General features: G+C 43.2%; 2 protein-coding genes across 2 annotated transcripts; both read left to right on the forward strand.

Annotated features, from left to right (window-relative positions):
* Positions 1–7,586: 7,586 nt before the first annotated feature.
* Positions 7,587–28,623, forward strand: dhcr24 (24-dehydrocholesterol reductase). Its single transcript, XM_034180450.1, has 9 exons — positions 7,587–7,894; positions 13,554–13,709; positions 14,976–15,081; positions 15,575–15,693; positions 17,417–17,680; positions 25,701–25,844; positions 26,511–26,708; positions 26,786–26,964; positions 28,214–28,623. The coding sequence occupies exons 1-9, from the start codon at positions 7,664–7,666 to the stop codon at positions 28,365–28,367; spliced, it is 1,551 nt and encodes a 516-aa protein (XP_034036341.1). The 5' UTR covers positions 7,587–7,663; the 3' UTR covers positions 28,368–28,623.
* Positions 28,624–44,306: 15,683 nt separating this feature from the next.
* si:ch211-121a2.4 (transmembrane protein 205) lies at positions 44,307–61,018 on the forward strand. The gene is made up of 4 exons (XM_034180451.1): positions 44,307–44,431; positions 45,792–46,025; positions 58,833–58,996; positions 59,077–61,018. The coding sequence occupies exons 2-4, from the start codon at positions 45,926–45,928 to the stop codon at positions 59,377–59,379; spliced, it is 567 nt and encodes a 188-aa protein (XP_034036342.1). The 5' UTR covers positions 44,307–44,431; positions 45,792–45,925; the 3' UTR covers positions 59,380–61,018.
* The last annotated feature ends 11,071 nt before the right edge of the window (positions 61,019–72,089 follow it).

A 72,089-nucleotide genomic window follows, 5' to 3' on the forward strand; every position in this document is an offset into this window, starting at 1 on the left:
CTCGGCGGGGAGGTGGAGTTGCAGTCCGGCTTATATGGTGGTGTAGATGAGTGACAGCTGGAGTAATGAGTGACAGCTGTCACTTCCTCTGGGTCTGGCGCCCTCTCGTGCTTGGAGCCCGCACTCCAAGCAGGGCGCCCTCTGGTGGTAGTGGGCCAGCAGTACCTCCTCTTCAGCGGCCCACACAACAGGACCCCCCCCTCAACGGGCGCCTCCTGGCGCCCGACCAGGCTTGTCCGGGTGTCGTCTGTAGAAATCGGCCAGGAGGGCCGGGTCCAGGATGAAGCTCCTCTTCACCCAGGAGCGTTCTTCAGGTCCATACCCCTCCCAGTCCACCAGATATTGGAACCCCCGGCCCTTACGACGGACGTCCAGGAGCCTGCGGACCGTCCAAGCAGGCTCCCCGTCGATGAGCCGGGCAGGAGGCGGCGGAGGTCCAGGTGCACAGAGGGGCGAGGAGTGGTGTGGCTTAATACGGGACACGTGGAAGACAGGGTGGATCCGCAGTGAAGCTGGGAGTCGGAGCTTCACTGCGGCCGGGTTGATGATCTTGAGGATGGGGAATGGTCCGATGTACCTGTCCTTTAATTTGGGTGAGTCCACACAGAGGGGGATGTCCTTTGTCGACAGCCACACCTCCTGCCCGGGCTGGTACGTGGGGGCCGGGGAACGTCGGCGGTCCGCATGGGTCTTGACCCTCGTCCGGGCCTTTAACAGGGCAGAGCGGGCGGTCCGCCACACCCGGCGGCACCTCCTGAGGTGGGCCTGGACCGAGGGCACACCGACCTCTCCCTCCACCAGCTGGAACAATGGGGGCTGGAACCCCAAACATGCCTCAAAAGGGGAGAGGCCGGTAGCAGACGAGACTTGGCTGTTATGGGCATACTCGATCCAGGCCAGATGGTGACTCCAGGCCGCCGGGTGCGCGGAGGTGATGCAGTGAAGGGCCTGTTCCAACTCCTGGTTAGCCCGCTCTGCCTGGCCGTTGGTCTGGGGGTGGTACCCGGACGAGAGACTCACGGTGGCCCCCAGCTCCTTACAGAAACTCTTCCACACCTGCGAAGAGAACTGGGGACCACGATCTGATACGATGTCCGATGGTATCCCATGCAGCCGCATGACGTGGTGGACCAGGAGGTCTGCCGTCTCCTGGGCTGTCGGGAGCTTCGGGAGGGCCACGAAGTGGGCCGCCTTGGAGAACCGGTCCACTATCGTGAGAATAACGGTGTTGCCCTGGGACGGCGGGAGGCCCGTGATGAAGTCCAGGCCGATGTGAGACCAGGGGCGATGAGGCACTGGCAGGGGTTGGAGGAGTCCCGTCGTCCTCCGATGGTCTGCCTTGCCCCTGGCGCAGATGGTACAGGCCTGGACGTAGTCCCGGACGTCGGTTTCCAGGGACGCCCACCAGAAGCGCTGCTGGACTACTGCCACGGTCCTACGCACTCCGGGATGACAGGAGAGCTTGGACCCGTGACAGAAGTCCAATACGGCAGCTCTTGCCTCTGGTGGGACGTACAGTCTGTTCTTGGGGCCTGTTCCCGGGTCCGGGCTCCTTGTCAGGGCCTCCCGGACGGTCTTCTCCACATCCCAGGTGAGGGTGGCCACGACAGTGGACTTGGGGATGATGGTCTCGGTGGGGTTCGACAGCCCCGCTTTGGCTTCTTCTTCGTGCACCCGGGACAATGCATCTGGTTTTTGGTTCTTGGTCCCGGGGCGATACGTGATCTGGAAGTCAAAGCGCCCGAAGAACAGAGACCAGCGGGCTTGCCTGGGTTTCAGCCGCTTGGCGGTCCGGATGTACTCCAGGTTCCGATGGTCCGTGAAAACCGTGAAGGGCAACGATGCCCCCTCCAGCAGGTGTCTCCACTCTTCAAGAGCCTCCTTCACTGCAAGAAGTTCCCGATTGCCGACGTCATAGTTCCGTTCAGCTGGGGTCAACCTGCGGGAATAAAAGGCACAAGGATGGAGAACTTTATCAGCCTCCACGCTCTGGGACAGCACGGCTCCTATCCCTGAGTCAGAGGCGTCCACTTCTACTATGTACTGGCGATCAGGATCAGGCTGCACCAGAACTGGTGCAGTCGAGAACCGACGTTTCAACTCCTGGAACGCGGCTTCGCACCGATCCGACCAGGCGAAGGGGACCTTGGTGGAGGTCAGGGCAGTCAGGGGGCTAACTACCTGACTGTAACCTTTAATAAACCTCCTGTAGAAATTTGCAAAACCTAGGAACTGCTGTAGTTTCCTGCGGCTTATCGGTTGGGGCCAATCTCTCACCGCCGCAACCTTAGGGGGCGACGGAGTTGGAGGAGATGATGAACCCCAGGAAGGACAAAGAAGTGCGGTGGAACTCGCACTTCTCGCCCTTCACAAACAGCCGGTTCTCCAACAACCGCAGTAGGACCTGACGTACATGCTGGACATGGGTCTCAGGGTCCGGGGAAAAGATGAGTATATCGTCCAGATATACGAAGACGAACCGATGCAGGAAGTCCCGCAAGACGTCATTTACCAAAGCTTGGAACGTCGCGGGGGCGTTAGTGAGGCCGAACGGCATGACCAGGTACTCAAAATGACCTAACGGGGTGTTGAATGCCGTCTTCCATTCGTCTCCCTTCCGGACCCGAACCAGGTGGTACGCGTTTCTAAGATCCAATTTTGTGAAAATTCGGGCTCCATGCAGGGGCGTGAACACTGAATCCAACAGAGGTAACGGGTATCGGTTGCGAACCGTGATCTCATTCAGCCCTCTGTAATCAATGCATGGACGGAGTCCGCCGTCTTTCTTGCCCACAAAAAAGAAACCAGCACCCATCGGGGAGGTGGAGTTCCGGATCAGCCCGGCAGCTAAGGAGTCCCGGATGTAGGTCTCCATTGATTCGCGTTCCGGACGTGAGAGGTTGTACAACCTACTGGACGGGTACTCAGCGCCCGGGACCAAATCGATGGCACAATCATACGGTCGGTGCGGGGGAAGAGTGAGTGCCAGATCTTTGCTGAAACGTCAGCAAGATCGTGGTACTCCCTTGGCACCGCCGATAGATTGGGGGGAACTTTGACCTCCTCATTAGCCGTGGTGCCGGGAGGAACCGAGGATCCTAAGCACTCCCGGTGGCAGGTTTCGCTCCACTGCGTCACAACCCCAGACGGCCAATCAATCCGGGGATTGTGCTTCACCATCCATGGAAAGCCCAAAATCACTCGGGAGGTAGAAGGTGTTACATGGAACACTATCTCCTCCCTGTGATTCCCAGACACAACCAAAGTCACTGGTTGTGTCTGATGTGTGATTAATGGAAGCAGGGTGCCATCTAGTGCTCGCACCTGCAATGGTGCCGGCAGAGCCACCAGAGGGAGCCCTACTTCCTTTACCCATCTGCTGTCCAGCAGATTCCCTTCAGACCCTGTGTCTATCAGTGCTGGGGCATGAAGGGTTAAATCCCCACAAAGGATTGTTACTGGGATTCGTGCTGATTTGCGGGGTTTTCCCGCGTGCGTGTTATGACCCACCCTTAGCCCAGTTTCTAAGGACGGGCGTTGTAGATTGACCGTTTTAGGGCAGTCCTTCTGCATGTGCTCGCAAGAGCCGCAGACAAAACACTCCCCGCGGGCTAGCCTCCTTTGTCTGATTTTTGATCTTAATTTGGCCCTGCTCGTGTCCCTAGCCTCCTCAGCAGGGGGAGCCGTAGCCACACGGAGCTCTCTGGCAGTGAAGCGTGGGGACGACGTCACCTTGTCAGAACCGGAAGGGGGAGGGACGGCTCGTGCCCGGTCACGCCCCCCGGCCTGCTCTTGACGATGCTCATTCAAACAGTTGTCTAAACGTATAACTAAATCGATCAGCCCGTCGAATTCCCGCGGTTCATCCTTGGCCAGTAGGTGCTCCTTAAGGACCGGGGACAGTCCATTTACAAAGGCGGCGCGGAGCGCAACGTTATTCCAGCCGGACCTCGCTGCCGCGATGCGGAAGCCGACTGCATACTCGGCTGCGCTACGGCGCCCCTGTCTCATCGACAGCAGCACGTTCGAAGCGGTCTCGCCTCTGTTGGGATGATCAAACACTTGTTTGAATTCCCGTACGAACCCAGTATAAGACGTTAGGAGCCGTGAATTCTGCTCCCAAAGCGCCGTAGCCCATGCGCGTGCCTTTCCTCGAAGCAAATTGACAACATAAGCCACCCGGCTAGCGTCTGATGCGTACATGACGGGGCGCTGTGAAAAGACGAGCGAACACTGCATGAGGAAGTCCGCGCACGTCTCGACACAGCCCCCGTACGGTTCCGGAGGGCTTATGTATGCTTCAGGGGACGGTGGGGGGGTTCGTTGAACGACCAGTGGAACGTCTGATACGGGCCCAGGACCAGCCAGAGGAGTGGGTGCAGCGGCGCCCTGATCGCGCGCTTCCACCCTGGCGGTGAGAGCCTCCACCCTCCGATTAAGGAGGACACTCTGCTCGGTCACTAATTCTAACCGGGCCTTGAAGGCGGTTAAGATCTGCTGCAGCTCACTCAACCCGCCTCCCGCTGACGCCTGCGCTCCTGGCTCTTCCATTGGCCGTTCAAGCTGGAGTTGACGCCCCTCGGAGTCCATGACGATTGGCCGAGAAATCCTGTTGGGAAGGTGTCGTAACACGGACCCACAACAGGGGGCGCAAATGAACGGACAATGAGTAAGCCAAAAGGTAACAATTTAATGTTGTGATATTACACAACGAAACGTGTCTTAATTTTCACAGTCAATAAACACCAGGTGACGTGTGGGCAGGCTCGAAGATAGAAGACGCCCGACGAGAGAGAAGCCGCGTCCCACACGGCCTCCACCACCAACGGCCTGAAGAACACCGGAGCCGCCAAGTCCCGAGTCCCCAGGTGGCCTCTGTCTTCGGCTGTCGACCCTGGTACTGCTGGCAGAAAACAGAAAGATGATGTGTGAGTGTGAGTCCGCACACTCAGTAATTAACAGTCCAAACACAGTTTGGAGGAAGCACCTCCACCTCCAACCTAGGAACACACTAGCAGCTCCTGTAACCACTTATCTGGATGGAGTGAGAGGCGAAGACGTCGCTTCTCTCACTGACCGCCAACCCAGTTGAAAGGGCACCACAGGACAACGGCTGCAAACAGATCAGACGTAAGTCACAGTTTAAATTCAGCAGAGAAATTACCTTAGTACTGGTAGTCGATTTCTCGGCGGGGAGGTGGAGTTGCAGTCCGGCTTATATGGTGGTGTAGATGAGTGACAGCTGGAGTAATGAGTGACAGCTGTCACTTCCTCTGGGTCTGGCGCCCTCTCGTGCTTGGAGCCCGCACTCCAAGCAGGGCGCCCTCTGGTGGTAGTGGGCCAGCAGTACCTCCTCTTCAGCGGCCCACACAACAGTTACACTGTGAACAAAAACAGTATGCAAACAGTTCAAAAGTCAGTGCTTTTATTTATTTATTTATTTTCGTGCATTTGTTTTGTGTTTGTGAACGCAATACAGGTGATCTGTATTGTTATATTCATGGTTTATAAATATAATACAGTGATAAACTGTGACTATTATGTCTGTGATTTGCTGCTTTTGTTAAAGATGATGACCGTGTTTGGGATTTTAGTCTTTATATATTGAATTTTCGTGCATTTGTTTTGGGTTGTGCAATGTTTATTAGCGCAATACGGCTGAGCCGTTCCTGTAAGTTTATAAATATAACACAGAGATAAACTGTGACTGTTAATTCTGTGATTTACTGCTTTTGTTAAAGATGATGACCATGTTTGGGATTTTAGTCTTTATATATTTAATTTTCATGCATTTGTTTTGGGTTGTACAATGTTTATTAGCGCAATACGGCCGAGCCGTTCCTGTAAGTTTATAAATATAACACAGAGATAAACTGTGACTGTTAATTCTGTGATTTACTGCTTTTGTTAAAGATGATGACCATGTTTGGGATTTTAGTCTTTATATATTTAATTTTCATGCATTTGTTTTGGGTTGTACAATGTTTATTAGCGCAATACGGCCGAGCCGTTCCTGTAAGTTTATAAATATAACACAGAGATAAACTGTGACTGTTAATTCTGTGATTTACTGCTTTTGTTAAAGATGATGACCGTGTTTGGGATTTTAGTCTTTATATATTTAATTTTCGTGCATTTGTTTTGGGTTGTGCAATGTTTATTAGCGCAATACGGCCAAGCTGTTCCTGTAAGTTTATAAATATAACACAGAGATAAACTGTGACTATTAATTTTGTGATTTACTGCTTTTGTTAAAGATGATGACTGTGTTTGGGATTTTATTTTGTTTATTTTTTGTGAATGCAATACAAGTGAGCCATTAGCTCCTTTAATGGTTTATAACTATAATATAGAGATAAACTGTGACTTCTAATACTGCGATTTACTGCTTTTATAAATATGACAGTGTTTGGGGTTTTATTTGTTTTTTATTTATTTTTTGTGCATTTGCTTTGTTTTTGTGATCCTGGGAACACGCAGTTTGTATGACTTAAGCCCGACAACTGGTCTGAATTGGGCCAGATACTGGCCACCATTTAGGAGTAGGAGTTCCCACTCCTAGTGATCTGACACCTGCTTGACCTGGCGCTGGTAACGTGATGCGTGATAATGAATATGGCGCGATAGTTGAGGCTGACAGACTGTTTGCCGCGCATTACTTCAGAAGATCATGCAGTTTTGTTGCAAAAGTAAGTATGCGGTTGCGTTTGTTTCTGTTGAGGAAAGTTTTAAAAATGAGGTTGGGGAATCCCTTTTGCAAATGACCAATAGCAGCGCTCGCACCACACCCCCAAACTTGACCAAAGTGAGGCTGACCAACACTGACGTCAGCGTCTCGGCCGCCAACCAATCACAGGCTAGGAGAGAGAGATAGCCGTCTGGCCTAATTCAGACTGGTTGTTGGGCTAGTATGACTTGACCTTTTAACTTACCCCGCAGCCCCTGCGGCTCTTAAACTCAAAACTGGCTTATTTACGAACTCATGTTGCGCACCTGTTATTTCTACCGGCCCACCTTAATACAGCAGGCTAGAACCAGCCATGTAAATGAATTATTTACTTCCAAATTGTTCATAAGATTACTACGACGGTATTTTAGGGCCACATAGAATTTATTTTTTTAGACTTCGAGAATAAATTGTAATATTACGACTTTATTCTCGTAATATTACAACTTTTTTCTCGTAATATTACGATTTATTCTCAGTCAAAAAAAAAAAAAAAGAAATTCAATGTGGCCCTAAAACTCCGTCGTAGATTACATATCATTTCATTCTAAATGTTAGATCTTGTTCTTTTTTAATTTAAAATTATATATTTATTACAAGTGTCAGGATGTTGTGAAAACAATGGAAAAAAATATGTATTAAGGCAGAAATTTCAGAGCTCAACCATTCCTAAAAGCAGTCAGTGGCACGAGGACTGGGCGGATGGCGTGACCGCTGTTCTGCTCTGTGATTGGCTGTTTCTCGACCCCAGAGACCAGCCCCGCAAGAACACGGTTAACCATTCAATTTCGAGAATGGAGCACCGGTTCCACCTCTGTGACCAATCAGGGCGAAGTAGATGAGCGTCTAAACACTCCTCTCCTGTGACAACTGTGGAGTGATCAAGTTTTGATACTAATCGAAGCATATTGATCAGCAGATGTTTCGGTGTGCGCCATGGATCCGCTGACGTGTTTGGCCTCTCTGCTGCTCCTCTTTCTGCTGTGGCTTAAAGTCAAAGGCCTGGAACACGTTATCGTTCACCAGCGGTGGATATTTGCCTGTTTATTCCTGCTGCCGCTCTCCGTCCTCTTTGATGTGTACTATTACCTCCGGGCTTGGCTCATTTTGAAAATGTACTCTGCGCCGAAACTGCACGACCAGCGCGTGCGAGACATCCAGAGACAGGTGAGCCGCATATGTGCGCAGACACATATGCACTCGTTTTCATTTACTGTGCCAAAAGTTCTGTGATCAGTTTTCCAAAACTTTCCAAAAGCTCTTCCACACACAGTTAAACGGATGTTCTTTCTTTGATTCCAGCCTCACCTGTCAGAATAAACTTCACACTGCTGAGCTGCATTTGAAAGAGTGGATTATAGATCCATGGCTTTTGATTGGTGGATTATATGCCACGTGACATTGATTATTGTTCCATTGTATAGAAAAACAGTCCATTTTATTATTTGCATGATTTTTTTTGGTGCACTTTAGCTCCATTCGCTACATTACCTTCTCATAAAGATGCATCCATGATATGAGGAAGTTATTGGGATTGCACAAATGGGAAAACGTTCATTATTTATTTCAAAGTGCCTAATCGTACGGTACCATATTGCTTTTTCACAGTACGACATTCAGTAACAAACACTGTGGTCTATGGCATCCAGTAAGACACTGCCATGACCAGTGTCCCCTCCACTGTGGCCTGTATGCTTGCTCAGGTGGTTTTGGTAAGGTTAGACCTTACCCATATGAAGTGACTTATGTTGTGATTTGGTGCTGTATAAATAAATCAAATTGTACTATAAAATTAGCAACAATGTATTTGTTTTATGTCACACCTGAATCAATCTGTGTTATTTTATGTTTTACTTAAAGACAGGTGTTTTTTCTCTGAACAGGAAGCAGACAGCAGCAGGGCAGAGACACCTCCGTCTCCGCCCAGCCGTTGACTCTGCCCAGCAGGTGAGCGGCTGACACACCGCTGAGCTCAGCAAGAGCCACTGAGGACCGAAACGGAGTGCGTGGAAGCACACATCTACTTTCCTCAGTCCATTGAATAATCATGACTGGAATTTGTCCAATTCTTCATCTGACAGCACTTCTACAGCTGCGAAAGATGTCTGTAAAGGACACTGTGCAAGCTACGAGCCCTACAGAGCCTAATATATAATGCCTAAATAGATCCTTCTCATTTGATTGGTGGTTTGTATGTCACGTGATATTGATAATTCATCCCATTTACCATTGTGCTCCATTTAGCGTGTAATTTTGGTTCCATTTAGCATGCAAATTTGGTTCCATATGATTTGTACCATTGCACGCTCAAACCACCATGTGCACATGAGTGCCGACGGCACTTAGCAGCTTATTGACGCTGTTCATTCTTCGAACAAAAAACAAATCCAGTACGCCATAAGCCATCTAGAGGCATTTGCAATATTCGCTTGGACATATGTAGCTAAAGTAGAACTGCTGTCAGATGAAGACCTTGACAAATTTCTGTTGTGAATTTTCGCTGGACTGAGAAAAGCAGATGTACACGAAGAAGTCAGTGCATGGCCTCAGCTATGGACTAGATCATTGGGATTGTTTTTGAATTATCTGACTGTTTTTGCAAGTCGGCTGAGAATAGTTTTGCGTTGGATTGGACTGCTATTTAAAATTTATGTTGGAGTGTTTGGAACCTCTTGATGTCAGTGGACCAGTGATGCACACAAAAATGTAAGTCTCTTTTCTCTTGTTTATAAATTAATAAAATATAACATTTTTAGGCATTATACAACCCCTGGCAAAAATTATGGAATCACCGGCCTCGGAGGATGTTCATTCTGTTGTTTAATTTTGTAGAAAAAAAGCAGATCACAGACATGACACAAAACTAAAGTCATTTCAAATGGCAACTTTCTGGCTTTAAGAAACATTATAAGAAATCAAGAAAAAAAGATTGTGGCAGTCAGTAACGGTTACTTTTTTAGACCAAGCAGAGGAAAAAAATATGGACTCAATCAGTTCTGAGGAATAAATTATGGAATCACCCTGTAAATTTCCATCCCCAAAACTAACACCTGCATCAAATCACATCTGCTCGTTGACATTAACCCTATGTCATGAAATTGACCCTATGTGTCTTTTTGCAAGGAATGTTTTCACAGTTTTTGCTCTATGGCAAGATGCATTATCTTCTTGAAAAATGATTTCATCATCCTTAAACATCAGAAAAGTGTCCAAAATATCAACATAAACTTGTGCATTTATTGATGATGTAATGACAGCCATCTCCCCAGTGCCTTTACATGACATGCAGCCCCATATCATCAATGACTGTGGAAATTTACATGTTGTCTTCAGGCAGTCATCTTTATAAATCTCATTGGAACGGCACTGACCTCTGCGGTCTCTGACCCTCACCTGGATTCCCTGCAGTTCGCCTACAGAGCCAACAGATCTGTAGATGATGCTGTCAACACGGCCGTCCACCTCATCCTCCAGCATCTGGACTCCCCAGGAAGGAATCTATGCCAGGATTCTGTTTGTGGACTTCAATTCTGCTTTCAGTATGATCATCCCGGCCCTGCTGCAGGACAAGCTCTCTCAGGTTGGCGTGCTTGACACCACCTGTAGGTGGATCATTGATTTTCTGTCTAATAGTAGGCAGCATGTGAAGATGGGAGGGCACGTGTCCGACACTTGGTCCATCAGCACCGGATCCCCCCAAGGCTGTGTTCTTTCTCCTCTGCGCTTCTCCCTGTACACCAACAGCTGCACCTCCAGTCACCAGTCTGTGAAGCTCCTAAAGTTCTCAGAAAATACAACCCTCCTTGGACTCATTTCTGATGGGAACAAGTCTGCCTACAGACGGGAGATCGAGCACCTGGTGTCCTGGTGCAAACAGAACAATCTGGAGCTTTAAGACAGTGGAGATGGTTGTTGACTTCAGAAAGAACCCAGTCCTGTCCGGCCCATCATCCTGTGTGACTCCGAAGTCTCCATTGTGGAGTCCTTCTAGGACCTGGGGATCACCATCACCCAGGACCTCAAGTGGGAGCTGAACATCAGCTTTCTTATCAGAGAGGATGTACTTTCTGCAGCAGCTGAGCAAGTTCAACCTGCATATTTAGGGTGCACTCAATTTATGCACCAATGAATTTATGAAGCGGTTATCTCATCCTACATATTTTTTTGAAAACATGTCATTCTTTCATCATTTGAACATCTTAATCAGCAGTCTAGCCTGTTCACATTTGCTGACATACTGTGCATCTGGAACGTATTCATAGCGCTTCACTTTTTCCACATTTTTTATGTTACAGCCTTATTCCAAAATGGAGTAAATAAATTTTTTTTCCCCCATAATTCTACTCACAACACCCCATAATGATAACATGAAAGAATTTTTGTTTTAGCAAATTTATTAACAATAAAAAACTAAGAATCGCATGTTCATCAATAGTCGCACCTTTTGCTTAATAATTTGTTGATGCACCTTTGCCAGCAATTACAGCCTCAATCCATTTTCAGATCTCTCCAGAGATGTTCAATCGAATTCAGGTCTGGGCTGTCTCTGTACATTGCTCCATTCATCTTTCCCTCCATCTTGACTAGTCTCGCAATTCCTGCCACTGAAAAACATCCCCACAGCATGATGCTGCCACCATCATGCTTCACTGTAGGGATGGTGCCTGGTTTTCTACAAACATGATGCCTGACATTCATGCCAAACTCCAGATGGGCTGCCATGTGCCTTTTACTAAGGAGTGGCTTTTGTCTGGCCACTCTGCCATACAGGCCGGTTTGGTGGATTGCTGCAGAGATAGTTGTCCTTCTGGAAGGTTTCTCCTCTCTCCACAGAGGAATGCTGGAGCTCTGACAGAATGACCATCAGGTTCTTGGTCACCTCCCTGACTAAGGCCCTACTCCCGTGATCACTCAGAAGAGTCCTGGTGGATCTGAACTTCTTCCATTTACTGCCATTTCCTGTCTCGGAGGTCTACAGACAATTCCTTTGACTTCATGCTTGGTTTGTGCTCTGACATGTACTGTCAACTGTGGGACCTTGTATGTAAACAGGTGTGTGTCTTTCCAAATCATGTCCAGTCAACTGAATTAACCCCAGGTGGACTCCTTTTAAGCTGTAGAAACATCTCAAGGATGATCAGTGGAAACAGGATGCACCTGAGCTCAATTTTGAACTTCATGGCAAAGACTGTGAATACTTATGTATGTGTGATTTCTTAGTTTTTTATTTTTGGATTCTAATTAATAAATTTGCAAAAAATCTCAACAAAAGCTCTTTTTCACAATGTCATTATGGGGTATTGTGTTTAGACGTTTGAGGGAAAAAATGAATGCCAGCCATTTTGGAATAAAGCTGTAACATAACAAAATGTGGAAAAGGAGAAGCACTGTGAATACTTTCTGGATGCACCGCAATAATAAATTAAGATGTAATAACAAATCATAGGCTAATATACACTGACCTTGAACATATATTTGTGGTTAATGAATCGGTTTGAAATATTTTCAGCTATTTGAAATCAGTGGTCTACAACCGCACTGTCCGAAATTACTAAAAACTACTTTTGTGGTAAAATAAAACAAATGAGTTAGCCACACTTTGTAAAAATATCATACATACTTTATTTATTCACATCAAGAAAATGCAGACTTTTAGGAAATCAGACATATATAGTATATTTTGTTTTTTTGTTTTTGTTTGTTTTTTGTTTTTTTGAAGGGGGAAAATTATATAAAAGGCAAAATTACAGAACCTGTTGTATCCCTGAATGCAGCCTATATTACTTTTGCAATCATCATTTGACAGTAATCCTGTAAACATTTATTGTGGTGTTGGTAGTTTGTACACTTGTAAAATAGGGCTAATTAGCCTGCTGATTTCATGATTAGCTTTTAATTGGGAATAAATGGGACCGCAACCAGAACACTGCTGTCCTGTTCGATTTGTCTTAATTTGATTTGTTGAACAATAGATGAAATCAGGCCGTTACAACAGTGCAGTGCAAATACAGCATCCACAGCATGGTGTACCACACAGAACGGTGAAGAAGGCTTTCACAGCTTTGTACTGATTTTCAAAATCTGCGAGACGGGATGGTTACAAGATAGTCAGAGGAGTCCTGTGACTGTCTGTGTGTCCTGTGAGAACAGCACACACACACAGTCACAGGACTCCTCAAATGTCACAATGACAATCAAATATAATACAGTCCCGAGGCTTTGTTTGACCAATGTCATCAACATGTAGAATTCTATAACTGCATGTTATGTGCATGGCAAAGGAAATAATGCTCATATTCCCATTGTTTATTATTGGATAAATCTGCAGAGCTGCATAAATTATTTCAGTGCAGTCGTAATCATGATATAGTCCTGTGCAATAATACAATCATTAAAAGGTGTGATTTAAATAAATAAATCACCTTGGCACACTGCTGTGTGTGTTGTGCGTGGTCTCAGTGCACAGCACCATTAAAATGCAGACTTTTCTCCTTCCATGGGATGCTGTGGAATTTCTGCATGTTTGCTGAAGAATGGTAAATGTGCCAGTGCAGAATTTACTGCCTTTTCTGCCAGTGACTTCATAAGTTCTTTCCAGGCATCTCCTGATCTCAGAGGCAGAGGGCCAAGAGACAAATGTTTTATGGATTTATTCTTTTTATTTTACTATCTGCACTGTATTGTGTGTGTGTGTGTGTGTGCGTGCGTGCTTCCTGGGTGTGATGTATGAGGAGACCTCCACAGATAATCATTTTTGCCAACCTTGATGAATAGAAGAATCTGTTTCTGTTCTCTGCTCCCTGCATCATGTATGTATGTGTTTTAGGTGCGCGAGTGGAAGAAGGCGGGCGGTAACACCTACATGTGCACAGGTCGGCCTGGCTGGCTCACTGTATCTCTCAGAGTGGGAAAGTACAAAAAATCCTACAAGAACATCATGATTAACCTGATGGACATCCTGGACGTGGACACAAAGAGGCAGGTGGGCAATTCTACAGTAACATCATTAAGCTGGAACAAATTTTTAATGGTCAGCTAAAATGTGGTCAGATTGTACGGTCTTTGTGATTCGGTTACCAAAGAATCACCCAGTTGGACCAACTGTCATTCATTACCGCCGCCAAAGACGGGCAGAGGTAATGTTTTCACCCATGTATGTTTGTTGGTTTGTGAACAGCCTGGAGCCCACAATTTATACTGTCGATTCATATCCTGATAGGCAAGAAATGATTCAGTTTTCAAGGTCAAAGTGAGGAAAAATCTTGGAACATTGGAAAATCCCAATTTTTAACATTGAATGAATTTTCAAAAACTCATAACTCTGTCAAAAAAGACCAAATTTCTTTCATATTTGAGAGTGTTGTGTAGGATGGTATCCTGTTTGATCTGGATTTGATCTAGATTACAGATTTTGTGGCCGTTTAGATTTAACATTCAAAACCCCATTTTATGTATATTTTACATTATATCTTAATTAAACGTGCCCCAGTCTCTCATATTTGAAAGCGAGGTGCAGACTGGCACTCACTATCGCCTGACAAAGTTTGATCCGGCTCTGATCCGGGTTGTGGATTTTGTAGACATTTGAATTTAATACTGAAAAGCCCATTTGGTTACATTTTTCATTATAACTCAGTCAAAAGTGCCTGAATCACTTATTTTTGTTATGGATTTACCTACACCACCAAAATTGGATGGAGGTTCCATTGTTATGCTGGTTTGTCTATCTTCCAGTTATCAGTCAGAAACCAAATGATCATCTTGTGGAAATTTCACTTTCAGATGTTAAAAATAAATGGGTCAAAAGCAAACTTGGTGTCAAAGTTTATAAAGTAAATATACTGGATTTATTAGTCCATTACATATCCAATGTTTGGCAAAAAACAGTGACAAATTGTGCATAGCAGAGATAACCAATGTTCTGTGAAAATGATCTGAAAAAGAATTCATTAAGTGGAAAAAGTTGAAAACCTGACCACACCACAACAACAACAAAAACAAATTTGCTTCAAGTGCATGAACTAAATACATACTCCTGACATTTGATTGCATCTAATTTAGCTTATAAAAAGTCACTTCTAACAGGACTTTGACCTTGAAAATTTTTTTCCAAGGTAAAACCGTGTGGAATTGGACACTGTTGTTGGTGGAGGTTTGTGCTCTATAAACGTGGTGCTGTAGTTCTCAAATGATTTGCAAGTGAGTGAAAAGTTTCAAAAACTGAATCTGGATTTCTTCTGCCCTTTAGGTGTTGAGAGTGGAGCCCCTAGTCAACATGGGTCAGGTAACTGCCCTCCTTAACTCTATTGGCTGGACACTGCCAGTGCTGCCTGAGCTGGATGACCTCACTGTGGGTACGTTCACCTTTTTAGAATCACTGAGTATTACTTTAGGGTGACGGTGGCACATTGGCACACCATCTGTGGCTCTTGGTCTTCTAGACTTGGGCACAGGGCCAATTTCCACAGCTCATTGTTCGCTGATGGAGATCTGTCATCTCCTCCATCGATTACTGTATCCTGTTTAGAACGTTAGCGACTTCTCTAATTGTGTTAGAGGATTGATGATGAAGCCCAGAAGAAGAAACAGGGAGGAAATGGCTGCTGTGTTGGAAGAACCCCTGGATCAGGTTTCATAATGGATTTCCTGATGCCATAAACTGTGCATCAACAACCTAATGTTTTCCCATCAGGCTGCTGTGCTTTCATTTATCCTTATGTTCTTGCAAGCATAGTCTCATAGCAGGAGCTGCTCTCTGCTGCATGTTTTCCTCCTGTCATTCTCACCTTGGAAGAAATATGAGACATGGAACATGAGCCAAATGTTTTACTCTGTGTTTTTTCTCAGGTGGGTTGGTGATGGGCACGGGCATCGAGTCATCCTCTCACATTTATGGATTGTTTCAGCACATCTGTGTTGCATATGAACTGGTTCTAGCTAACGGCAGTGTAATTCGCTGCACCGAGGTGAGAGGTGCAGCGGTCACATAAACTAAATTAAAAAGCTTAAAGCGGTCGTATTACACGTGGCCTTTTCAGCGTGCTAATATAGGTCACCAGGTGTTTTATAAACAGACAAAATACCCCATTGTCACTGAGGTGATGTTAAAAATGAATACATTCAGACTTTTCCAGTGCATGTTTCTTTAAATGGAAAAGAGCTGTGGCTCGCCACGCCAGGGGTGATGCACTGGCAGAACAGTCAGTTTCATGCTCATTGATTGTGTCAGCATGTCCAACAGAGTGCAAACAGGCTAAATGGGCATATATCGCAGTGCATGGAAGAGTCCAGATACGCACTTCTGTTACATAGTGTATGTTACGTAGGTTTAAAACAAGCTGTTACAGGCCTGCATTTTGCTTATAGTAGAGCTGTTTCTACATATATGGACATTAAATTGATAGAGTTTGTGGAGATGCTCCTGAATAAAAAATTTGCATGGGCCAAAGGCCCACACATCATAAAACAATGGGAATTTTCCAGCAATATACTGGCCAACAACAGTGTGTCCACGGTAGATTTTTATGCTTGTTGTAAATAATGAATGATTACAATAGTAATGTATGCTATTCTATATTACAGTAGCCAAGTGGCCTCTGTGGGTGTGTGCGTGCATGGCTTTAATCACTGAGAAACTGGGGAGAGCTGAGATCTGCCGTTTGGTATGGTTATGTATTTTGGGTCAAGGATGAACACTGCAAAAACAGAAAGCTGATGGGACTAAGGTTTTTGGAGAAATTAGTATATTAGCTAACAACAGTGAACAACGGTTGTTGATAAATACATTCTGGACTCGCACACCACTCCAGTAGGGGGCGGTAAATCATCTATGTATTAAAAGCGTGCACGTGTGATTTTATTTAGTAAGTTCAATGTAAGTACATAATGTAATTGTAAATACATTAAAAATACATGGGTGACACCATAAACTGAAAACACTTATTTCCTTTGTGGTCCACTTAAAAATCAAATGACAAAATAGAAGTAATTATAAAATGCAATAATAATAATAATAGTGCGTATATGATAACAAGAACATAAACTATTTATAAATATATTAAGACAGTAAATTAACATTTAAAAAATGATATAATTAACAGGAAATAAAAAGGTTGAGTTCTTCTAAAAACTGTTGAGGTCTAAGGTTCTAAAAACATTCTGGACTCACACGCCATTTCAACTCATCATAAAAAAACTTTGCATAATTTATTACCACCCTTGAAAAATGTCAGATACCTATTTTATAAACACTACCCAATCTAGAGCCTGTGGATCCCCACGAGCAACACGCTAGTTGTTTTAATAATGATACATTTCAGTTTTCAAGTGCATGTATGTCCTGTACAGTTACCAGCTGCATAAGAAGAATTGCAAATATATGTCCATCACAATTATTTTTAAATTTCAGATGTTAATAATAAATGGGTAAAAACCAAACTTGGTTTCAAAGTTTATAAATAAATATAATGGATTGAATAGTTAATTTGATATCCAAATTATACTGATGTGCAGTTTTGTTTGTTTGTTTTTCTTTTTTACTGAATTAGTATGTAAAAGGCCACAAGAGATACAAAGAACATAAAATTAGAAGGTATAGAAACCATTTCCACATAGTTATTGGTTTGCTGTGTATGTGCTATGACCAGAAATGTGCCATAGGTGGGTACAGTATCTGTGTTTATACTTCAGGAGGAGAACTCTGATCTGTTCCATGCTGTCCCGTGGTCCTGTGGCACTTTGGGCTTCCTGGTTGCCGCTGAGATTAAAATAGTCCCGGCTAAATCCTGGGTGAAGTTGCGATATGAGCCAGTTAGAGGGCTCGAGAACATCTGCAAGCGCTTCAATGAGGCGTCAGTGAACAAGGAGAACACATTTGTCGAAGGAATCCAGTACACGCTGAACTCAGCAGTCATCATGACAGGAACCATGGTTGATTTCCCAGAGCCTGACAAGGTGAGGTATTTGTGAGCATGTTTGACCATTTGTCATCTTTACCGTGGAGATTCTGATTTCCTCACATGTCGCTGCTTTGTTTGCTGTGCTGTTGACAGAATTACTCAAAAACCCAGTAAGAAAGTGGCTTTTTTTTTTTTTCTTCCAAAGTGGGTATCAACTCAGTTTATTAAAAAAAAAAAAAAAAAAAAGTTGGAGTATTATTTGGGGTTGATACCTTTTGAAGGGTCTGCTGTGCCTTGGCATGGGTATGCACATTACTGGGTTCCCCTCTCAATTCGTAGGATATTTGTGGATGTAATTGGATGTTTGTGCCAAATATATAAACGCAGGGGTTTTCAAAGTCTGGGAGAATGAGCCCCCCCGAGAACAAATCAATCAATCAATCAATTTTTTTATATAGCGCCAAATCACAACAAACAGTTGCCCCAAGGTGCTTTATATTGTAAGGCAAGGCCATACAATAATTATGTAAAACCCCAACGGTCAAAACGACCCCCTGTGAGCAAGCACTTGGCTACAGTGGGAAGGAAAAACTCCCTTTTAACAGGAAGAAACCTCCAGCAGAACCAGGCTCAGGGAGGGGCAGTCTTCTGCTGGGACTGGTTGGGGCTGAGGGAGAGAACCAGGAAAAAGACATGCTGTGGAGGGGAGCAGAGATCGATCACTAATGATTAAATGCAGAGTGGTGCATACAGAGCAAAAAGAGAAAGAAACAATGCATCATGGGAACCCCCCAGCAGTCTACGTCTATAGCAGCATAACTAAGGGATGGTTCAGGGTCACCTGATCCAGCCCTAACTATAAGCTTTAGCAAAAAGGAAAGATTTAAGCCTAATCTTAAAAGTAGAGAGGGTGTCTGTCTCCCTGATCTGAATTGGGAGCTGGTTCCACAGGAGAGGAGCCTGAAAGCTGAAGGCTCTGCCTCCCATTCTACTCTTACAAACCCTAGGAACTACAAGTAAGCCTGCAGTCTGAGAGCGAAGCGCTCTATTGGGGTGATATGGTACTACGAGGTCCCTAAGATAAGATGGGACCTGATTATTCAAAACCTTATAAGTAAGAAGAAGAATTTTAAATTCTATTCTAGAATTAACAGGAAGCCAATGAAGAGAGGCCAATATGGGTGAGATATGCTCTCTCCTTCTAGTCCCCGTCAGTACTCTAGCTGCAGCATTTTGAATTAACTGAAGGCTTTTAGGGAACTTTTAGGACAACCTGATAATAATGAATTACAATAGTCCAGCCTAGAGGAAATAAATGCATGAATTCGTTTTTCAGCATCACTCTGAGACAAGACCTTTCTGATTTTAGAGATATTGCGTAAATGCAAAAAAGCAGTCCTACATATTTCTTTAATATGCGCTTTGAATGACATATCCTGATCAAAAATGACTCCATGATTTCTCACAGTATTACTAGAGGTCAGGGTAATGCCATCCAGAGTAAGGATCTGGTTAGACACCATGTTTCTAAGATTTGTGGGGCCAAGTACAATAACTTCAGTTTTATCTGAGTTTAAAAGCAGGAAATTAGAGGTCATCCATGTCTTTATGTCTGTAAGACAATCCTGCAGTTTAGCTAATTGGTGTGTGTCCTCTGGCTTCATGGATAGATAAAGCTGGGTATCATCTGCGTAACAATGAAAATTTAAGCAATACCATCTAATAATACTGCCTAAGGGAAGCATGTATAAAGTGAATAAAATTGGTCCTAGCACAGAACCTTGTGGAACTCCATAATTAACTTTAGTCTGTGAAGAAGATTCCCCATTTACATGAACAAATTGTAATCTATTAGACAAATATGATTCAAACCACCGCAGCGCAGTGCCTTTAATACCTATGGCATGCTCTAATCTCTGTAATAAAATTTTATGGTCAACAGTATCAAAAGCAGCACTGAGGTCTAACAGAACAAGCACAGAGATGAGGCCATAAGAAGATCATTTGTAACCTTCACTAATGCTGTTTCTGTACTATGATGAATTCTAAAACCTGACTGAAACTCTTCAAATAGACCATTCCTCTGCAGATGATCAGTTAGCTGTTTTACAACTACCCTTTCAAGAATTTCTGAGAGAAAAGGAAGGTTGGAGATTGGCCTATAATTAGCTAAGATAGCTGGGTCAAGTGATGGCTTTTTAAGTAATGGTTTAATTACTGCCACCTTAAAAGCCTGTGGTACATAGCCAACTAACAAAGATAGATTGATCATATTTAAGATCGAAGCATTAAATAATGGTAGGGCTTCCTTGAGCAGCCCGGTAGGAATGGGGTCTAATAAACATGTTGATGGTTTGGATGAAGTAACTAATGAAAATAACTCAGACAGAACAATCTGAGAGAAAGAGTCTAACCAAATACCGGCATCACTGAAAGCAGCCAAAGATAACGATACGTCTTTGGGATGGTTATGAGTAATTTTTTCTCTAATAGTTAAAATTTTGTTAGTAAAGAAAGTCATGAAGTCATTACTAGTTAAAGTTAATGGAATACTCAGCTCAATAGAGCTCTGACTCTTTGTCAGCCTGGCTACATTGCTGAAAAGAAACCTGGGGTTGTTCTTATTTTCTTCAATTAGTGATGAGTAGAAAGATGTCCTAGCTTTACGTAGGGCTTTTTTTATAGAGCAACAGACTCTTTTTCCAGGCTAAGTGAAGATCTTCTAAATTAGTGAGACGCCATTTCCTCTCCAACTTACGGGTTATCTGCTTTAAGCTACGAGTTTGTGAGTTATACCACGGAGTCAGGTACTTCTGATTTAAAGCTCTCTTTTTCAGAGGAGCTACAGCATCCAAAGTTGTCTTCAATGAGGATGTAAAACTATTGACGAGATACTCTATCTCACTTACAGAGTTTAGGTAGCTACTCTGCACTGTGTTGGTATATGGCATTAGAGAACATAAAGAAGGAATCATATCCTTAAACCTAGTTACAGTGCTTTCTGAAAGACTTCTAGTGTAATGAAACTTATTCCCCACTGCTGGGTAGTCCATCAGAGTAAATGTAAATGTTATTAAGAAATGATCAGACAGAAGGGAGTTTTCAGGGAATACTGTTAAGTCTTCTATTTCCATACCATAAGTCAGAACAAGATCTAAGATATGATTAAAGTGGTGAGTGGACTCATTTACCTTTTGAGCAAAGCCAATAGAGTCTAATAATAGATTAAATGCAGTGTTGAGGCTGTCATTCTCAGCATCTGTGTGGATGTTAAAATCGCCCACTATAATTATCTTATCTGAGCTAAGCACTAAGTCAGACAAAAGGTCTGAAAATTCACAGAGAAACTCACAGTAACGACCAGGTGGACGATAGATAATAACAAATAAAACTGGTTTTTGGGACTTCCAATTTGGATGGACAAGACTAAGAGTCAAGCTTTCAAATGAATTAAAGCTCTGTCTGGGTTTTTGATTAATTAATAAGCTGGAATGGAAGATTGCTGCTAATCCTCCGCCCCGGCCCGTGCTACGAGCATTCTGACAGTTAGTGTGACTCGGGGGTGTTGACTCATTTAAACTAACATATTCATCCTGCTGTAACCAGGTTTCTGTAAGGCAGAATAAATCAATATGTTGATCAATTATTATATCATTTGCCAACAGGGACTTAGAAGAGAGAGACCTAATGTTTAATAGACCACATTTAACTGTTTTAGTCTGTGGTGCAGTTGAAGGTGCTATATTATTTTTTCTTTTTGAATTTTTATGCTTAAATAGATTTTTGCTGGTTATTGGTAGTCTGGGAGCAGGCACCGTCTCTACGGGGATGGGGTAATGAGGGGATGGCAGGGGGAGAGAAGCTGCAGAGAGGTGTGTAAGACTACAATTCTGCTTCCTGGTCCCAACCCTGGATAGTCACGGTTTGGAGGATTTAAGAAAATTGGCCAGATTTCTAGAAATGAGAGCTGCTCCATCCAAAGTGGGATGGATGCCGTCTCTCCTAACAAGACCAGGTTTTCCCCAGAAGCTTTGCCAATTATCTATGAAGCCCACCTCATTTTTTGGACACCACTCAAGACAGCCAGCAATTCAAGGAGAACATGCGTCTAAACATGTCACTCCCGGTCTGATTGGGGAGGGGCCCAGAGAAAACTACAGAGTCCGACATTGTTTTTGCAACGTTACACACCGATTTAATGTTAATTTTAGTGACCTCCGATTGGCGTAACCGGGTGTCATTACTGCCGACGTGAATTACAATCTTACCAAATTTACGCTTAGCCTTAGCCAGCAGTTTCAAATTTCCTTCAATGTCACCTGCTCTGGCCCCCGGAAGACAATTGACTATGGTTGCTGGTGTCGCTAACTTCACATTTCTCAAAACAGAGTCGCCAATAACCAGAGTTTGATCCTCGGCGGGTGTGTCGTCGAGTGGGGAAAAACGGTTAGAGATGTTAACGGGTTGGCGGTGTACACGGGGCTTCTGTTTAGGGCTACGCTTCCTCCTCACAGTCACCCAGTCGGCCTGCTTTCCCGGCTGCTCGGGATCTGCCAGGGGGTAACTAACGGCGGCTAAGCTACCTTGGTCCGCACCGACTACAGGGGCCTGGCTAGCTGTAGAATTTTCCACGGTGCGGAGCCGAGTCTCCAATTCGCCCAGCCTGGCCTCCAAAGCTACGAATAAGCTACACTTATTACAAGTACCATTACTGCTAAAGGAGGCCGAGGAATAACTAAACATTTCACATCCAGAGCAGAAAAGTGCGGGAGAGACAGGAGAAGCCGCCATGCTAAATCGGCTAAGAGCTAGTAGCTACGCTAAGCTAGCGGATTCCTAAAAACACGCAAAGTGAATAATGTGTAAATAATTTAGAGGTGATTCAGCAGAAGGAGTGCTTTAGTTAAGGCACGTAAAGATTACACTGGGAAACAAATCGTAATCTAGATAACTAGATCAATCTAACTGCGCAGATTAAACAGCTAACAGATACAGCAAAACTCCGCTGTGCTCCGGAACAGGAAGTGATACAATACCGCAGTGAGAGCCAACCACCAGTAGAGGCAAGCAAGAGCTTGAATAGCTGCGCCCCCCCCACGACACATACACACAATTTCAATATCTTTGTGTGTTTCTTTCTATTCTTTTACACATCTTAAACTCATTTTAAAAGTATGTGTGTGTTTTTAAGGAACTGTCTATGCATTTACACATTTTGCAGCCTTTGTAAACATTTTAAATGTTTTTAAAGAACTTTCTATTTCACACATTTTACACCATTTTCAAACATTTTAAAACGGCCGCCGTTTTTCTCTTTTCTGCAAATATATGTACTTATGTCTGCATATACATTTCTACACGCTTTACTTTTTCTTGTTCCCCCCTTTTTAATATTATTATATTTTAGTAAATATGGGAGGAGTGGGATACAATTAGTTATACCTAACAGCTAACGTTAGCTTATCTAGCCGGCCTTAGCAACGTTCATCGTAGCTTACAAAATAGTTGGTTCCTTTGTGTTTGATAACAATCTTCTCCTTCTTATGTCTTATTACTTAATATACCTTTTTCTTGAGCTGCTTGGGTGGGTAGGGCGAGTTCCCATGGGATAAAAAAGCTTTTTAACCTACCATCCCTGCTTCTCAAGACCAGGCACCTAAGTGGCTCTACTCTACTCTTTTCTACTCTCCTATTTTACTCTTCCTTTTTAGATATTTAGATATACCTTTGTATACTGGCATAGTTCCACCTTAGAATTGGAATATAATATATAAGATATACCTTACTGAATTTTCATGTTTTTAAAGATCTTTCTATTCTTCTATTTTTATCTTTTGTCATATTTTAAACTTTTTTTTTCTTTTTTTTTTAAACATTTAAAGGTCTCTGGGTGTTTTAAACATCTTTGGCATACTGTAACACATTTAACATAAATAATAAGGGATTGGTATTGATAGGATTTTATCTATCAGTACCATTATTGAGTCCACTTATCAGTCCGATTCCTTATTGATTCCCTTATCAATACCTCCTGTGAATTTTCTGTGTACTAAAAGTAGGCTTTACAGGTTTTCAATGTCAGTAACATTTTATTGAGTCTTAAAGTAAATAAATATGAAATTGGTCGCTGGATCCTTGATCTCTGTACATAAAAAAAACAATGTGTAGTTTTTCCTCAAAAGCATTTCCTTTCAGACATTAATGGCACAAATCTAACACCATACCTCTGAGCTGAACTCAGCCAGCTGAGCTGCAAGTCAACATCAATGTAATTCATAAAAAATGCAGGACATCTCATTTTGGGAGGAAAAAAGTTTTAGTCTGTTGTCTGTGTTACAACGTTTGGAAAGAGGTGTCATTTGATTTAAACAGTGATTCACTTTGAAGTTATTAATTCTGACTGGACTCTGACTCGGCAGAGAGTGGCATAGTGTTTGGAGCTGTGCGAACAGAACGGAAGACGATTCTCGTTTCTTGCCTGCAACAAGACGAGTCCCAGTTATTGACTAATCTGCACAAAAGTGACTCACAATTGACATTTTTAAATGGCTTTAAGAAGCGAACTTGTTGCTTCTGAAAAGCAATGACGCAATGAACCAACAAAGCAGCAGATCGGAGCAATGCTTCATTGTTTCAAGCTAAAAGCGGAGCCGTTACAGAAGTGGTTGATTACAGACTCGCTGCAGGGTCTGCAATCAATGTAAAGAAATGATTGTTTTCCCAATAAAACACCCTCAAAAACAACGGCCGCTCTGAAGGACCGGTAAGGGAATCGTTAACAAAAAGGCTATTGATGTCGGTGGAGCGAATCATTTCTTAATGTCTTAATGTAATGCTTCAAAATGAAAATATGTGATGTGATGGCACGGGTAGACCTTTACCCTGGAAGCACTAATGTTCATAATTCATTCATTCATTGTCTGGTACTTATTTGAGTCCGGGTCATGGTGGCAACTCATCAGGCAGTTCATCTGTGTGGGATGAACTGCTTCCTTATCCTCTGCCAAATCCTCTAACTCTTCCTGGAGGATCCCAAGACATTACTTAGCCAACACCTTATCTGGGGGTGTGCAGGGGTTTGTGGGCTACAGTGATGCTGGGAGCTGTGTTGTCTTGAGCATTAGCTCCTGGCAGGGACTCTCTTGGCAAATTGGCCCGAGTAGACAGACAAAGTACAGTTCAAAAAAGACCTTTTGTGTTTGACACAAAATGGAAGAGTTACCTTGCCCGGATTTGGGAAACCAAGGCCTCCCCCTGGAGCCAAAGCCTGGGCCAAGGCCAAGAGCCGGCCATGGGGCTCAGTTGGGCTCAGCCTGAAGAAACAGCATGGTGTCACTTCCATGTGGGCTCACCACCCACAAGGAGAGAAGAAAAGGTCCAGTCCACTGTTCTACGAGCAGGACAGGCCAAAAGCGCTGATGAAATAACACTCTGTTCATAATTCTAATTCATTTCAAACCAATTCATGTATACAGCACCAAGACACAACATAGGTCAACTCAAAACGCTACATATGAGTAAGTTTTAAACCCTACCCACCTCTTGAGCAAGTGCTTTGGCAATGGCGGGAAGGAAAAACTGCCTTATGTCTTTTGATTCTTTTTAATGGGAAGAAGTCTCAAGCAGACCAGTTTCGGTGGGGTGAGCATCTGCTTTGGCATAAGAAAAATAAGTAGAATTGCTTCAAAAAAGTTGCAACCTCACACTTCACTAAGGATTAACAGGAGTGAACATAATCCAAAAAACAAGAGATATTCAAACCTCTGAGGGAGGTTAGCTCAAGCTTCACAGCATGTAATGAAGCATTCTCCATTTGTAATGAACTAACGTAGCAGAGTGTGCTGTTAGTGAGTCAGTCTACCAGGTTTCTGTGTGAACTATAGACCAGGGTGTGTAAAATAACATTTCAGATGTCCAAATTTGCCCATTTCTACAGAAATCAATCAATTAAATGTACCTAAAAGTTTTATTTGTGCAGTATTTATGGTGCGACAGCTCTTCATAAAAGGCTGTTTGTATGTATTTATGATTTTTATGGGTTTTATTCTGAAGGGTTTCCCCCTCTTGTATATCAGATAAACAGAATGGGCCTGCACTTCAAACCGTGGTTCTTCAAACATGTGGAGGGCTACCTGACAGCCGACCGCACTGGCGTGGAATATATACCCCTCAGACACTACTATCACAGACACACACGCAGTATCTTCTGGGAGCTGCAGGTGAGCACAGTGCACTCCACTGCACACACAAGCTTTAATGTTTAATTCCAGATTTTAGCTCATTTTGTCACTTCTCACTGTTGTGCTAATGCTTTCTGTCACGGAGAAAACTGTACGTGCACCCCATTAGCCATTAGTGAGAAGGGTATGGCATCCTTTTGTTTCTCTAACAGTAAGTGGTGTGAGTATTAATTATGCATGGTATTGGTTTGGCAGATGTCTGCAGGAGCTACCTCGGGGCTTTTTGGCGCTCTGTGTTTTCTGAAAGGATTTTATTTTTGTAGACCCTGCATAGCGAAATGACCAGACAGAAATAGGACTGACTGATCTGGATTCAAGCATAAATTAGCAGACAAAAAAAAGTGATGTGAGAAAATGTTGGGCACTGTTTGCCCTCTGTTGGATTTTAAGAGAAATGTGGATTGAAGCTGTCCCTCCTAACACAATCAAATAAGTTCTACATCACGTAGAAAATTAACATTACTGGGAAAAGTTCTAATGTATGGTACTTTTATTAGTGAGGCTCTGATTAAAAATGAGACAAGGGAAAAGTGGAGACAGAGTGATTCTGTATACATTTGGATACATTTAACAGTCCCGGGATGCCAGTTTAGTGTGAGCTTTATTCGAGTGTTGTCTTATTTATTTATTTTTCTTCTTCTTCAGGATATAATTCCATTTGGAAACAATCCTGTGTTCCGCTGGCTTTTCGGTTGGATGGTTCCTCCTAAAATCTCTCTGTTGAAGCTCACCCAGGGAGAAACCATTAGGCTGCTTTATGAACAACATCATGTGATCCAGGATATGCTGATACCCATGCAGCACCTACAGGCTGCAATCACACGCTTTCACCAGGAGATCAATGTGAGGACAAACCTACAGACACAATAATACACATTGTTACAAATTAGCGCTTGATAAGTTATATTTTATTGTTTTAGATTCACCCCCTGTGGCTGTGTCCATTCCTCTTGCCCCCTGGTAGAGGAATGGTTCACCCCAAAGGTCAGAAGGAGGAGCTGTATGTGGATATTGGGGCTTATGGCGAGCCAAAAGTCAAACACTTTGAAGCTAAAGCATCCACACGTCAGCTGGAAAAGTTCGTCAGAGATGTGAATGGGTAAATCCTATATAGATTGACAGAATTACTTTTACAGTGTTCTGATTGGATAATTAAGAGTTAATTGGGGTACCTGTCGCTGCATTTAATGGCTTACCTATGGAAGCAGTACTTTAGATCACCACCTCACAGAGCAATCATCTACAAAAGGTTAGGTACCACAAGGAAATACACAACCTGCTATTCAAAAATATAAAGAAGGCTGGGACCATACAGACTTTACATTGCTGAGTTCGGGGGGCCAAAATGACCAGTCAGAGATGAATAAACTTTGAGATTTCAAAGGTACAACAGAACCCCAAGATTGGAATTAGGAAACTGATGAAGGAGTTGGAGACATCAAGAGGAATGTGTAATTGTCCACCTTTAGGAGAGTACTGTATTCTGTCACTGTTGCCTAAAAGGCTGTTGACCCAGGAAGAAGCTCAGTTGACTATCAATGTTTAAAAAAAAAAGCTTGACAAATCTTTCAGGGAAAGAGATTGCGCACGCCATAATAAAATTCATTATAAAGAGGAAGAACTGACAGGAAATTCTCAAGTAGCACCTCAAGACATCAGTAGGAACATCTACAAAGTGGTGACTCAGTGGCCTGCAGATAACAAATGGAACATGTTGGACTCGCCATCCCAAAGCCCTGAACTGAATCCTATTGACAATTTGTAGCAAGGAGGCCCACAAACCTGACTGATTAGCACCTATTCTGTTGAGAGGAATGGGCCAAAATGTCAGCAAAATTTTATGAGAAGCTTGTGGAAAGCTGCAGTATAGGGGGCTCTGTGAGATGGAAGCTGGATTACCAATATATACATAGATCAGTGTTTGAAACCAGGTGTGTTCTTCAAGTTGCCTGCATCTTTGGACAACAATATCTTTGTCCTAGACCACATGGCTGTGAATGGGGAGCAGCACTGGTTGGGGAAGTAACCTGTAAATGGACTGGCGTCCTGTCCAATGGGAGCCGTAGACTCCCATCCACTTCAGGCTGCAATATCAGAGGATAAGCACCAGTCCGATGGGCATCTATAGGACTTCTTCTTATGGAAGACCCTACAAAGGTTTGGTTCAAGTTAGGCAATTAAAAGCAACACTGGTGTTGCTTTTAATTGCCTAACTTGAACCATTTTCCCCTTAGATACTTTACAGTTTATGGCCTATGTATATAAGTAATGTATATGTTATATAATTTGGGAATTATGATGAGATTTATGTTGGTGTTCTTAACATTGTCCTGGCCTCTCCTCTACAGATTCCAGATGCTCTATGCAGACGTGTACATGAACCGAGAGGAGTTTTGGGAAATGTTTGATGGACAGCTGTATCATAGGCTGAGAGAGGAGCTAGGATGTAAGGAGGCATTCCCGGAGGTTTATGACAAAATCTGTAAATCTGCTCGACACTGACCCCAGAACTGTGCCAGAGAGGGACTGAAGCAGCTCACGTTTGTTGTAGACCCTCTCAACAAGAGAGGGTATCTCATTGATGCAATGTGTGCTGTCTTTTTTTTAAGCAGTCACACTGTCTTTAGAATTCTCCTTCCTCTCATTGATAAGTGGATTTATTGAAGTACTTTTAAGACAAGAAGTATATTTTTCTCGGTGCAATAAGTTGTTTCATACTCAGACTAATCATAACGATACATCACAACTTTTTTTACCTCTGTAAAAAGTGCACATATTCCAAGTGCCTAATATTTTGAAATCAAACCTCATTAAGCTTTTTTCAAATCAGTTTATCATGAATTTCTAATTGAAACTTTATATAGACTTAAAATGTATTATATATATATATATATATATATATATATATATATATATATATATATATGTATGTATATGTATGTATATATATATATATATATATATATATATATATATATATATATATATATATATATATATATATATATAGTAAGTCCCTTCGGCTGCTCCCTTGTTTGCACTCGGGGTCGCCACAGCAAATCCAAGGTGGATCTGCATGTTGATTTGGCACAGGTTTTACGCCGGATGCCCTTCCTGATGCAACTCCACATTACATGGAGAAAATGTGGCAGGGGTGGGATTTGAACCCAGAACCTTCCGAACTGAAACCAAGCGCATTAACCACTTTCCAATTAAGCAGATTTTTACCTTGTAAAAAATCTGTAAGGTCAAATTCTTGTTAGTGGCTTTTCATAAGCTAAATTAGATGTGATCAAATGTCAGGAGTATGTATTTAGTTCATGCATGACTGGGTTACATCCAATAAGCTAGTGTTAAATATAGTAAAGACTAATTGTATGATTATTGGCTCTAGTCATGTTATTATAAAAAAATCCTGTACTAAACATTAAAATTAATAATATGAGAATAAATCAAGTACATGAGACTAAGCTGCTGGGTGTTATTGTAGATTCAGATTTATCATGGAAAAAAATCATATAATTTCGTAAAAATGGGCATGGGTATGTCGATTATGAGAAGTCATGCAAGGTTTTTAAGTTGTTCAACATTGAATTATGCTATTAAAGTAGTATTATTAGTATATCTGGACTATTGCCCGGCAGTTTGGTCAAATACCTCTGGAGAAATGATACATAAATTACAGATTATTCAAAATAGGTCTGCTCGTGTAGCACTTAAGTGCAGTTATAGGACTAACGTCATTACAGTGCATAACAATTTAAAGTGGCTGTTAGATAAAGACAGACTTTTATAATCACTGATTATTTTTACCAGAAAGATTATTGTCACTAAGTTACCTTGTATTTTGTTTAGGAATTTTTCTTTCGGTTCAGAACATCATAGATGCATAACTAGACATGCCGTGGTGGGAAACTTTACGCTCCCCGTGGCCAGAACTAATGCCATAAAAAACACTGTCATATTCAGGGGTATGAAGGAATGAAATGAATTACTCAACTGCATTAAACTCATTTCAAATGAATTTTTTTTTTTTTTTAAGGAGCATCTAAGGCTGCATCTGTTGGTATGATAAGCATTCTGGGTTTGACCTTTGATCACGTATAGACATATTTGTTTTTGTGTGTGTAAATCAGTGATTCTCAACCGGGGTGCCGCGGCACCCTAGGGTGCCGTGATCGATCGTCAGGGGTGCCGTGGGTATTTTTCATATTCGCGATTACCATGAATTATTTATTTTATCCATAAAGCATAAAACGACTCAGCCTCGCGTGCTGCAGCCTCGCTCTCGTCTTAAGGCGGGACAATAACAAGGAGGCTGACGGCCGATTAAAACAGTGCCGTCTCCTTCAAAAGCCGTCTAAAATGCGGAGCTGTTGGTGTGTGTGTCAGTGCCTGTGTGCGCGCGCGCGCGGAGTTAACAAGCTGCAGACTGCGAGGGAGGGGGTGGGTGAGGGAGATTCCTGAATGCAGGCGCAACACGTTCAGTGCGCAGCGAGCACGGAGCAGAGAGAGGATTTTAACCCAAGTGAACGTTAACAAAACGGAAACATGAAGCTGCCTTTACTTCTCTCTGAACTTTCTCTAAAGGTGTGATTCTGCCGTTACCGTCCTGTTCACACCATGTGCGCGTCGTATGCTGAATTTATGAGATCATAAGATGAAATAAATGGTCAAATATCTTTAAAAACATATTTAAAAAATGAGAATATATGAATGAACTGAGCCACAAAAAAAAAAACAATGTTCAGACGCACAGATCACAAAAAACAGGTGAGAACTCTGAACTTTAACAGCTGTTATTTTCCAAAGGTATTTATTTGTTCAATCTTGAGCTTAATGTAGTGTTTAAGCACAAAACGTGACTGATGAGGAGAAACAATTTCAGAAATGCAACAGAAACAACCACAAATCAGAAAAAGTTGGGACTGTATGTAAAATGAAGATAAAAATAAAAATGTTGCACCATTCCCAGTTTCTCCACTCACAGAAGCCAAACGTTCTTCCAGAGTTGTGTAATTATACTACAATAGTAGAATATAAAGAAGGGAAAAAAAGAAAAAAACAAATAGACAGTATATTCGTCAATCGCAATTATTTGTCTGACAATTAATCGTCTCCAGAAATTCCTAATCGTGACAGCCCTACTTGAGATCAGAGCGCAAAATGCTTGAGGATTTTCAAAATGCGGTGTTTTCTGTATCGATTTTCTATTGCGATAATTGGGTTCTGCGCAAAACCAGAGGTAATAGCATTATAATATTATTTTTGGTTGGTGGTGTGCTGCAGGATTTTGTAAATACAAAAAGGGTGCCGCGGCTCAAAAAAGGTTGAAAATCACTGGTGTAAATAGACTGACCATGTGTGATGATTAATTTAATTTGATTGTAATTTTTTTTTTCTTCCTCTTTTTTGTCTTTTTATATATATTTTTTAATGTATTTTGATTTGTGTTTGTAAACTTGTCCCCAGGAAGACCCCAGCTTTGCTGCAGCTAATGGGGATCCAAATAAATATACAAATAAACATGCAGTTGAATCAAAGTTTTTTGTGATGTCAAGTTGTTTACTTTTTTGGTTTCTGAATTCTTTTTCATATAATTTTCACAGAAAATTGGTTATCTCTGCTCTGCACAATTTGTCATTGCTTTTTGGTACTTGGTTTCCGACTGGTAACTGGAACACAGATGAACAAAACTGGAACCCCCATCCAATTTTGGTGGTGTAGGTAAATCCATAACAGAAAATGTGAGCGATATAATGCAAAATCTAGGCCAAATGGGCTTTTCAATATTAAATTCAAATGTCCACAATCGGGATCAGATCTGTATCAAACTTTGGAGACAGTTAGTGCCAGTCTGCACCACCTCACTTTCAAATGTGAGCGTATTCGGAGCATGTTTTTAGATATAATGTGAAATATCCATTAAATGGGTTTTTCAATGTTAGATTTAAATGGCCAGAAAATCTGTAATCTGGATCAAATTTGTCAGTCGATAAAGGATGCCATTCTACTTAGCGATCTCAAATATGAAAGAAATTGTTTTTTGTCAGTTATGAATTTTTGAAAATTAATTCAGCATTAAAGATGGGGTTTTTCCAATTTTCCAAGGTTTTTCCTGACTTTGAGCTATGACCTTCAAAACTGAATCAGTTTTTGCCTGTCAGGATATGAATCCTCTAAAAATTTCATAGCTATATATGAAAAATTGTGAGTTACAGGCTGTTCACAAACAGGTGAAAACATAACCTCCACCCACGCGGAGGTATTGATGACATTTAGTACCATGATACAACCTTATATTCAATGTCCACAGTCATTCTGTAAACATACAAAGTTGCACATGGCCAAAACAAAAGACTTTATGACCTGGTCCTCTTCATGTCTTTTATTTGTCTGTGTGATTACACTGATGTCTCAAAGAATCTGTCAAAATTAAGACTGCCCTTCAATTAAAGAGTGACTAACTAATGAGCTACTTGAGACAAAGCAATGTCAGAATGTAGTTTGTGTGTATGGCATTAGATATCCTCCAAAATATTTAAACCAAAATTCTTGGGGAAGGAGCGGTATGGCATGTTGGTCTGCCTCAGACTATGCTGTGAAACCTTACCTGTCAACCAGTAGCATCTAATGAAAGGAATGTAATACTGCATAGTACAGTGTGACGCACAACCCAGGTAGAGCTGGAGCAAGACAAGCACGCTGGGACAAGGGTCATGGACAATATTACATCTGTAACAATTCAACCGCATCTCCCTTTAGGAAATGATGGAAAGCGACAGACCATATTTAACTGGAGTAATTAATGTACATGATATAAACTGCAGGTTCTACCAGTAGAAACTACAGTCTGGTAGGAACTGTTTCCAACTGGTATAAACTACTCTAAGCCTAAACTCTGTTGTTTCTATCACTAATAGCTTTGTTGAGTTTCTAGAAGTAATCAAGACTGTAGTTTCTAGCTTGCAAACAAAAATAGGAAGCCTTCAAAAATAATTGATCATTTTTATATTGAAAACAAAAGAGGACTACATTTCAAACACTGACCAAAGTTAAGAACTTCAAAAACAGTATTCCCCCCCCCATGTAGTCTGTATTAATGTGGCTTAGTGATTCACAATTTTGCCTCATACCAAGGTCATGGGATCGCTTCTCACATGGTCCTTTTGGTGTAGAGTTTGCATGTTGGGGGAGAACATGCAAACACGGGGTTCCCAATTCACCTAACCTACCCACATGTAGGTTAGGTGAATTGGGAACTTTAAATTGACCATAGGTGCGAATGTGCTTGTCTGTCTTCATGTGTTTCTGGGATAGATTGGTGTCCTGTCCAGGGTGTACCCTGCCTCTCTCTCTCCATGATTGCTGGGATAGGCTCCAGCTCCACTGTGACCCTTGATTGGAGTAAAGTACAGAAAATGAGTCTGTCTGAATTGGGCTTCCAGTGTACCACCACGGTCCCTCTTGACACATCATGAGCTGTGTCTTTTTGTCCTCAAAGGTATTTCTTTGCACTGGAAGGAGAGGATTTACCGAATAGTGTTGGGAACCAGAAAAGTGTACTCTGAGGACTCATGGAGCCACTTATCCAACAAATTCAGCATTGCAGACTTGCTGGGGGAAAGGACAAAGCATTGATAACTGTGTAGGAAGAAAGAAGGGAATGTAATTGGGTTTTTTCAGCAGTCAAACTGCGTAGATCCTTGTCATTTGATTGGTGGTTTGTACAACCCCTGGCAATAATTATGGAATCACCGGCCTCGGAGGATGTTCATTCAGTTGTTTAATTTTGTAGAAAAAAAGCAGATCACAGGCATGACACAAAACTAAAGTCATTTCAAATGGCAACTTTCTGGCTTTAAGAAACACTATAAGAAATCAATCAATTTTTTATATAGCGCCAAATCACAACAAACAGTTGCCCCAAGGCGCTTTATATTGTAAGGCAAGGCCATACAATAATTATGTAAAACCCCAACGGTCAAAACGACCCCCTGTGAGCAAGCACTTGGCTACAGTGGGAAGGAAAAACTCCCTTTTAACAGGAAGAAACCTCCAGCAGAACCAGGCTCAGGGAGGGGCAGTCTTCTGCTGGGACTGGTTGGGGCTGAGGGAGAGAACCAGGAAAAAGACATGCTGTGGAGGGGAGCAGAGATCGATCACTAATGATTAAATGCAGAGTGGTGCATACAGAGCAAAAAGAGAAAGAAACAGTGCATCATGGGAACCCCCCAGCAGTCTACGTCTATAGCAGCATAACTAAGGGATGGTTCAGGGTCACCTGATCCAGCCCTAACTATAAGCTTTAGCAAAAAGGAAAGTTTTAAGCCTAATCTTAAAAGTAGAGAGGGTGTCTGTCTCCCTGATCTGAATTGGGAGCTGGTTCCACAGGAGAGGAGCCTGAAAGCTGAAGGCTCTGCCTCCCATTCTACTCTTACAAACCCTAGGAACTACAAGTAAGCCTGCAGTCTGAGAGCGAAGCGCTCTATTGGGGTGATATGGTACTACGAGGTCCCTAAGATAAGATGGGACCTGATTATTCAAAACCTTATAAGTAAGAAGAAGAATTTTAAATTCTATTCTAGAATTAACAGGAAGCCAATGAAGAGAGGCCAATATGGGTGAGATATGCTCTCTCCTTCTAGTCCCCGCTAGTACTCTAGCTGCAGCATTTTGAATTAACTGAAGGGTTTTTAGGGAACTTTTAGGACAACCTGATAATAATGAATTACAATAGTCCAGCCTAGAGGAAATAAATGCATGAATTAGTTTTTCAGCATCACTCTGAGACAAGACCTTTCTGATTTTAGAGATATTGCGTAAATGCAAAAAAGCAGTCCTACATATTTGTTTAATATGTGCTTTGAATGACATATCCTGATCAAAAATGACTCCAAGATTTCTCACAATATTACTAGAGCTCAGGGTAATGCCATCCAGAGTAAGGATCTGGTTAGACACCATGTTTCTAAGATTTGTGGGGCCAAGTACAATAACTTCAGTTTTATCTGAGTTTAAAAGCAGGAAATTAGAGGTCATCCATGTCTTTATGTCTGTAAGACAATCCTGCAGTTTAGCTAATTGGTGTGTGTCCTCTGGCTTCATGGATAGATAAAGCTGGGTATCATCTGCGTAACAATGAAAATTTAAGCAATACCGTCTAATAATACTGCCTAAGGGAAGCATGTATAAAGTGAATAAAATTGGTCCTAGCACAGAACCTTGTGGAACTCCATAATTAACTTTAGTCTGTGAAGAAGATTCCCCATTTACATGAACAAATTGTAATCTATTAGACAAATATGATTCAAACCACCGCAGCGCAGTGCCTTTAATACCTATGGCATGCTCTAATCTCTGTAATAAAATTTTATGGTCAACAGTATCAAAAGCAGCACTGAGGTCTAACAGAACAAGCACAGAGATGAGTCCACTGTCCGAGGCCATAAGAAGATCATTTGTAACCTTCACTAATGCTGTTTCTGTACTATGATGAATTCTAAAACCTGACTGAAACTCTTCAAATAGACCATTCCTCTGCAGATGATCAGTTAGCTGTTTTACAACTACCCTTTCAAGAATTTTTGAGAGAAAAGGAAGGTTGGAGATTGGCCTATAATTAGCTAAGATAGCTGGGTCAAGTGATGGCTTTTTAAGTAATGGTTTAATTACTGCCACCTTAAAAGCCTGTGGTACATAGCCAACTAACAAAGATAGATTGATCATATTTAAGATCGAAGCATTAAATAATGGTAGGGCTTCCTTGAGCAGCCTGGTAGGAATGGGGTCTAATAAACATGTAGATGGTTTGGATGAAGTAACTAATGAAAATAACTCTGACAGAACAATCGGAGAGAAAGAGTCTAACCAAATACCGGCATCACTGAAAGCAGCCAAAGATAACGATACGTCTTTGGGATGGTTATGAGTAATTTTTTCTCTAATAGTTAAAGTTTTGTTAGCAAAGAAAGTCATGAAGTCATTACTAGTTAAAGTTAATGGAATACTCAACTCAATAGAGCTCTGACTCTTTGTCAGCCTGGCTACAGTGCTGAAAAGAAACCTGGGGTTGTTCTTATTTTCTTCAATTAGTGATGAGTAGAAAGATGTCCTAGCTTTACGGAGGGCTTTTTTATAGAGCAACAGACTCTTTTTCCAGGCTAAGTGAAGATCTTCTAAATTAGTGAGACGCCATTTCCTCTCCAACTTACGGGTTATCTGCTTTAAGCTACGAGTTTGTGAGTTATACCACGGAGTCAGGCACTTCTGATTTAAAGCTCTCTTTTTCAGAGGAGCTACAGCATCCAAAGTTGTCTTCAATGAGGATGTAAAACTATTGACGAGATACTCTATCTCACTTACAGAGTTTAGGTAGCTACTCTGCACTGTGTTGGTATATGGCATTAGAGAACATAAAGAAGGAATCATATCCTTAAACCTAGTTACAGCGCTTTCTGAAAGACTTCTAGTGTAATGAAACTTATTCCCCACTGCTGTGTAGTCCATCAGAGTAAATGTAAATGTTATTAAGAAATGATCAGACAGAAGGGAGTTTTCAGGGAATACTGTTAAGTCTTCTATTTCCATACCATAAGTCAGAACAAGATCTAAGATATGATTAAAGTGGTGGGTGGACTCATTTACTTTTTGAGCAAAGCCAATAGAGTCTAATAATAGATTAAATGCAGTGTTGAGGCTGTCATTCTCAGCATCTGTATGGATGTTAAAATCGCCCACTATAATTATCTTATCTGAGCTAAGCACTAAGTCAGACAAAAGGTCTGAAAATTCACAGAGAAACTCACAGTAACGACCAGGTGGACAATAGATAATAACAAATAAAACTGGTTTTTGGGACTTCCAATTTGGATGGACAAGACTAAGAGTCAAGCTTTCAAATGAATTAAAGCTCTGTCTGGGTTTTTGATTAATTAATAAGCTGGAATGGAAGATTGCTGCTAATCCTCCGCCCCAGCCCGTGCTACGAGCATTCTGACAGTTATTGTGACTCGGGGGTGTTGACTCATTTAAACTAACATATTCATCCTGCTGTAACCAGGTTTCTGTAAGGCAGAATAAATCAATATGTTGATCAATTATTATATCATTTACCAACAGGGACTTAGAAGAGAGAGACCTAATGTTTAATAGACCACATTTAACTGTTTTAGTCTGTGGTGCAGTTGAAGGTGCTATATTATTTTTTCTTTTTGAATTTTTATGCTTAAATAGATTTTTGCTGGTTATTGGTGGTCTGGGAGCAGACACCGTCTCTACGGGGATGGGGTAATGAGGGGATGGCAGGGGGAGAGAAGCTGCAGAGAGGTGTGTAAGACTACAACTCTCAAGAAAACAAGATTGTGGCAGTCAGTAACGGTTACTTTTTTAGACCAAGCAGAGGAAAAAAATATGGACTCACTCAATTCTGAGGAATAAATTATGGAATCACCCTGTAAATTTTCATCCCCAAAACTAACATCTGCATCAAATCAGATCTGCTCGTTAGTCTGCATCTAAAAAGGAGTGATCACACCTTGGAGAGCTGTTGCACCAAGTGGACTGACATGAATCATGGCTCCAACACGAGAGATGTCAATTGAAACAAAGGAGAGGATTATCAAACTCTTAAAAGAGGGTAAATCATCACGCAATGTTGCAAAAGATGTTGGTTGTTCACAATCAGCTGTGTCTAAACTCTGGACCAAATACAAACAACATGGGAAGGTTGTTAAAGGCAAACATACTGGTAGACCAAGGAAGACATCAAAGCATCAAGACAGAAAACTTAAAAATCGAAAAATGCACAACAAAACAAATGAGAAATGAATGGGAGGAAACTGGAGTCAATGTCTGTGACCGAACTGTAAGAAACCGCCTAAAGGAAATGGGATTTACATACAGAAAAGCTAAATGAAAAGCCATCATTAACACCTAAACTGTTATGTGTCGGACGCAGCTCGGAGAACCGACCAGCGTTTGAAGGACCCAGTATGAAATAAGCAGAGCACGGTTCAAAGGCTAACTGAATTTAATACATAACAGTGATAATATAACAAAAAGGTGCGGCCTGGCGTGGTGCGCTCCCAGCAGCGCTAACGGTCTGGAGCCAGAAGCTGTTTCGGACCCAAGGACCCCGCCGACACCCCCCAGGTGGCCGCAACAACCGAGTCTGTGAAAGAAGGAACCATTATGTGAGTCCACACTCTACACACAGAACACTTAAAGGTGTACAAACAGCAAACACTTCCTGGCTTGATTACTGATCAGCTTCCCAACCTGCAGGCATGGAACATCCAGTTCACAAAACTCCACTGCAGTGGAAGCTGATACATGACTAACAAACAGCTCAATACAATAAGGTGTGAGGGACACCACATTTACTGACTGTATAACTGTTAGTCACAAAATGTAACGTACCTCAGGAAGTGTGCTGACGAGCGTGAGACCTCACCCCCTCCTCTTTCACAGACTGTGCATCAAACCTGGACGTTCTCAGCATCCGCTGTTGATGAGATGGCTCCCGAGACGACGATCTCACCCGTCTGGTCACAAGGTCGAGTCTCTGGCAAATACACACTGTGCAGTCCAGTCTTAAATGCCAACATGTTCCAATCCATCCAGATGCACCACAGCTGTGAGTCCTGACGAGTCGCAGGTGATCAGGGTGAGGTCCTGACAGCCTCAGCAACACAGCCACTCAGTCCCAAACGCAAGCCACCTGGGAGGAAAACCAAAAAACAGAAACAAACCGGCAGCCAGGCCCCCCCAGCCATATAACATAAACAGAAAAAAACAAGGTTTCAATGGGCTAAGGAAAAGCAATCGTGGACTGTGGATGACTGGATGAAAGTCATATTCAGTGATGAATCTCGAATCTGCATTGGACAAGGTGATGATGCTGGAACTTTTGTTTGGTGCCGTTCCAATGGGATTTATTAAGATGACTGCCTAAAGAGAACATGTAAATTTTCAGTCATTGATGATATGGGGCTGCATGTCAGGTAAAGGCACTGGGGAGATGGCTGTCATTACATCATCAATAAATGCACAAGTTTACGTTGATATTTTGGACAATTGAAAGGATGTTTGGGGATGATGAAATCATTTTTCAAGATGATAATGCATCTTGCCATAGAACAAAAACTGTGAAAACATTCCTTGCAAAAAGACACATAGGGTCAATGTCATGGCATAGGGTCAATGTCATGGCATAGGGTCAATCTGATTTGATGTAGGTGTTAGTTTTGGGGATGAAAATTTACAGGGTGATTCCATAATTTATTCCTCAGAATTGAGTGATTCCATATTTTTTTCCTCTGCTTGGTCTAAAAAAGTAACCGTTACTGACTGCCACAATCTTTTTTTCTTGATTTCTTATAGTGTTTCTTAAAGCCAGAAAGTTGCCATTTGAAATGACTTTAGTTTTGTGTCATGTCTGTGATCTGCTTTTTTTTCTACAAAATTAAACAACTGAATGAACATCCTCCGAGGCCGGTGATTCCATAATTATTGCCAGGGGTTGTATATCACGTGATTTGGATCATTTGTCCCATTTGCCATTTTGTTCCATTGACTGTGCAATTTTGGTTCCATTTACCATGCAAAGTTGGTTCCATACATTTTGTACCAATGCACAGCGTGACCACCGGACTCACACTAGTGGTGACGGTGCGTAGCTTAAAAACAAACATGGCGGGGTTTGCTTTGGTCACAGATAACAGTTTGAAAGAGCTTATTGATGGTATGCCGTAAGCCGTCTGGAGGCATTTGCAGTATTCGCTAGGACTTTGCTAAAGTAGAAGCACTGTTGGATGAAGAGCTTGACAAAATTCTGTTGCAATTTTTCTCTGGACTGAGGAAAGCAGACAGCAGTCTGTACACGAAGAAGTCACTGCACGGCATCAGGTACGGACTACATTGTCGTTTTAAGACCATGGGAGATTTTGATATGACCAAAGTGGATAAGTTTCATCATTTGGAATGGATTGCTATTTAAAGTTCATATGGGACTGTTTGGAACCTCTTGACCTCAAAGGACCAGTGACACGCACCAAACTGTAAGTCTGTAGAATTTGTGTTGGCTGAAGGAAACATAACTCCCTCATTTGGCAACGCATGTGCACGTCATTTATTTCTCTCATTAATTCTACATGTGCATCATTCGTCATAGCAGTTTCTTTTATTCACAGAATTCACATACATTTAACTCAGTTCTACCAGTTACCTCACAGTGGTTCTGACAGAAAAGCACCACCAGGGTGCAGAGACAGCTTTGTCATATGTACATCAGGAATACACAGGCAAGACAAGAAACATAAATATGCGAGACAGTTCGTCAGAGACAAGTTGTCGTATGCCTAACGTGATGACTACACATTTGCGAGACTGGAATGAGCTTTGCTGATTGCTCGCACAGGAGCTAAAGGGGTTTTCACAGTGGTGTATTCATAGAGCTGCTCATGCGGCGTTGTGTTTCATTTAAATATGCCTGAAATAGGCGCATACTCAGCCTTTAACAGTGTTCGTTCATACTTGCAGCTGCGTGTGTTCGCGTTTTAATATGTGCACACAGTCGCGTGTGCCATGTCGCACCAGTTTCAGTGCTACTTTCTGCCTCTGTGGAAGTGCGCTCTCTTCTCTACTGCATGGTGTGGTGCGGCTGAAAAACAGTCATTTAACATTATTATTATTATTTATTATTATTTTTTTATGCAGCGAGTGCGGGTTTATTTTAGAGTCACAGCTCTTTTCAGCTTTGATCAGACTGATTGATCAGGGCGTTTGATGAGCGCACCGACATGCAGCGAGTGCGCGTTTATTTTAAAGAGTCACAGCTCTGATTAGACACAGAGAGACAGAGAGAAGGAGGGAGAGCGTGCGCGCGAGAGAGAGAGAGCGCTTTTATTTTATTTTAAGGAGTCTGATAGAGGAGAGAGAGCGGTTTTATTTTAAGGAGACTCAGACTCCTCAAAATAAAACCGCTCTCTCTCTCTCTCTCTGACAGAGAGAGCGCGCGCGAGAGAGCGCCTTTATGAAACGATGCGACACAGTGAAACAGTCCTCATATAATTAGTCCAGTATGATAAAGTGAAGCAACAATCTTGCAGTATTTATAGCTCCAGAAGAACAGCAGGGAGATGTGAAGTGGCGTACAGTACCGTGTTGAAGCGTGGGCGGGCTCACAATAGTGGACAGTAGTACGGCGCTGCGTGTACTCACGTGAAGGCTCCATGCTGTGCTGTATGCCGAAGAAAATTAAACAGGTTTAATTTCTTCCATCCTACGCGTAGTCCTCAACATACTGCTGCGTATTGAGAAAAAAGTCCTCGTGAAGTGGGCGTAGAGCTGCTCATTACAGCGTAGATGATACGCTGTAATGAGCAGCGCTACGAATACGCCACTGTGGTCAGACATCAAAGGTGCCAAGAGACCTTATTTGCATAGAATCCACACGAGACAGGAAGCTCAGTATGCACGCCTTGGTGTGTTAACGCATGCAGGACACATTGTCTGTGCTCCACACATCTGGGCGTGTTAACAGATCAGAAAACAGACAGAGGAGCACTCGATTATGGTGAATTATGTCAAATGTGCTGAACGTCACATCAAGTCCCTTTTCTCTTGTTTATAAATTAATAAAATATCAAATGACACGGATGTTTTCATTCTATCATTTGTTGTCTTATTATCATTATATATATATATGTGTGTGTGTGTGTGTGTGTGTGTGTGTGTGTGTGTGTGTGTGTGTGTGTGTGTGTGTGTAAAAATAATGAATGTTTGAGTGCAATGCAAGAATATTTCATGAGGTGAAATGTTCCATTCAATGAGCCACGTTGGATATATATTAATAATCATAATAATAAGACAGGAAATGATAGGACTGCATGGAGCAAGATTATCAGGAACAAGCAGCGCCATCGTTCCCCACACATGCATCACGCACTGCACGTAGGGCACCAAATGCCTGCCGTTGGGGGGTGGGGGAGAAGACACCATTGGTACTTGATTTTTTTTGGTGCGACACCAAAAGAAATAAATCAAGCTCTTGAATCGGCATAATCAGAGACATGGATCTCCAGCTCGCAGTTTCCTCCATCAGTCAGTGCAGCGAGCTCACCTCCAACAGCGCCTGAGCCTGCCTTGTGGGGACTAAATCTGACTTCTGTTCCTGTCTGTGTGAGGACAGACCCGCAACCCTGTTCTTTTCCTCATCTGAATTAATTTTGGAGACTTTACACACAAGATTACACATCTGTCTACGCGGCCAGGTGTCCCGCTGTGGGTCAACAAGGTGGCCTGGAGTTGCTTGTTTTTTGTCATGGACGTGCAGCACTTAAAAGCACTGACTTCTCCCCTTTGCTCCCCTGCCAACACTGCTCCTGCTGGACTCTCCACCACATTCTGGACAGATGTGCAAGATTGAGATTGATAAACTGAGATTAAGTGCAAATTTCTTCAGTAAGTAATATACTGTAGTGTTCAGAATAATAGTAGTGCTATGTAACTAAAAAGATTAATCCAGGTTTTGAGTATATTTCTTATTGTTACATGGGAAACAAGGTACCAGTAGATTCAGTAGATTCTCACAAATCCAACAAGACCAAGCATTCATGATATGCACACTCTTAAGGCTATGAAATTGGGCTATTAGTAAAAAGAGTAGAAAAGGGGGTGTTCACAATAATAGTAGCATCTGCTGTTGACACTACAAACTCAAAACTATTATGTTCATACTGCTTTTTTAGCAATCCTGTGAATCACTAAACTAGTATTTAGTTGTATAACCACAGTTTTTCATGATTTTTTCACATCTGCGAGGCATTAATTTTGTTGGTTTGGAACCAAGATTTTGCTCGTTTACTAGCATGCTTGGGGTCATTGTCTTGTTGAAACACCCATTTCAAGGGCATGTCCTCTTCAGCATAAGGCAACATGACCTCTTCAAGTATTTTGACATATCCAAACTGATCCATGATACCTGGTATGCAATATATAGGCCCAACACCATAGTAGGAGAAACATGCCCATATCATGATGCTTGCACCACCATGCTTCACTGTCTTCACTTTGAACTATGGCTTGAATTCAGAGTTTGGGGGTCGTCTCACAAACTGTCTGCGGCCCTTGGACCCAAAAGAGCAATTTTACTCTCATCAGTCCATAAAATATTCCTCCATTTCTCTTTAGGCCAGTTGATGTGTTCTTTGGCAAATTGTAACCTCTTCTGCACATGTCTTTTATTTAACAGAGGGACTTTGCGGGGGATTCTTGCAAATAAATTAGTTTCACACAGGCGTCTTCTAACTGTCACAGCATTTACAGGTAACTCCAGACTGTCTTTGATCATCCTGGAGCTGATCAATGGGTGAGCCTTTGCCATTCTGGTTATTCTTCTATCCATTTTGATGGTTGTTTTCCATTTTTTTCCATGCGTCTCTGTTTTTTTTGTCCATTTTAAAGCATTGGAGATCATTGTAGATGAACAGCCTATAATTTTTTGCACCTGCGTATAAGTTGTTCTTCTGAACAATATCTTGAACGTCCCACTTTCCTCAGGCTTTCAGAGAGAAAAGCATGTTCAACAAGTGCTGGCTTCATCCTTAAATAGGGGACACCTGATTCACACCTGTTTGATCCACAAAATTGACAAACTCACTGACTGAATGTCACACTACTATTATTGTGAACACCCCCTTTTCTACTTTTTTAACAATAGCCCAATTTCATAGCCTTAAGAGTGTGCATATCATGAATGCTTGGTCTTGTTGGATTTGTGAGAATCTACTGAATCTACTGGTACCTTGTTTCCCATGTAACAATAAGAAATATACTCAAAACCTGGATTAATCTTTTTAGTCACATAGCACTACTATTATTCTGAACACTACTGTATGTGTATATATATTACTTACTGAAGAAATTTGCACATCACTGTTTATAAGGCTAAATACTTGAATACTTTGTTCTGTGTTTATAAAGTTCAGTGCAACGTTCAGTCTACTGTGGTTGCACAAATCAGTTTTTTAAAATAATGGTGGTGGTATTTATTTATTTTAAATTTTAGATTTATTTCTTGTCATGTTTGGTGCCATTATTAATGCAAAATTATTTATATGCAGCTGTTTTCAAAACATTAATAAATTGTAATTAAAATAACTCAATTTAATATTGAGAAGTTATTTTGGAAATAAAGAGAACCGCAATGACAAATTCTGAAATATTGTGCATTTCTGGGGGGTGGGCACCACAAAGCATTTGTGCTTAGGGCACCCAAATGGCTTGTACCGGCCCTGGAAACAAGGCTAAAAAGTTGGACTGTGGAGAAGCGGAAGAAGTAAAACAGCAGACTTTCTGGGTGTGACTGGACCCCGCAGTCTGATTTTTGTCCAGTGGGTGGCAGTAGTGCAGCAGGCGGAACAGAAGGTGTGTTGAGTTTTGTTCGATCAGTTTTTCCAGGAGCACACACACACACACACACACATATATATATATATACTGTATATATATGTACTCACACAGACCTGGTAATGCACTTTCACCTTAACGTGTCTTGAATACAGGTAGGCTGACTTTTTTTTTATATATATACAAATACGTTTAAACTATATAAAAAACTTGTGTCGGTTCTGTAAACAGTAGCAGCCACTGGCTCAGTTAAAGTTTGCTTATCAAACTTAACTTGCCACAAGTTACGATAAGTTAAGTGGTGATGTTAGATAGCCGCTTCGCGCTAGATGTTGACGTTACCAGCCTGATTTTACAGCTATTGTACAAGTATTAACTATACCATTTTTACTGAGGTGACTTTGAAATAAACGATCACCGCCCTCTTTTGGGGGGGAAATGTTTAGTTTTTTTTTTCTTCTTTCTTTGCAAATATGTAATTGAATGCGGGTTTTATTTTTGTTATTAGTTTTTCTTTTTGTTTTTTTGTTGTTTTTTTTTTTAGTAACGGATAAGTGGAAGTTCTACACTTTTATTTTTGATTTCAGTCACTGGTTAAGGTCAACACAGCGGCACAGTTTCCTTGACAACAACGCGGAAGTTTGTGGACCACCTCGATTTAACCTTCCGCAAAAATAAATACGTAAATAAAAAACCTCTGCTCACTGGTAAAAAGTTACAAAGTGCACTGCATGTGTTTATTTATTTATCTATTTATTGTACCAGGCTATAAACATGTTTGTTTTGCTGTAAAGTTATAGAATTTAACTTGGGCTTCTCAGGGAAGTCACTTTTGGAGCCAGCCTCAAGTGGCCATGATTTGCCACTTCCACATTGGCTTTCTTTTTAGTTGCAGGGATTGATGTTTGTCACAGTAAAGGTAAACTTTTTAAAACAACTGGTTATGATGTTAGCTTCTTACCTTAGCCTCCTTCTGTTTTGGAGATGCCGTTATGCATTAAGTCATTACAATTCGGTTGTCGATGAAGGGCTCATTCCTGTTGTAAGCAGAAGAACACGTCCTGTATCGATGGGGTGAAAGCTCTTTATACTACCCACAAACAAAAGTAGTGGGGGGGTGTATAGGGATCACCCTGTCCTTCCATCCATGAGACTTGTAAGCAGTTTCTCCTAAACTGTTGGGTTGATTTCAGTGAAACTTCACACAATATGAAAATGTCCCTGAAGGAAAAGAATTCTGGTCTGATACCCCCAAGAGGAGAAAAATTTGACTTTAGTTCTTTTTATGATACATTAAATTTGTCATTTTCATATCCAGAAATTGATCAGTTTGTTAATTCAAGTATGTCATCACAAAATATTTACAACAGTACCACTGATACATATGTATAATGCAGTTAGCAAGTAACTACTGCGGCAGAGCTGGGAGATCATCGTGGTCTGTGATCATCACAGACCTATTTTTACACAGTTTCAAGTACTTAGATCTTGTGTCATATTCAATGTGTTTTGCAGAGGCTCTGCAGTGGAGCACCAAGTGCCCCCCAGAGAAGGAGACGAGAGGCCACACGGGATTACAGGCCTTTCAGAACAGTGCTGTTTTTTTGACTACAGCAGAACTGGAGCTGAGTGAAGCCCGAGGAGGAAACATGTCTGCTGACCAGGAGCCCACGTTCACAGTCAAGATGCTGCAGCTGCTGCTGCTCTCCACCTACTGGGGGATGCAAATCTGGGTCACATTCATTTCAAGTTTGTATCTCACACAGAGTTCACACGCAAATATACTCATGGGTGCTCACCTTGTCCTGCACATGTGCCACAATTGGTGGCAGCAGGAGATCCTTGCTGTGAAAACTAAAAAGTTGACAATTACATGGTAGCTAACATTAGCAAATATTTATTGTTGAAGACCGTCTCTTTCGGGGTTTTCTTTTTTTTCTGAATTCATACTTCTGAGTTATTAAAATGGGGAAAACAAACTCCACTCAAATCCAACTTCCCCCAGCACATATATATTTTCAAACCGGGAAAGTTGTTCAGTTAAATGCAGCTCTCTGTGTTGCCGGTGGAACTGTGACATCATGTGTCCATCAGAGCCCCAAGTCCACAGGAGTCCCAATGGATTCACAATTTTGCCATCGGACAAAATATTTAAATACATACCGTAACTAATCCTTTTGCTCTATGTGACACAGCCTTTCACATTGAGCTTTTTTATTCTTATTCTTATTTTTAGCAGTTGCAGTTATTGGAGCTGTGTGAATGCACATCAGAGCAGAAACAGTAAAGCGACTGTGTGTGCCGGGGAAGTGAAAACTCACAAAACACACTTAGAATCCAATCTGAGCTTTCTGATCAAAAGGGATTTGCAAAAATGCTATTTGAATCACATTTCAGACTACGAGTGAAGCTTGAACTGGATTTGGAAAAACAGATTTCATGAGTCCTGACTGTCCAATTATATGCAACATGAATCAGATTTTTACTGTCAGTGCACAGAGAGACAGTCAGCTGTATAAACTCACGTCACCTCCTATAAAACAGTACATTATAGACAAATAGATTAAAAAAAGCATATGAGTTTTTTTTTTCATGAGATCTACTGGAACTCAGCCCGCGATCAACTGGTTGGGTACGCTAGTTATGGAGTGTTTTCACATGATGTCATGACTCCAGAAGTGACCATCTCGGTGGTATGCCACTATCCATTCTGTTTATACCTGCATCTATTTTTAGCGTTCAGGCGCTATCATGGTGAATTATTATCACGTTGTTGGCTGCCACAGTCGGTCAGGCAGAAAGCCGACATGCATTACTACAGTCGGGAAAATAAGTATTTGACACCCTGTCAGTTTTGCAGGTTTTCCCACCTACAAATAATGGAGAGGTCTGTAATTTTTATCATAGGTACAGTTCAACTGTGAGAGACAGAATCTAAAAAAAAATCCAGAAAATCACATTGTATGATTTTTAAATAATTAATTTGCATTTTATTGCATAAAATAAATATTTGACCCCCTACCAACCAGCAAGAATTCTGGCTCTCACAGACCTGTTAATTTTTCTTTAAGAAGCCCTCTCACTTTGTGGGGTAAGAATGATTCTGAGAAAGCTCAGAGCTGCACAGGAGGACCTGGTCAATGACCTGAAGAGAACTGGGACCACAGTCACAAAGATTACATTAGCAACACATGATGCTGTCATGGTTTAAAACCCTGCAGGGCAGCAAGGTCCCCCTGCTCAAGCCAGCACATGTCCAGGCCCGTTTGAAGTTCACCAGTGACCATCTGGATGATCCAGTGGAGGCATGGGAGAAGGTCATGTGGTCAGATGAGACCAGAATAGAGCTTTTTGGAATCATCTCCACTTACCATGTTTAGAGGATGAGAACAACCCCAAGAAAACCATCCCAACTGTGAAGCATGGGGGTGGAAACATCATACTCTGGGGGTGCTCTTCTGCAAAGGGGACAGGACGACTGTACCGTATTGAAAGGAGGATGGATGGGTTCATGTATTGCGAGATTTTGGCAAACAACCTCCTTCCCTCAGTAAGAGCATTGAAGATGGGTCATGGCTGGGTCTTTCCAGCATGACAATGACCCCAAACACACAGCCAGGGCAACTAAGGAGGGGCTCCGTAAGAAGCATTTCAAGGTCCTGGAGTGGCCTGGCCAGTCTCCAGACCTGAACTCAATAGAAAATCTTTGGAGGGAGTTGAAACTCCAAACCTGAAATATTTGGAGAAGATCTGTATGGAGGAGTGGACCAAAATCCCTGTTGCAGTGTGTGAAAACTTGGTCAAGAACTACAGGAAATGTTTTACCTCTGTAATTAGTAGTTTCCATTACCACTGTAATGGCAGACAAATGTTTCTGTACCAATTGTTAAGCTCTGTTTTTCTAGGGGGTCAAATACTTATTTTCTGCAATAAAATGCAAATTAATTATTTAAAAATCATACAATGTGATTTACTGGATTTTTTTTTTTAGATTCTGTCTCTCACAGTTGAAGTGTACCTACAATAAAAATTACAGACCTCTTCATTCTTTATAGCTGGGAAAACCTGCAAAACTGACAGGGGGTCAAATACTTATTTTCCCCACTGTATAAATTGATGATGATCGGGAATGGTGGCAAAGTTTGTGCAAAAACTGTGAGAATGTGAAAATTGATGTTCTACTACAAGACCTCTTTAATAATTATCTTACCTTATTGGATCTGAGACAGTTATTTTTAAATCTGTCCATTGAACATTAAAATGTGGATGACAAACCATGATTCAAACATTTTGAAACCATTTTAAACCTGTCAGAGCTACAAGCTGTTTTTTTTACCCATTGTTAAGCTGAACGGAGCCTGAATGTCTGTAAATGCACAAACTCCCACATTTGGGATTTAACAGTGACTGTTAAAGCAAATTCACTTTAGTATCTTACCTGCATGTGTGGCAGAGCAGCATGAAACATTGTGCGCTGTGCATGTGCTGAGACATTAAATTTCCATTCATCCTCAACAATCCGTGATGAGCCACAAACAAACTGGTTATAGACAGACAAGCTTTTGCAGTTTTTCAAGTCTTTTGAGAGGTCCAGGTCTGATTTGATTTAACCTTTATTTAACCAGGTAAGTTATTAAGAAAACAAATTCTTATTTACAGTAACGACCTGGTGAAATAAGGTGAAAATAATAAGTAATAAAGATGTCCATGTACATAACACCAAGCAGTGAACGCTCACTCTCTGACCAGCAGACGACAGGATTTCACATGAACTTCATCAGTTAACTTCGTCTTCATCTCATGGCGCCATCCTGCTTCAATGCTGAGTCCATCTCTATAGCTCACGGCTGTCTCACAAAGTTCTACAATGTTGGAGAGCACAGACTGTATGCTTCCTCTATCTATTGTTTACTCACCAACATGGCCAAATTGGCTCAAATTCTGACATCTGTGCAAGCACTCTGTAGCAGCTCACACTCTGGAGGTCATTTTCAGCACGTAGTTCAAAATAGTCTTTTTAGCGATGAAGCTCCACTGAAACTCCACAATTCCACTCTACTGTATATAAGTATAGATTTTAGCAAAATATCTTGACAATGCCTAATGTGATTTTGATCAAACCTTGCGGGTACGTTGGGCCTATGGATGTGAATAAATTATTTGATTTTGTTTGGGATCAGTCAAGGTCATATTTCCACCAACATGCTAAGATACAGAAAAAAATGTCTCATTTTATGGAATGAGCTCTGATTGATTTATTTATTTTATATATTTTTGTGAATTTGACTATATAAAAGGCTGTGTAACACTTTCTTCACATGCCTGATACTGTGGAATGTGGGCGTGTTTCATCATGCTCGCTGACCACTTTTGGTTTAATTCTCACTGAATTTCTACCTTTGTTTCTTGTGAAACATGTTTCTTGTCACATTTTTGTAACCCAGAAGTGTAAATCCAGAATACAAGTTGCTACATGTTGCTCTTTGCAGTATATAATGAGCATGTTTGGTCTGGGAGTAGTTTTGAAACACTGCACATCTGTAATGGATTTTACTACATGTGCAACAAAAGAGAGCCGGTGTCGCCGACCGAACAGTCCCCCTCTAAAAATTGCCCTTACAGTACAGCAGTACAGCAGCAGCGCATCTGAGACTGACTTTCTGAGTCTGACTCTCTACACTCAACGCGATCAAAGGGAATAATGTGATTATTAACCATCAGATGACAAAATAAAACCTTTCAAGTCATTCTAAAGTCAGTTTTAAGCAAAACTAGGCTGTTTTAGCAGAAACAAGGCGATAATCAGTGAGTCGTTCCTGACGCTCCGAATGATGGAGGCACGGCAGGATGTCAGACTCAGAGGTGCTGCTGTGGCGCTCTGATCGGGCCCACATCTTTTATAACGAAATAATGCTGAATTTATGTGGAAATGATTGTTGCGCAAAAGCTTCAGATACCTGTCACTGAGATCGATGATGACTGGAGTGCAGTTTGAAGCAGAAACGAGGGGATAATCTGTGGAATCGCTGCTGATGCTCAGAAATAACGCATGCACAGTGAAGACAGGGCATACTAATTTCTTAGGGGGGACCGTTGGGTCAGTGACACCAGTCAAGGCAGTGGTGACTGATGATCACTCATTAGTTAATGCTGTATCCTGATGTTAACTATAAAACTATCCACTATCATTAGTGAGATAAAAAAAAAAAAAAACAGACTGAGCAACATTCAGCTGATTTATAACCAAAACAACCCTAGAGTTGTGTTTGTCTTCATCCTCTGTATGTAGGGAAAATCTTAAATAATGTGTGTGTAATCTGATCCCAGTGCAGCAGAGCTGCCATAGCATCACATGTCTGCTGTATTACAACGTTTTCACAGAAAACATTTTGTGTGCTTATTGAAATCCAGCAGTTGTACTCAGATTTCCCACCTGTGTGCACACTCAGGTGTGGGACAGGTCAGTTATGTCCATCCAGTCAACAGTTAGGGCTCTGAGAGCCACCTCCTTGGTGCATACTGGGAAATGTCACATTCTGAGTTGTTAGCTGGCACTGCTCAGAAAGCTTTATTGTGCCAAGTGTGAGCAAAGTTCAGGGTGAGGCCCTGCACGCGTCACACGCTCCCGCTGTCTGCTGGCTGACTGAGTTCACAGACTGACTTTTCTGTTGCTCTGGCCTCTCTGTTTTCACAATAATCCCACTCATGAGATTATTCTGACGACACGGTGAAGTCCATTCATACTGAAGACAAGCTGCTACGTGCAGTGAGATCCATAAGTATGTGGACAGCGACAGTTTTTGTAGTTTTCCCTCTGTGCAGCACCACAGTAGAGTTGAAATGAAGCATTCCAGACGTGCTTGTAGTGACTTCCAGCTTTAAGTGTTGTGTGGGCCGCCAGAAGAGGAGGTACTGCTGGCCCACCACCAGAGGGCGCCCTGCCTGAAGTGCGGGCTTCAGGCACGAGAGGGCGCTGCCGCCACGGACACAGCCGGGGGGGACAGCTGTCACTCATTATCTCTTGACAGCTGTCACCCATTCATGCTTCATCATCTCACTCATAAAACCCGGACGTCATCTCCACCTCATTGCCGAGATATCGTCGAACCATTCAGGTACTATTCTCAGCCTTAACTGTTGTGTCAGTCTGAACTCTTTTTTGCAGCCGCTTTCCTGCGGTGTTCCCTTATCTGTGAGACCGGCGCTTGGTGTGATCAGCGACGCTTCGCTTCACACCTCTACCAGATAAGTGGGTAGACAGGAGCTGCCACGAGTGTGTGTTAGAGGTGGAGGTGGAATTCCACCATTGTTGTTACTGGGTGTGCACACACCCATATCTTATTGTCCTCTGCTCCCTGCCAGCAGTACCAGATCCGACCTTCGAAGACGGTGGCCACCTGGGGACTCGGGACTTGGCGGCTCCAGTATTCTCCGGGTTCGGTGGCGGAGGAAATCGTGTGGTTCCGGTTCATCTCAGGACAGATGTCTTCTATCCTCGAGCCTGCCCACACATCAACCCTTGTGATTGACTGTCTGTAAATTTCACATTCCTCTGTGTTGTGCTTATGCACAACAGTAAGTGTTCATATTCGACTCTTTCATTGTCCGTTCATTTACGCCCCCTGTTGTGGGTCCGTGTCCACTACACTTTCACAACAGGATATTTCGGCCAGCGTCATGGATCCCGAGGGCGTCACCCATCTGTTGGACAGCCCAATGGAAGAGCAGGGTGCACAGGCATCTGCAGGAGGCGTGCTCTGTGAGTTGCAGCAAATCCTCACCAGCCTTTACCGCTCTGCTGGATTTGATGACCGAGCAAAACGTCATCCTTAATCGCAGGATGGAGGCTCTCACCGCACAGGTGGAAGCGCGCGATCAGAGCGCTGCTGCGCTTCCTCCTCCTGCGACCCGTTGCCGGATATTAACGTTCCACTGGTCGTTCAACGAACCCCCCCACCATCCCCTGAGGCATACATAAGTCCCCCAGAGCCGTACGGGGGTTGTGTGGAGATGTTGCGCGGACTTTCTGATGCAGTGTTCGCTCGTCTTTGCACAACGACCCGTGATGTACGCGTCTGACACCAGCAGGTGGCTTATGTTATTAACTTGCTTCGTGGTGAGGCACGCGCGTTGGGCTACAGTGCTTTGTAGCCCAAGCTACAAAAACACTGTCTCAACAGGTCCTGTGAGAGCAAAACTCACGGCTCCCTTAACCTCTTATACTGGGTTTGTGAGGGAGTTCAGAACAGTGATCACCCTAACAGAGGAGAGACCGCTTCAACATGCTGCTGTCATGCGACAGGGGCGCCGGAGCGCAGCCGAATATGCAGTCGACTTCCGCATCGCGGCTGCGAGGTCCGGCTGGAATAACGTTGCACTCCGCGCCACCTTCATAAACGGACTGGTCGTCGGTCCTAGAAGGAGCACCTGGTAGCTAAGGAAGAACCAACGGGATTTAGATGGGCTTATCGATCCTCATTATACGGTTAGACAATCGGTTGGAGGAACGCCGTCAGGAGCGAGACGAAGGACGTGGCCGGGCACGCGCCGTCCCTCTCCCTTCCGGGTTCGAAAAAGGTTCCGCCCTCCCCACGCTCCACAGCCTCAACCGCTCCGTGTGGCTACAGCTCCCCCTGCTGACGAAGCTATGGACACGAGCAGGGCCACATTTAGGGCCACCTATCAGACAGTGGAGGCTGGCCCCCGGGAGTGTTTTGTCATGCGGTTCAAATGAGCACATGCAGAGAGACTGCCCCAAGCGGTTAAACACCAATGCCCGCCCCTAGAAACTGGGCTAAGGGTGGGCCAAGACATTCACGTGGGAAATACACATATTTCCACACGACTCCCAGTTACAATCCTAAGCGGGGATTTAACCCTTCAAGCCCCAGCACTGGTGGACACGTGGTCAGAAGGGAATCTGCTGGACAGCAGATGGGCAAGGGAGGTAGTGCTCCCTCTGGTGGCGCTCCCTTCGCCATTGCAGGTGCGGGCACTAGATGGCACCCTTCTCCCTTTAATCACGCACAAGACACAACCCGTACTCTGGTGGTGTCTGGAAATCAATCGGGAGGAGATCGAGTTTTTTGTGACTCCTTCTACCTCCCGCGTGATTTTGGGCTTCCCATGGATGTTGAAACACAATCCCCGGATTGACTGGCCCTCTGGGGTGGTGGTTTCAGTGGAGCGAAACCTGCCATCGGGTGTGTTTAGGATCCTCGGTTCCTCCCGGTTTACATGCTAAGGAGGAGGTCAAAGTCCCTCCCAATCTGACGGCGGTGCCGGGTTGAGTACCACGATCTTGCTGATGTCTTCAGCAAGGATCTGGCACTCGCCCTTCCCCCGCACCGTCCGTACGATTGTGCCATTGATCTGATTCCAGGCGTTGAGTTCCCGTCCAGCAGGCTGTACAACCTCTCACGACCTGAGCGCGAATCATGGAGACCTACATCCGGGACTCATTAGCTGCCGGGCTGATCCGGAACTCCACCTCCCCGATGGGTGGCAGGTTTCTTTTTGTGGGCAAGAAAGATGGCGGACTCCGTCCATGCATTGATTACAGAGGGCTGAACGAGATTACGGTTCGCAACCGATACCCGTTGCCGTTGTTAGATTCCGTGTTCACCCCCCTGCATGGAGCCAAAATCTTTACTAAGCTGGATCTTAGGAATGCGTATCACCTGGTTCGGATCCGGAAGGGAGGACGAGGGAAGACGGCATTTAACAACCCCGTTAGGTCACTTTGAGTACATGTCATGCCGTTCGGCCCTCACCCAACGCCCCCCACCGGCTACGTCCAAGCCTTGGTTAACGAACGTCTTGCGGGACTTCCTGCACCGAGTCGTCTTCGTATATCTTGACGATATTCTCATCTTTCTCCGGATCCTGAGACTCATGTCCACATGTACGTCAGGTCCTGCAGCGTTGTTAGAGAACCGACTGTTTGTGAAGGGCGAGAAGTGCGAGTTTCACCGCACTTCTTTGTCCTTCCTGGGTTTATCATCTCCTCTAACTCCGTCGCCCTGATCCGCCAAGGGTTGCGGCAGTGAGAGATTGGCCCCAACCAACAAGCTGTAGGGAAGCTGCAACAGTTCCTCGGCTTCGATAATTTTTAAGGAGGTTCATTAAGGGCTACAGTCGGTAGTTAGCCCCCTGACCTCTCCAAAAGTCCCTTCACCTGGTCGGATCGGTGCGAAGCCGCGTTCAAGGAGTTGAACGACGGTTCTCTACTGCGCCAGTTTTGGTGCAGCCCGACCCTAGCCGCCAGTTTGTGGGTGAAGTGGACGCCTCTGACTCAGGGATAGGAGCCGTGCTATTCCAAGAAGCGGAGAGACCGATAAGGTTCTTCACCTGTGTGCCTACTTTCTCGCAGGTTGACCTGGCTGAACGGAACTATAACGTCGGCAATCGAGAACTCTCCTTGCGGTGAAAGAGGCTCCTTGAGAGTGAGACACCTGTTGGATGGAGCTTCTGTTGCCGTTCAACGGTTTTCACTGACCATCGGAACCTGGAGTATATCAGGACCGCCAGGCCGGCTGAACCCCAGGCAAGCCCGCTGGTCACTGTTCTTCGGGCGTTTTGACTTCCGGATCACCTATCGTCCCGGGACCAAGAACCAGATATCGGATGCCTTGTCCCGGGTACACGAAGAGGAGGTCAAAACTGCGCTGTCGGATCCACCGGAGTCCATCCTTCCTGAGTCCACTATCGTGGCCACCCTCACCTGGGACGTGGAGAAGACCGTCCGGGAAGCCCTGGCACGAAGCCCGGACCCGGGAACTGGACCAAAGGACAGACTATACGTCCCACCAGAGGCCAGGGCTGCGGTTCTAGACTTCTGTCACGGTTCCAAGCTCTCCTGTCATCCGGGGGTGCGAAGGACCGTGGCAGTTGTCCGGCAGCGCTTCTGGTGGGCGTCTATGGAGGCCGATGTCCGGGAGTACATCCAGGCCTGCACCACCTGCGCCAGGGGCAAGGCTGACCACAGGAAGTCCCAAGGACTGCTCCAACCACTTCCTGTGCCTCATCGCCCCTGGTCCCACATCGGCCTGGATTTTGTCACGGGCCTCCCACCGTCCCAGGGCAACACCACCATCCTCATGATAGTGGACCGATTCTCCAAGGCGGCCCAATTCGTGGCCCTCCCGAAGCTCCCTACGGCCCAGGAGACAGCGGACCTCCTGGTCCACCACGTCGTCCGTCTGCATGGGATACCTACTGACGTTGTCTCGGATCGTGGTCCCCAGTTTTCCTCTCAAGTCTGGAGGAGTTTCTGCAGGGAACTGGGGGCCACCGTGAGCCTCTCGTCCGGGTACCACCCACAGACGAACGGACAGGCAGAACGGGCCAACCAGGAGTTGGAACAGACCCTCCGCTGTGTGACATCCGCGCACCCGACGGCCTGGAGCAACCACCTGGCCTGGATCGAGTATGCACATAACACCCAGGTGTCTTCTGCCACCGGCCTCTCCCCGTTTGAGGTGTGTTTGGGGTACCAGCCCCCATTATTTCCCGTGGTTGAAGGGAGAGGTCGGTGTGCCCTCGGTCCGGGCCCATCTTCGGAGGTGCCGTCGGGTGTGGCGCACCGCCCGTTCTGCCTTGTTGGAGGCCCGGACGAGGGCCAAGACCCATGCAGACCGCCGGCGGTCCCCGGCCCCTGCATACCAGCCCGGGCAGGAGGTGTGGCTATCGACGAAAGACATCCCGCTTCAGGTGCAATCACCGAAACTGATGGACATGTTCATCGGACCCTTCCGAATCCTCAAGGTCCTCAGCCCTGCAGCAGTGAAGCTCCAACTCCCAGCTTCACTGCAGATCCACCCGGTATTCCACATCTCCAGGATCAAACCACACCACACCTCACCCCTCTGTGCTCCCGGTCCGGCGTTGCCTCCTGCCCGGATCATTGACGGGGAGCCGGCCTGGACAGTGCGCCGGCTCCTGGACGTCCGTCGATGGGCCGGGGGTTCCAATATCTGGTGGACTGGGAGGGGTATGGACCCAAAGAACGCTCCTGGGTGAAGAGGAGCTTCATCCTGGATCCGGCCCTCCTGGCCGATTTCTACCGTCGACACCCGATAAACCTGGTCCTGGCGCCCGATGGGGGGGGGGTCCTGTTGTGTGGGCCGCCAGAAGAGGAGGTACTGCTGGCCCACCACCAGAGGGCGCCCTGCCTGAAGTGCGGGCTTCAGGCACGAGAGGGCGCTGCCGCCACGGACACAGCCGGGGGTGACAGCTGTCACTCATTATCTCTTGACAGCTGTCACCCATTCATGCTTCATCATCTCACTCCATAAAACCCGGACGTCATCTCCACCTCATTGCCGAGATATCGTTGAACCATTCAGGCACTATTCTCAGCCTTAAAGTAAACTGTGTGTCAGTCTGAACTCTTTTTTGCAGCCGCTTTCCTGTGGTGTTCCTTATCTGTGAGACCGGCGCTTGGTGTGATCAGCGACGGCTTCGCTTCACACCTCTACCAGATAAGTGAGTAGACAGGAGCTGCACGAGTGTGTGTTAGAGGTGGAGGTGGAATTCCCACCGTTGTTGTTACTGGGTGTGCACACACCCATATCTTATTGTCTCTGCTCCCTGCCAGCAGTACCAGATCCGACCTTCGAAGACGGTAGCCACCTGGGGACTCGGGACTTGGCGGCTCCAGTATTCTCCGGGTTCGGTGGCGGAGGAAATCGTGTGGTTCCGGTTCATCTCAGGACAGACGTCTTCTATCCTCGAGCCTGCCCACACGTCACCCTTGTGATTGACTGTCTGTAAAATTTCACATTCCTCTGTGTTGTGCTCATTCACAACAGTAAAGTGTTCATATTCGACTCTTTCATTGTCCGTTCATTTGCGCCCCGTTGTGGGTCCGTGTCACTACACTTTCACAACATTAAGTCTTTGTTGTGAGTGGGATGATGCACTCACACTCACTTTTATACATAATCATTTCTTTTTCAGGACAGTTGACTGACAAACAGTTGTTGTGGCCAGGTGTTGATCTGGGGTTGATTCCAAGTGTTAAATTTGCATTTGATAGCTGTTCATTGGAACTTTCATCATTAGGTCCAAAGACATGTTGTTGCAAGTAGGTCTCCTTCATCAGAAAAGGTAAAAACATTACCTTTGGTGTCTTTGGTTCCATAATGGCAACCACCCAGACAGGCAACCATCCATTCCCGCCATCAAAGGTAACCATCTGCTGCAGACAGGTGAAATGTGGACGTGCCTTTGGCCTATGTGCTGGATCATGCACAGAGGAAAACGTGCCACTCGGCCAAAATGTCATAGTTGTGTTCCCTCAAAATGCAAGCGATACTCGAGTATCCCTAGTCTTTAACTGTTGTTGGGTTGTTGTGGCTGGCACACCTCTACAGTGTTGCATGGAAGTTAGGAAGCGTACATCTGGATTGGCAAACTGAGGTGCTGATCCCCATCATATTCAGGAGGATCAGTTGAGTTCCAGCCTGCCTGTGGAACGGTGGACCAACTCTTTACCATCGCACAGATTTTAGCTTGGGAGTATGTCCAACTAGTTTATATGTGTTTTGTGGACTTGGAAAAGGGTGCTGCAGTAGTATGAGGTACCAGTGTCGCAGACTGAACAGTCCCCCCTAAAAATCGGTCCACCCTGCTTTCACTGCGCATTCGTTATTTCTGAGCGTCAGCAGTGATTCACTGATTATCTCCTCGTTTCTGCTTTAAACTGCACTCCAGTCATCGTCTATCTCAGTGACAGATATCTGAAGCTTTTCTACAACAATCATGTCCACATAAATTCAGCATTATTCCATCATAAAAGACGGAGGAAAGTGATCAGAGCGCACAGCAGCTGCTGCGGCGCCTACATCAATTCATAGCGTCAGTAACGACTCGCCAATTATCGCCTCATTTTCTGCTAAAACGGCCTCATTTCTGTTGACTTTAGAATGATTTAAGAGGTTTTACTTTGTCATCTGATGATTAATAATCCCATTAATCCATTTGATTGGTTTGGGTGTAGAGAGTCTGTCTCAGACGTGCTGCTGAGCTCCAAAATGACGCATGCACAGTGAAGGAAGGGCGGACCGATTTTTAGGGGGGACCATTCGGTCAGCGACACCGGCCTCTATATGTACAAAGTAGGAGCTGTGTCCGCATTCTCAGCACTGCATCAGACAAGTTTGTGGTGGGTGTTGGATTTCACCAGGACTGTGTCTTGACACCAATCCTGTTTGTGATTTTCACAGACAGGATTTCAAGTGCAGTCAGGGACGGGAGGGTCAGTTTGAGACTGGGCATGAAGCAACTGAGAAAGAGGATCAGCACCTCCAAAACTGAGACCATAGTGTTCTGTCAGAAAAGAATGGAATGTCCCCGATGGGTCAGGAGAGTTATTGCCCAAGTGGAGGAGTTAAAAAGACAGTCAAAGACAAAGACTGTCACTGTCCAAGTACTTATGTGTTTGACTGTAGTACACTGCTATAACAGCAGACCTTACCATCAGTGCTGCAGCACAAACCCACATCATATTATGTGTCAATGTTGTATTTGTTTTATGGTGTCATTTCTGCACAGGCTTTGTGATGGACAGCCACCTCACCAGACACACATACGGTTTCATTCAGAGTCGGCTGGTGCCCTTCTATCTCCACTTGGGTGCAGCTTGTGCCTTCTTTAACCTCACCATCTACGCCATCTATCATCCCAGCGACTTGCTAGATGAGCGAGAAGCCTTTCAGGTCAGTCACCGTCACCGCAGTGTCACAGCCATTCTGAAATATGCGCGGTTACTCACTGCTCTCGCTGTGCCTCCCGCCAGATCTTCATCTTCTTTGTGTCTGTGACGGTGGCGGCCATTAACGCTCAGTGGTTTGGTCAAATGGCGTCAGAGATGATGGCTGACATGCACCTTATGGAGCAGGCGTGCGGCCTGGGCCAGGACATAGGCCTGTCATCCAACCGCAAAGCTTATGCAAAACTGTGCGAGACGGACGTGAAATACCGCCACCTGAGCAGCCGCCTGTGGCTGTACAGACTGCTGTCATCCCTCTGTAACCTCTGCTGCATCTGCTGCAACTTCTACAGCCTTTGCAATATGGCTGAAAACCTCGTGGCACTCTAAGAGACTGTGCTGCAGAAGCTCTGAGGTTTTTGTACTAAAGCACTCAGTCATATATAACACAGTGTCACATTTCCCTCTGTCATGTGACGAGAAGCGTCAGATGACGCGTGCTGAGTTTTCTCTCCCCATCACTTTCGTTTGTTCTCACTAAAGCCAGAGAAATGGTGTGTGTTTTTCTTTTTTTTTTTTGAATATAGAGAATAACAGTTTGACAATACAATGTGGAAAAAAAAATTCTACATTTTAAGTATATAAAGGAAACACCTATATGGTGGTAGAGTGGCCGAAAAAGATAGAAAACAAATAATGTGCAAAATCAGCCACCATAAATTCCTAAACAGTAGTTTAAATAAAAACTGAACCAAATAAAAAAAAAATCACACACGGAACGAAGTCAACCCACCCCCCGCTCAGTCAGAGCAGCCACATGATTCCGTAAAAAAGTGGCAGATGAAACTTAATCAGGCAACACCTGTAGTTCCATAAAATAAAATATAAAAGGTGGCCATTTATGAAAAAACTTCCCAGTGGATCTTCATTGTATATTTAATTTTCTCCCATTTAATAAAAAAAAAAATTATTTTAACCACTCAGAGATAGAGAGACAAGTCGCTAATTTCCAATGTAACAAGATGGTCCATCTCGCTATCAATGATGCAAATTCTACAATATCACTTTGTATGGAGGTTAATGGAACTATCGTTGAATGGAACTATCAGGGATCCTGAATATAGTTACCAATAGGCATGTCTACAGAGTGATTCCAAGAACCTTTGACATAATGCCAAAAACTATGTAGGTTTGGACAAAGAAAGAACATGACTTAAATGGCAATGGTTTGTGTTTTTAATATCATGGACACTGTAGCTGCACTTGTTGAGGCAAACAAAAGAAAGTGAATTGCTGATGCGCTGCTTGGTTCCTGCTTTTCCTGTTTACAGGTTACTGAGTTCCAATAGCCATCACACCTCGATCCCGTGCCACTGGTTTGCCTGGCTTAGATTGTGTTTGCTTTAGAGTACTTGTGGACCTGTACTTCAGGTTTTGAAGTATATGTGTCAGTTATGTCTTCACGGTTACTGACGTGGGGGAAAAAACTTAAAATGTTAATGCTGTTGTGTACAAAAAAAAAAAAAAAAATCTTGCTTTCAGTTCAAACAAGGTGTGTCTTGACTAAGGATATGGCATACCAGTGAGCTTAACAGTTGCTGTTTAACACTTATAACCAGCATAACATACAGATTATGCTGGAGATATTAATACAGATCCAGACGGTGCTCTTCTTTACAGCTTCCACTTTAATGAGGAACTCGGATTTTTCAGCCCAGGCTCTATTTTTAGATATTACTGGGTTCAGCTTGTCACTTGGGACAAAAACAGCCGTAGTCTTGTATTGAATTAGAATGCCAACACTATCACAGGCTAAACAGCTGTACGTTGTAAGCCTATGGGTTAAAGCTAAAAACCTCACAGTAAACCAATTTTTGTCACCATTGAACAGGCGAAAATGTCATTAGAAGGATCTGGTAGCATGGAGAAGGATCCCTGCTGAGGTAACATGCACATGTAAAAAGCTTTTTAGTACAACTGATTATCTAGGCAGTGACTTACGTTATGGGGCTATTCCACCGAGCTATGTTCCTTCGTTCCTACGTTTGAAGCATCGTCATAACTTCTTTATCCATCTTTGTGAATCTTGAACAAACTTATCATCAAGACCAGTTTTGAAATTGGGGTCAAATTTTCAAACTGTTCACCAAATTTCATCCGAGTCACAAAATCAACACTAGTGTGTGGTAACTTTCAGGTGTCCATAGTCTTAAAGTAGACCTGCACTGAAATAAATGTGGTCAGATCTCAGAAAGAAATAGCTGATATGTATTTATAAGACCCTTATGAATGCAGTATGAGGGTAGGCTGAAAAGTTCTAAGGCTCACCAAGAAGGAGAAATGCCATTTCAATAAAACTTGGCATGCATTAAGTTCAACTCTTCTGATGACTAACTGTGTTATTTTCTTCCAGGTTGTGAGGTAGTTTGTGGTTCATAGCCAAGTTTGAAAGTTCGTGGTAGAGAGAAACGGCAAAAATGGACAAAATCTGGCATCGCGGGTGTGATTAAGTACCTGCATAAGAAGGGTTAAAGCCCAAGGACATTCATGCAGATATGGTTGCTACATTAGGGGATGAAGCTCCCTCCATATCTACAGTGCAGAAGTGGGCAGCTGAATTTAAGAGGAGCAGAGAGAGCCTTGAAGATGACCCAAGGTCTGGGCGGCCTGCAGCAGCCACAACCCAGAAAAAACATTGACCTTGTTCATGAAATGGTGATGGACGACAGACGAGCGACGATTAATCAGCTAGCAGATGCTGTGGGAATATCCCGTGAGAGAATTGAACACATTCTGCATGAAGAACTTGGAATGTCAAAGGGGTTAGCTTGGTGGATGCCACGTCTTCTGATGCCTGATCAGAAACGCACCAGGCTAGTCATGTCGAGGGCAAACTTGGCGCAATTTGAAGAGGATCCAGCCAATTACATGGAACATTTTCTTACCCAGGATGAGTGTTGGGTTCACCACTTTGAACCAGATACAAAAAAAAACAATCAATGCAGTGGAAACACCCAAGGTCACCACCTCCAAAGAAGGCCAAGGTCGTTTCGTTTGCGGGGATTGTCATGGTATCAGTTTTCTGGGATGCCAAGGGCATTGTGTTCGTGGACTATCTTGAAAAGGGACAAACCATAAATGGACAGTACTTCTAACCTACTGAGACAGTTACGTGAGGCTATCAAAAAGAAGCGACCAGGAAAGCTGATGAAAGGGGTGCTGTTCCATCAAGACAGTGCCCCAGCTCACAAGTCAACAGTGGCCATGGCCACTATCCACGAGTGTGGATTCGAACTGGTAGATCACCCACCATACTCCCATGATTTGGCACCCTCGGACTTTCATCTGTTCCCAAACCTGGAAAAAAAACTTGTCTGGAAACACTGTCAGAGCAACGATGAGGTGATGGCTGCCATTGAGGACTATTTTGACTCTCAAGATGAAAGCTTCTATGCCAAGGGAATCGAAGCACTCAAGCACCACTGGAAGAAGTGTGTGGAGTTACAGGGAGACTATGTAGAAAAAATAACCCTGAATTTGTTCAATCGACAACTGCATCATAGTCAGCCTTAGAACTTTTCAGCCTACCCTCGTAAAGTAAATCTGCAAGCCCAAATTTGTAATTCAGCGAGAAATCTTTGTTTAAAAATGACAAATTTGCAGCTAAAATTTGGCCCTCAGTGAAAACTGTTTGTACATCCGGGTCATTGCAGTGACGTTCGGCAGAAGACGGAGCGCTCCCGCTACAGTCCGATCCCGCATTGAAATTGATTTTATCTGTTAGTAATGTTACTGTTATACACATCCTGGTTTCAGCATCCAAAAGTAAGCTGCAATGAATGTGAGATACAGCTCTGCATGCTCAGATCAGCGGCGACATCGACAGCGGGCGCCCGTTCTTTCCCGACGCCTCGCTCTCTGCCTCCGCTGCGGTTACCGGGTCGTGCTAGGTAACCACCGAAGCGGGCCACTCACATCACCCCCCTGTCTGCTTTGCAGCCGGGACCACCTCTCTGTGTACTGAATGGAGGTGCAGCCAACTTGGCACAAGTCCAGAGACTACGCTCACTGTTTTGATGCGGAGCGGCCGGTAACACCTGTAGCTGCAAGGACAGACTTTCCGCCAGCACCGCACGTCTTGGTAATCGGAAGCCGCAGAGATCCATTGCGGGTCCCGCCTCCGTACCCGCAACGGTACCGGAGGCGAAAGACAGTAGATTTTCAATGCGACACCACTTAATCAAACGGGCGTATGAAAAGTCCCCCAAAATCATTTTCAAGCACAAATAAAAGAAATGTGTACTCACCAAATGTGCCGCAAGACAATATGAAGTTTTTAAAAAAAGTAGATCCTTCCGTATAAGACAAGAAAAAGGTGCAGATGCAAACTGACGTAAATCCACAAATTACAGTTGGCGCTCGCAATGCATTCTGGGATAGGGTCTTTTCCCTGACGTCTCGGCAGCGTCCCGGATGTGATGACAGTTTTGCGGAGGACTAAATTTTAGCTGTAAATTTGTCATTTTTAAATGAAGATTTCTCCGTTGAATGACAAATCTGGGCTTGCAGATTTACTTTACTACATTCAGAAGGATCTTATGTGTAAATATGTCATTTTTTGGTCCAAAGATCTGACTGCATTTATTTCAACGCAGGTCTACTTTAACATCTTCAGTCATGTTAGAACATCTTTAAACGGGGTAGTTCTAGTGAGTACGGCTTGACACCTGTTTGATCGTGCTCCATTGGGGTAAAAATTTTCAGGCAAAGCAGCGTTTGTTGCCGTTCTAGCCGAGTGCGCAGCTTCTTACTTTCGTATTCAGGCAGCTTGCCAGGTCTTCACTAGGGCTGGCACAAACGATTATTTTGATAATCGGCTAGTCCACTGATTATTTTTGCGTTGAGTCAACCTAATCGGATCATACGTAAATTGCGGCTAATGCACCAGCATGCAGCTGCTTTTCTATAACCATCATTAGCTTCAAGCTTGAAGTGTTTTAAGGTATGTGCTAACTATAAAAAAAGACAGTTAAGATGACAGTTCATTTAACTTTTAGTTGGTAACACAGTCATTCATTGAGAGGAACATGTTTTTCTAGCACTATAACGTAGCGGTATAAAACATTAGCGTTATCACATTTCCTATTCAAACATGACATGTACAACGTACAGCAAATACATATGTGTGCTAAGGCTAATGACATTGTCATTGTTAACATTAACATTTACAGGTAAGTAAACAGCTCACTATAGACATTAATATTAGTGGCTAACTAGCCAGTTAGCTTATCGAGACGACTACTCGCTTCATCAGAATCGGCCACAACATGCCTTCTCAGATGCTCCTGTATCACTGGTATGGCCGAGTTCTGCCATGCAGATTTTGCATTGCATGTTTTTCTCTTTCATTTGGTTAAAAATGCTCCAGAACATTTGAGCTTTGTTGCTGGCAAGCCATGATATTGTTTGGGCATCCGGCAACATCACACCGGACCCGGATTACCAACCACTGCGCAGTGCATCAAGGACAGAAAGGCAGCAGAAGGTACAGCAGCAGTTTTGAGAGAAAACAAAGCTTAAAAAAATAAACAATTCCGTCCACCAACTATTTTGATAGTTGACATAATCGTGACTAGTTGACAAATCCTTGGCAGCCCGAGTCTGCACTTTATAAATCAGCCTGTTAGGAGGCAAGATGGATTAAGACATTTCATCCCGTTTTGGCACTTTTTTTGGATTGTGGGCACTTGTAGTAGACTGGCACCCTGTGGAATAGGGTTGTTAACTGTCCTCCAGTTGAGAGACTTAAATCCAAACAAGTTGATTGTTGATAAGGGAATCCTTCTCTTACCAGATAATTTTAGCATTTGACACCTTTCTTAAGGTTGTCATACTCGTACATTTGATCTACATGTAAAAGTTTAACCTAAAAAGATCTTAAAAATAATACTAATAATAATAAAGTTCAGGTTGAGAAATCCAAGAGTTCCCCTTTAATAGAAGAAGTAAAAGTTCCAGCATAGCTGGTCTTGAAGGTTAATTTGATCCTTATATTGAAGAATATGAACAGGTTTTTTTTTTTTTTTTGGTTTGTTTTTTTTCAATCCACAAAGTGTAAGAGACTTTTGTTGTTGTTGTTGGGAGGGGCAATGTTGAAAATTGCTGAGATGATGTGGGCCAAATTTGAAGATTAGCTCATTAAATGACATCTCTGGACTTGTTCACATTCTTGCGTTCACGTTCTGAGACTGCACGGTGCTAATGGCCCCTTCACACATAACATCAAATTGGGCAGAAGAAGCAGAAACCACAAAGAAAATCCGTGAACAAAAATCAAAATGGGGAACTGCGAAACATTCCACCTGCTGGGACACGCTGGACAGGCGTAACACGATACCCCTGCGACTATTTTGTGCATGCTGTTTGCGCACACAAACACAGTGCAAGCACATGGAAAGTCGCGCACACAGCAGTGGAGAAAAAATAAACACCACAATTATAATACTTAATTCCTGTTATAAACATCGGACTTAGACTCCACCTAGACGTACACCAGAAATTAATGAAATGACGTGGATTACTGTTCTCCCTTTTATGTTTTACATGATTACCTGATGCGCTCCTCATGAAGACATCAGCTGGGCTGTCATCTCATGAAGAGCTGGCTCCCGTGTCATGAACACATCAGCCAGCATGGCGTGTCCAGTGCGCAGTGATCCGCTGGTGACCGCGTTGCAAATGTGATATGTGTTTTAATTATTACAGTGTGGGGAAATCCTGCAGATGTACGTGCCTTGCGGTGATTTCTGCATGCCACGATATTCACCAGCATTGCGGTGCGCTGATGCGGCAGTCAGCTGAAGCGATATGTTTTTAAATTATTTTCATGTGAGGACAGCATGCTGATGTCCGCCCCTCACGATGAAGTTATGTGAGGTCATATTCTACAAGCCACTACAGGTGTTCTCCAGCTGTGACTTGCTTGCACAGATATCTGAACAGCTGCAGGTCACAGGGACACGCCCACCTTTGCCTGCAAACCTTGTCAGCTCACAGAAAAAAAGGCTCACTCGCTTGTTCTTTAATTCTGTGATTTTTATGTATTATTATTATGCATTGGTCTTGCTCTGTCTGTGTTGTAATGTAACACCTTATGTGCACGGTCAGGTCCAGCTGACAGTCGGGGGTCAGCTAACAGGCGCTGTATGTCCACAGCAAAGCGTATGAGCAAAGCGATCACACATGAATGAGTTCACACCTTTACCCTTATTTGTTTTGTTTAATTTCACTCTTTCTGTCCGTCATGTAAACTACAAGTTACATGGTGGAAGTGACATCAGCTTGGCTGTCTGGCTCATTAATTTCACACCATACTGCTGCGCTCAGATGCTGGCTGGTCCTCATGTGATCATGTCTGTATGTAATTGTCATCATGTCATGAGGGCATGAGCGCCCGCCCACACATGCATTGCGTGTTTACCAGCTGAGTTGCAGTCCACAGCGGTCAGGTCTTCCAGCAGCGCACTGCGCTGGACAGCAAACTGCACTCCGGGACCCTCAACCACAGCTGACAATGTTGGATTCTGGTGTGTGTGGAGGGCGGGGGACTCCACAAGCCATTTGTGGTGTGGTTGGGGGGGGGGGGGGTTGGCACAGTCACACCCATGTGTTGCTTGGTAACGCCACATTCTTGTTGCCACTTAGACACTTTTCACAGACAGCCCGAATGTAGTCATCTGCACTCCACTATCGTACCAGGAACATCAATAATCCCGCCTTTTCTAAGTGTCCAGCGAGTGGTGTTGGATGTTCGTGTGTGGCACCTAGAATTTGGCTGACACCTGCCGAGAGGGAGGTCGAATGTGCATTGCAGGGCATTCGCTATCTTTCGGCCTCTGGTGTGGCACGATTGATTGTGGCGGACAGCTGTACGAGGTGTTTGAGGTGGCTCAGATTTTCATGAGTGGCATGAAATTCTTCCTTCGTGCGCCACTCGGCTTCAGTCGTGTTATGTGCGAAGGGGCCTTAAACATTGTACGAAGCTTTTCAGTCAGAAGACTGAATTTCTTTCTTGTGTGAGATGGTTCAGATGTCACTGGTTTGTGTTCTAAGTCCAGTGGTCTGCACCTTCTTGTTCCTCGGCTGTGTTTGCGTGATGATGCTGGTTCAGTGGTTAATGCAATTTTAAGCCAGAGGTTCTTGTGTTCATACTTGAGTTTTAACTTCTTGGTGGTTGTAATTTGAATATTTTAGGGGCCTCGTTTTACCAGCAGTAGCCCTTTACTACTGTGACAGCCCCTTCTTCATCTCATATTTGTTTTTACATTTCATTTTTTTTTCTTTCTTCAAGTCCTTGTTTGTGTTGAGCTGTTTGACAGCCTCTACTTCCTTGGTGGGGTTGGAGTCGGCTTTATTACAACCTCCGGCAAAAATGATGGAAACACATTTAGAGGATTTGCACCCAGCTTTCTTGTGTCATAGCACATAATCACAGACATGACAAAACAGTTTTGTGAAACAAACCTCAGACATGCTCATAGCTGTGATTAATGGTGTATTTCTTTTACACAGAAGAACAAGTGATGTACAATCAGTACTTTGTTGCTCCTCCTCAGGTTTTTATGAGGCCCTGAATACTTTGAGGCATGTCCATCACAAAAAAAAAAACAGTATTCTCCATCAAGCTGTTTCCAGCGTCCTTGAATGGCAGATCGATCAGCTTTGACATGAAGAAACTTTAAAAACTGTTTTGGCTTTGGCTTTTCTACTTCCTTGTATATTTTACTTTTTTAAGCTTCTCATCTTTACGTTGTTGCTCATCTTTGGGATCTGTCACATGTTTACACCGATGCCCTTTCCTGATGCATCTCCAGTACTACCTGGAGAATCATGCACAGCCTCCAGTCTTGCATCCAGGTACTAATCAGGACCTGTGGTACTTAGCTCCTTAGATCTGAAAAGATCAGTCACATACAAATAGTGGAGCAGATAACTGTAACAGTTGTTCATTTTCTGGAAACAAGCACCAAATTGGCACACCATACACCTTAGACATTACTCTTTTGTAAAAGCACATTAACCCCTAAATTTTCAATAGGCAGCCAGGTAGGGGTCAATTGAAGAATTACACAGGGGTCAAAATTTAAAAATGGCTCCAATCATGTTGAAACTATACCCACATTGTTTGTCAGATCATGAAGATTCCAAAAGTATAGTTGGACTATCTATGACTGAATATTATGGAGTTATGGGGTAAAAACAGCAATGGTGAAAAAGGTCAATTTCAGTTTGTACAGGGGTCAAAAGTTAAAGTTGCTCCAATTTTGGTAAAAAGTGGTGCAAATTATTGGTTGTGTTTATAGGATTAACAAATTGAATAGTTTTGACTGTGTTGAATGCTTGGTCTGCAAGGTTAAGGTCAAACAGTGTTGATGTCCATTGGATTCTATGGCATGTGACATATGTTACCCCGTAACATGACAACTAAGCATGACACATGGTGCAAACTATTCCTTTTTAAAAACCCCATTAACTCAATCAATAATTTGCATCCTGTTTTACAATAATTGGAGCAACTTTAACTTCTGACTCCTGTACAAACTGAAACTGACCTTTGACACCATTCTTGCTGTTTTTACCCCATAACTCCATAATATTCACTCATAGATAGTCAAAACTATACCTTTTTGGAATAGTTATGATCAGACACATAATGTGGTATAGCTTTCATATAATTGGAACATTTTGTAATTTTGACCCCTGTGCAATTCTTCATTGACCCCTATTTGGCCCCCAATTGAAAATTCAAATGGCTAACATTATTTGTCTAAAATTATACCAAAAGGTATACACAGTCAAATTTGGTGCTTGTAACCAGATTTGAACAATTCCTCTGCAAATATTCTGTTATTTGCTGCACTAAAAGCGGAGGCGCTGCTTAATCTGTATACTTGCAAAGTTAGATACAGCTGCCTCGGATTAATGAACATAGTCTGCTGCAGTCTTGTTTTAGAAATGCAAATTACAACTTCATTCCATAATTTCTTTTTCCTCAACATTGAATGATTGCATCATTTTCCACTATGATCTGCAAAAATATGGTATTAATTGAACTAATTGTTTTATTTGAGCTACAGTGCACTCCAAATGGAGTGGATATTTCACACATTTTAATTTGTTCAAATACAAAAAGGAAATCAGGCTTTTCAATATAAACATTCCACAAACTATATGATAAACAAAAGTCCAGTTATCTCCCATTAAAGATGTCAAACCAGAATTATTTCCTCCATGTTCATCTTCAGTTGGTGTTGTTTCCCCTGTGTGAAGTTTTACAAAATCCTTGAACTGGTTTTGGAGGAGCTGCACTTTCAAGCCTTGTGACCGGTTGATTCCTGATGTACTTCTCAAACTTAAGTTGGTGGCAGAGATAAAAAGCTGGTTGAACGTCCTCGTGGTGATTCCACATTTGCTGCCAGGTGTTGTAGAAACTGTCTTACTGTTCCTTCAGACTGGAATAACAAAGTTGCGTGATAAATTTGATTGTATTTACTTTTATTCTTTTTATGTGCCCCACAAGGTTGCGAATCATGATGCTACTTGCAAAGACAATGCAGTATTTCCTTGTTAGTTCAAACTGTATTCATTCTGTTTCTCTTCACTTGCCTGTTAGCTTGAACACAATTTATAAGGTGATTTTAACCTTTGACAGTTTGTGTATATGACAGCTGCATTCATGTGTCATTTGAAGCCCCCCCCCCCCCCCCCCCCCATTTCATTACTGTATTGATAATTATTTATAAGGTTAATGAATGATTTAATGGTTTATGTTGAGTGTAGTTTGTTTACTGAATCAGAGCAATGGGTTGGAGATCTTTATAGTGTGTGTACAAATATGTGTGTGTTGTAATAAAACATTTTCTCAGTTTTGTGCATCAATTCAGTGTATTTAGCGTGAAGCTCACTCATGGTACAGGGTCCCTTTGAGAGAAAAGGAAGGTTGGAGATTGGCCTATAATTAGCTAAGATAGCTGGGTCAAGTGATGGCTTTTTAAGTAATGGTTTAATTACTGCCACCTTAAAAGCCTGTGGTACATAGCCAACTAACAAAGATAGATTGATCATATTTAAGATCGAAGCATTAAATAATGGTAGGGCTTCCTTGAGCAGCCTGGTAGGAATGGGGTCTAATAAACATGTAGATGGTTTGGATGAAGTAACTAATGAAAATAACTCTGACAGAACAATCGGAGAGAAAGAGTCTAACCAAATACCGGCATCACTGAAAGCAGCCAAAGATAACGATACGTCTTTGGGATGGTTATGAGTAATTTTTTCTCTAATAGTTAAAGTTTTGTTAGCAAAGAAAGTCATGAAGTCATTACTAGTTAAAGTTAATGGAATACTCAACTCAATAGAGCTCTGACTCTTTGTCAGCCTGGCTACAGTGCTGAAAAGAAACCTGGGGTTGTTCTTATTTTCTTCAATTAGTGATGAGTAGAAAGATGTCCTAGCTTTACGGAGGGCTTTTTTATAGAGCAACAGACTCTTTTTCCAGGCTAAGTGAAGATCTTCTAAATTAGTGAGACGCCATTTCCTCTCCAACTTACGTGTTATCTGCTTTAAGCTACGAGTTTGTGAGTTATACCACGGAGTCAGGCACTTCTGATTTAAAGCTCTCTTTTTCAGAGGAGCTACAGCATCCAAAGTTGTCTTCAATGAGGATGTAAAACTATTGACGAGATACTCTATCTCACTTACAGAGTTTAGGTAGCTACTCTGCACTGTGTTGGTATATGGCATTAGAGAACATAAAGAAGGAATCATATCCTTAAACCTAGTTACAGCGCTTTCTGAAAGACTTCTAGTGTAATGAAACTTATTCCCCACTGCTGTGTAGTCCATCAGAGTAAATGTAAATGTTATTAAGAAATGATCAGACAGAAGGGAGTTTTCAGGGAATACTGTTAAGTCTTCTATTTCCATACCATAAGTCAGAACAAGATCTAAGATATGATTAAAGTGGTGGGTGGACTCATTTACTTTTTGAGCAAAGCCAATAGAGTCTAATAATAGATTAAATGCAGTGTTGAGGCTGTCATTCTCAGCATCTGTATGGATGTTAAAATCGCCCACTATAATTATCTTATCTGAGCTAAGCACTAAGTCAGACAAAAGGTCTGAAAATTCACAGAGAAACTCACAGTAACGACCAGGTGGACAATAGATAATAACAAATAAAACTGGTTTTTGGGACTTCCAATTTGGATGGACAAGACTAAGAGTCAAGCTTTCAAATGAATTAAAGCTCTGTCTGGGTTTTTGATTAATTAATAAGCTGGAATGGGATTGCTGCTAATCCTCCGCCCCAGCCCGTGCTACGAGCATTCTGACAGTTATTGTGACTCGGGGTGTTGACTCATTTAAACTAACATATTCATCCTGCTGTAACCAGGTTTCTGTAAGGCAGAATAAATCAATATGTTGATCAATTATTATATCATTTACCAACAGGGACTTAGAAGAGAGAGACCTAATGTTTAATAGACCACATTTAACTGTTTTAGTCTGTGGTGCAGTTGAAGGTGCTATATTATTTTTTCTTTTTGAATTTTTATGCTTAAATAGATTTTTGCTGGTTATTGGTGGTCTGGGAGCAGACACCGTCTCTACGGGGATGGGGTAATGAGGGGATGGCAGGGGGAGAAGCTGCAGAGAGGTGTGTAAGACTACAACTCTCAAGAAAACAAGATTGTGGCAGTCAGTAACGGTTACTTTTTTAGACCAAGCAGAGGAAAAAATATGGACTCACTCAATTCTGAGGAATAAATTATGGAATCACCCTGTAAATTTTCATCCCCAAAACTAACATCTGCATCAAATCAGATCTGCTCGTTAGTCTGCATCTAAAAAAGTGATCACACCTTGGAGAGCTGTTGCACCAAGTGGACTGACATGAATCATGGCTCCAACACGAGAGATGTCAATTGAAACAAAGGAGAGGATTATCAAACTCTTAAAAGAGGGTAAATCATCACGCAATGTTGCAAAAGATGTTGGTTGTTCACAATCAGCTGTGTCTAAACTCTGGACCAAATACA

This window comes from Thalassophryne amazonica, chromosome 10, assembly GCF_902500255.1.
Source record: "Thalassophryne amazonica chromosome 10, fThaAma1.1, whole genome shotgun sequence".
NCBI classification, from domain to species: Eukaryota; Metazoa; Chordata; class Actinopteri; order Batrachoidiformes; family Batrachoididae; genus Thalassophryne; species Thalassophryne amazonica.

Bases quoted from the DNA above. Each gene is read 5' to 3' on its own strand.
- dhcr24 (XM_034180450.1), top strand. From the start codon at position 7,664: ATGGATCCGCTGACGTGTTTGGCCTCTCTGCTGCTCCTCTTTCTGCTG. The intron at 13,710-14,975 runs GTGGGCAATTCT...TCTGCCCTTTAG, and splicing joins ACGTGGACACAAAGAGGCAG to GTGTTGAGAGTGGAGCCCCT. The intron at 25,845-26,510 runs GTGAGCACAGTG...CTTCTTCTTCAG, and splicing joins GTATCTTCTGGGAGCTGCAG to GATATAATTCCATTTGGAAA.
- si:ch211-121a2.4 (XM_034180451.1), top strand. From the start codon at position 45,926: ATGTCTGCTGACCAGGAGCCCACGTTCACAGTCAAGATGCTGCAGCTG. The intron at 46,026-58,832 runs GTTTGTATCTCA...ATTTCTGCACAG, and splicing joins CTGGGTCACATTCATTTCAA to GCTTTGTGATGGACAGCCAC. The intron at 58,997-59,076 runs GTCAGTCACCGT...GCCTCCCGCCAG, and splicing joins ATGAGCGAGAAGCCTTTCAG to ATCTTCATCTTCTTTGTGTC.